At 40.6% G+C, this 72089-nt stretch overlaps 1 protein-coding gene across 1 annotated transcript; it reads left to right on the plus strand.

The window, feature by feature from the left end:
• Positions 1–36853: 36853 nt before the first annotated feature.
• LOC142488865 (uncharacterized) lies at positions 36854–60354 on the plus strand. The gene is made up of 6 exons (XM_075589215.1): positions 36854–37040; positions 42960–43013; positions 53703–53753; positions 59098–59175; positions 59539–60300; positions 60347–60354. Exons 1-6 carry the CDS (start codon positions 36854–36856, stop codon positions 60352–60354), a joined length of 1140 nt encoding a protein of 379 aa, XP_075445330.1.
• The last annotated feature ends 11735 nt before the right edge of the window (positions 60355–72089 follow it).

Raw genomic sequence — 72089 nt, forward strand, 5'->3', positions numbered from 1 at the left:
GTGCGCTCGCGGTGCGCATGTGCAACAGCGGTTTGCAATTAATCATGCAATCATGGCGACGGTAGGGTTTAAAAATGCTCCCCTTTCCCCCTTTTAGCAAATTTTTCCCGATGAAGCTCCATAGCTGGAGGGAAGCGCGCGTTGGACGTGCAATGTTGTCAGTCTCCTACTTGGAGCTGTTTTAATGTAGTGTCAATAGTCTCCTGGTTCAGTGTATACAGATTATGACACCATTCTATTTAAGTCTAGTGTCGCTAGTCAGTGAGGTTTGATGCCATTTCTCCACCTAGCTATAGATGTGTTTTTACAGCTTCTGTGCTGTGAATTAACTTCACTGATTCTTAGCTGCTCCATGAGTGTCAGTTATTCAATCTACACTTATGGTGCCTGCACCTTCTAATCTGCACTTCACCAGATATATGACTGAGGTGCTTGAATAACACATTACTATACTAGGTGGACTGTGTATTTATCCAACTATAACAATCCTTTCCTCGCTGACATTCACATCCTTTATTACCTGGTCTGTTAGCTGACCCAGAGGGGGTTACACCCTGACTCATAGCATTCTATGCCCTTTATACCCCACCATCAATAGCTGGTTAACCGGGGTATTTCTATCACAATAATTTGATGACATAGATGCTAGGTACTGTTGATTTAATTTATTTTTAATCACGTTACACATTTCTTTGGTAATATATTTTGAAAGTTGTGAATAAAAAACACAAGTCTGAGGATATGTTTTGCAGAATGACAGATAAGGTTATTGCATTGTGCGGTGCACACGCAGAAGGAAGGTTCAAAGTAAACACTCCCCCAATGACATGGTGCCATACAGGCCTTATTTATACACAAAATATTAAGCCCACGCCCCCTATACGAGGTTGCGTGTGCGTCACTACGTAAGCATATAAGATAAACAAAATATGAACATGAACACATTGAGTTAACAGTATTATTATGGGATTAATATTAGAAATGAAATGACTCAGCAATAACACCTAATACAAGTCTTCGACCTTTTCTCTACATACGGAACTTCATGGGCACCTCCCTCGGAATGCGAGACAGTGCGTTATCTGTCTCTTATTTTCATAACATTGGCACTTTGCTCTTTTCTTCAAGGTTTTTTAAGTTAGCTGTGTAGTTTATTATCACTTTAAAATTGGAAGCAAAAAATCTCTTTCAAAAAGTCCATTCTCATACCCCTTTCATTCAGACAAAACCTAAAATGGATGCTGACTTAAAATGGTTGCTTAGATCCCAGTGCTGTTATGTCAGACCCCCCTTACGTCATATTCTCACTTTGTCACTCCCTCCTTTTTTTATTCTTAAAACATAGCTTTTGAGAATTAAGATTGAGATGTTAGTCCAGGGACGCATAGACAGACTCATATTGTATACTGGGGTGCTCCATCATCTGATAGTATTTGTATGTATACACTGGAGTGAAAGGGAGAGGGTGTTTCCCTCCTGCTGTCATAGTCTCATATGGCGCAGTGGCCAGTATGTCTTTTGGAGTTGAATAACTGTGATCGGCATCTTCTTTCTTCAAGGGACTGCTGTTTCTGGCATCTGTAAAAAGTGGCGTCAGATTGGGGGATGGGGTCGCACACTTGTGGATCGTACTTTTGCAACACGTGACACACACATATATGACAACAAGTAACACCCCCACACACACCAAAACATTCAAAAAAATTGCTCCAAGTGATCCAAGCCAAACACCTAACCCCAGAAGGTCCCATTCCATCCCATCTTCCTTTCTAAGCCTCTTTTGAATCTCTTCTATTTTATCTAGTTCATGCTGCACATTACCACTCTGATCTTGAATGAACACACAACATTGTACCTTGATCAAAGCACATATGCCTCCTTTTGAAGCTAAAACATAGTCTAAAGCAATTCTGTTTTGTAAGGCCATAAGCCTAATCTGAACCTGTTCTTGGTTTAATGTTGCTATGGCTGTAGTCGTGTGATTGAGGACATCATCTAACACATCTGCTAATGTATTGAGCCTGTCATATAGTAAATCAACCCCTACATTTGGGAACAAACTAGCCCACAATTGTTCTCTCCACAAACTAATTTTCAGCCCTGCGGTATTGGGTGTTTCTCTCTTGTTTCTGAAATGGCCTTTAGGTAATCTTTTTGTGATTGTGAAAGCAGGAACCACATTCCCTAAATAGTAAGATCCTGTCCATCCACATGGCAAGACTCGATATGCCCACCTTCCACAGAGCCAATAGACTCCGCGGGGTAAAGTAGAATCTTTGCAAGCATTGTTTACTATACCAATTAAGATTCTGAGATTAAGGCCACAACCTTCCTGTAAATTTTTTACTCCAGGCTGTAAATACATTTTGACACAAGTTTCATTAGTTGGTGGAGGAACCTGACCCATGACTTTATTGTTGTTCCCCGTGTAATTTATGTAAAATCCCCTTACTGGAATATCATTTACCAGAGGAGTTCGGTTCAACAGTTTAGAAAAATTCCCTGTAAACAAATTCAAATTGATGTTCTCTAAATTCAGCATCAGTGTAAGGTATTCCTACCCAAGGAGCTAGGTGTGTATGTGGTATGTATCCGCATACCCAGCAGGATTCATTTAACCCAGACTTGGTGTATATTGTTCTGCAAGTATCAACAAACGTGTTCTCTTTTTCCCAAGGGGTTAATGTAGGTCTCGCTTAGCTCGGAGTGTACCACTGATCTTTGTGATGTTTGTGGGTGAGGTGCTTAGTGTAGTGTTACCTTGACCCTGGTGATAGGTATCTGCGATGTATAAGGACCACAGGAAGATGAGTATTGCTGCCACTGCTCCGCCGAGCATTCCCACTACAATCTTGTCATCTCTCTGTGGGTTATACCTGCGCAAACCCAATGGTGCATACATCTTAAAATTCTAACTTAAACACACTATAAAGAATGAAAATACTGAGTCTCTGAAAAAATGAAATGTTCTGATAAAACCAGAATGAAATGTTCTGATAAAACCAGAATGAAATGTTCTGATAAAACCAAGTCTGGTATCTTATTTTTCTCGTTGGTTAATGGTTAGAGTTTTGACTCGGCAAGACGTTAACTTGATGCGGCTGTGCTTTAGATGACTTTGGTCTTTAGTGGAGCTGGAACATGTGGTGGAGCTGGAATGAGCTTTACGTGGGTTACGTGGATCCAGGAAGATACCTCTGCCACTTTAATTGCTGTATTGGTGGTGAGGAGTATTTGAAATGGCCCTTTCCATCTGGGATGAAGAGCGTGCTTGCGTAGGAAATGCTTGACCATTACCCAATCACCTTCCTGGAGATGATGCTGCTTTGTGTTTTCCTTGGTAGACTGTACTGCTTGGACCTGAGAGTGAAGAGACTTAAGAAATTTCATTAATCTTACACAATACACGCTGATTAAGTCATCAGTAAGAGCATGATCATGCATCATTAATTCTAATTATTTCATGAGGGGTTAATCTTGTGTTGGCCGGAGGAGTACTTCTGATTGCCATTAGTGCTAAATGGAGAGCGTTTGTCCATTGCAATTTCGTTCTGCACACATTTTACTCTTTAGGACCCCATTGGTCCTCTCAACTTTGCCAGCGCTCTGCGGATGATAGGGGCAGTGCAGATGATAGATAATACCTAGGACCTTTGCTAGATCCTGAACTATCGCAGCAGTGAAATGTGTACCTTGGTCTGAAAAAATATGCTGAGGAATTCCATATCAAGGAATGAACTCCTGCAGTAGCTTTTTAGCCACTGAGCGCGTGTCAGCATGTTGACATGGATATGCTTCTGTCCAGCCTGAGAACATGCAAACAACAACCAACACACAGTGATAGTGTAGACTACGTGGCATTTCAATGAAATCAATCTGTAAATTGCGAAATGGGCCCTGGGGGCACGTGATTTTTCCTGGACCAACAGAAACATATTTTCCAATGTTATGTAATTGGCAGATGTGGCATGCAGAGCAAAAATCTTTTATCGTGGGGCCGATGTGTGGTGCAAACCAGTCTTTTCTGATGGATAATAACATTCCATCCCCATGTATGTGCGATAAACCATGTGACATGCGAATTATGTACGGCTCTAAAGAGGCAAAACTGGTTTATCCTCAGGGCCTCCAAACCAGAACTCCCCTTTTTGTTGATAACCCTTGCGTGTCCAGTCTTGGGCAACCTCTGTGGTTAACAGTTTACAGAAGGAATATAAATCAAGTGGTATGGTAATGGGTGTCTCTGGATCAGTGGGTGTAGTAAGAGCATATTCCTGGACATATGGCCTTAGCGCTGCTTGCTTTGCAGTAGCATCAGCAAAAGCATTACCTTGGGATATCTCATCTTTCCTGTTTACGTGTGCTGCTACTTTAATAACTGCCAGTGATTTGGGTAGTAAGAGTGCTTTAAGCAAATTCCTGATGTGTTCAGCGTTATGAATAGGTGAACCTGTTGCTGTGATAAATCCCCAAAGGCCTCGGTCCCGCTGTGCTCGTTGGCGCGGGCGGCTATGTCGCGAGTTCCCCACCAGCAGGGGAATCCTCGCGAGCCGGTCCCGGTCCCCCCAGGCGGCACAGCTGACTACACGCTGTGGCGCGTCAGCCGCTAGGAGACACAAGAGAATGGTGTTTCCTAGCGTTGACGCGTCACGTGGTGTGGCTGTGAGCCAATGGGAAGGGGAGGATTCGGGAGGAGTAGATGCTTCGGGGAGCGGGGAGGAGTGTGGAGTGAAAGCAGGTGAGTGCCTGTGTGTGTGTGTGTATGTGTGTGCCTGAGTGCGTGAGTGCCTGCCTCTGTGTGTGTGTATGAGTGAGTGCATGCGTGCCTGTCTGTGTGTGTATGTGTGTGTGTATGAGTGCGTGAGTGCCTGCCTCTGTCTGTGTGTATGAGTGCGTGCATGCCTGTCTGTGTGTGTATGTGTGTATGTATGAGTGCCTGCGTGTGTGTGTGTTTAAACTTTACCTTCAGCAGCTCCAGCTGCAGCCCGAGTCCGTGGAGGGAGGGAGAGGGGGGGGGTGGGAGAGTAGCGGGTCCCTCCTGCAGTCCGTGGAGGGAGGGGGGGGAGAGTAGCGGGTCCCTCCTGCAGCCCGTGGAGGGGGGGGGAGAGTAGCGGGTCCTTCCGCTCAAGCCACGCCCCCCCTCCCTGTCAAACCTCCCACTCCCGCCCACCTCCCGCTCCAGCTCCCGCTCCCTACAGACCGCATATCGCGGTCTGTGTATCTCAGCGCACCGCCTGTCTGCAGTGCGGGTGCGCTGACTCTGGGAGCGGGGCCTTAGCCTAAGCCTCCAGAGAGCGCCAAAGTCATGTACTACACCAAAAGAATATCTTGAATCAGTATAAATGTTTACATTCTTCTGGTCTCCCATAATGCATGCTTCAGTAACAGCTTTTAACTCTGCTATCTGAGCAGAAAAATGCGGGGGGAGGGAATCACTCTGCAAAACCTCCTTGCTGCTAACTATGGCATAGCCTGAACATCTCTTCCCTGCAGCATTAAATTACGAAGACCCATCGACAAAGAGGTCTATGTCTGCGTTCTTAACAGGCATTTCAAATAGATTATCCCTAACAGAGGTGATTATGTCTATCTCAGCCATACAGTCATGTGGGGCCCCCTCCTATGGCAGAGGAAGAAGGGTCGCTGGGTTAAGTGTGATGCATCGGTGGACGGTTATATTTTCAGATCCCTGTAATATAACTTCATATCTGGTAAGTCTGCTGTTTGTTAACTGTGTGGATCTGCGTAAAAGTAGTGTAGAGACAGCATGGGGAACATACAACTCTAGGGTATGGCCCTGAATGATAGATTGTGCTGTGTCAATGAGACCTGCAGCAGCTGCTATGGCACGAAGGCAAGGGGGAAATGCTTGTGCAACCGCATCAAGCTTAGTGCTGTAGTAGGCCACGGGACGCTGTCGGCTGCCATGAGTTTGAGTTAAAACTCCTGAGGCATGTCCTTTGTTTTCGTGGCAATACAGTGCAAAGGGTAATGCATAATTAGGCACACCCAGTGATGGAGCTGACATTAAGCACTGTTTTAGTGTACAGAAAGCTAGTTCTGCTTCTTCAGTCCAAGGGACTTGTTCAGCAACCCCTTTGCGTATTAGTTGCTGTAAGGGCTCTGATATGTGTGAAAAATTAGGGATCCACTGTCTACAGTATCCTGCCATTCCCAGGAAACCCCTTACCTGTTTTTGTGTCTGTGGTCTGGTGTATTTTGAATAGGTGTGATTCTGTGAGGGTTAATGGACCTTTGGCCTGGTGATAAAATTTGGCCTAAATACAGTACTTTAGTTTGACATAATTGCAACTTTTGCCTATTAACTTTATGTCCTTTGGTAGCCAATACTCTTAGTAAAGCTACAGAGTCTGTTTTACATGCTTCTAGTGATTGGGAAGCTAACAAATCATCCACATACTGGATTAAGACTGAGTCCTCTGGCAGACAAATGTCCTGTAAATCCCGCTGCAAAATCTGTGAGAATAAGCTTGGCGATTCTGTATATCCCATTGGGATTCTTGACCATGTGAACTGCCTACCTCTGAAACTGAACGCAAACAAATACTGATTGTCTTGGTGTACTGGCACACTGAAGTAGGCCGAAGATAGGTCTATGGTGGTAAAATAACATGCAGTGGGAGGAATGGATGACAAAATGGTTGCCGGATTAGGAACCACTGGAAAAATTGGTTGTACTATTTTATTGATGGCTCTTAAATCTTGTACAAACCTGTATTTGGGAGGATTTGAGTGTGGCTTAATAACTGGCAAAATTGGGGTATTACACACACTGCTTGTGGGGACTATAACCCCTTCTTTTAGAAGTTCTGCTATGACAGGGGCTATCCCCTCTAATGCACTCCTGCTGAGAGGGTATTGACTGATACGTGGTAACACAGCATTGGGAGTTAATTTAATTTGTACTGGTTTTGCTGACTTAATCAAACCTGTAGTCTCACCTGGTGACGCCCACAAATTGGCATCTAATTGTTCTAATATGTGTTCATGATTTTCTGTGGTTAAGTTATACACACAGGCATCTTCCCCTAGAGAGCAGCATACCTCTAGATGCCAGCAAAGCATCATGATCGGTTCTATATGGCCGGGGATCTCCATAAATACCGAGCCATCATTTCTACAATCTAAACAGCCCTGCAGCTTACAGAGCAGATCTTTTCCTAACAAATTGACAGGACACGTAGGACTCATGAGAAATTCATGTGTTATTTTGGTATTCCCTACAGTAAGAGAAAGGGGGACGGATAACGGGTGTGTTATCACTTGGTTCCCCACTCCTGTTACCATGACGGTTTTTTTTGTGCTAATCTCAAAATGTTGCGAGGTTTCTCTAGATAGCGTGGAACGACTGGCTCCCGTGTCAAAGAGAAATTGCTCTTTTCTACCGTTCAAATATGCTGTAATGTTTGGTCCGTCACGGTCAACTGGTATGGATGGCAACTGTATTACTGTGTCCTCGTGCTCCGTCACCTTATGTCAATTTGGGTATGGTGGGTCACAAACCATGTGTTCCTGCTCATCAGGGTTGTGTACACTGTAAACTGCGTGTTCTTGGTCATGTGAAGTGTTTCGCTGACTTTGCCTGTAATCCCTGTTATTTCTCTGCTGCTGATTGGGTCTATTCTGGTAATCCCTTTTAGGTCCCCTGCAATTCCTTGCTATGTGTCCCATTTTACCACAATTGTAACATTCCACCTGCTTCCAATCTCTTCTCCCATCATCTCTGCCCTCATTTCTGCCTTGGTAACCTCTCCCATACCATCCTTTTTGATTCTCATTCTCCCCCCCTTGATAACCTCTTCTGTAACCTCCACCTTTATTACCCTCTTCCCTAGGTTCTGCTCCTTGGAAAAAAACGGTTTGCGCTTTCATTAACAATTTTTGTTCCTTAACCTTTGAGATCTCTTCCTTTTCTTTGCTGTCCATTTTATTTCTCTCAAAATGCATTGCAGCAGCAATGATTTCGCTAATGGGCTTGCTTTCCCATCCCAAAACCACTCTGGTAATTCCTTTTGCCACATCAGGATCTAACCCTTTAATGTATGCCTCCACAATTAAAGGTCCGGCATTCTGTTCTATATTAGTGATTCCGCCGTATGCTTTTACAGCAGAGATTACTCTGTCTGCGAACTCCTCTGCGGACTCCCCCTTCTTCTGTTTCATGGAGTTTATCTTTCCCCAATTAACTTGCGGTGAGAATGCCTTACACTGCTACAATGGCAGTGTTTAACTGTCCCCTTTGCTGCTCATCTCTTTGTATCCCCACTATATCAGACCAATCAGGGCTTCCTGCAATCTTATCTTCATTGTAAGCTTTTACAAATTTCCCTCTTTCTGTCCTGGTCATGATTACTGTCAGTAAATGTTTTATGTCACCACAAGTGGGGTCATATGCAGTCATGACACTTTGCATTTGGTCCCAAAACCCCCTATGTCATCCTCTGGGCGTGGAAATTGTTTTTTTAAAGTCATGATTTCACTTGGTGTCCAGGGCTGGTGCACATATCTGAACTGGTCACCCACTCCTGCAAGCTCTCTCATTGGCATAACCTGAGTGTTTGTGGAAGAAGGTCATTGTCTGTGCACAGTGGGTAGCAATAATGCGCTTCTAAGGCGGCTGGCTATAGGGGTGTTAGGTCAAGGTAGTGCAGGAGAGTCTGGGGAATCTTGCACATGCTGTGGTGGGTGTGTATATGACCCTGTGGCTTCTGAGTAGGTAGGGATGGGTAGATCTAGATATTCTAATCTCTGTGGGTCTAACTGCTGTAGATCAAAATATACTCTATGGTCCCTCCTTATGGGTGTGTGTTGCATCAGATCAGATGGGTGTCCCTCTACTAGTGCTGGGACAGGTACAGGTACAGGTGCAAGTACAGGTGCAAGTGGTTAGACCATGCCTACAATAGGGGGTGCACGTGGTGTATTAGTAGAGACACATGTCATTGCGTGATCAAGGAGAAAATCAATTTCCTCCTCAACAGCAGGTTTGGGCCTTGTTTTGTTGTTCTCCATCCTTACAGGATAGGTCACAGATGGTGTATCATAAACAACTGTGTTAGTGTTATGTCTGATAGCAAATGCATGTTTCTCCCACAGGAGAAATGTACGCCACTCCTTTCTTGGCACATTTTTTTGTGAACCAATGAGTGTACAGTATTACGCAGACTGTTGACAATCTCAGAATTAAAGGAACCTTCCCTTGGCCAAATAAATGCATTATTTTTATCAGCTTCAGTTCTCTGTACCCATTTTTTTGTAAATTTCCCTACAGAAGATCCATAACTTGTGCACATAACCTGAATAGGTGACCCTTTCACCTCATGAGAAGTCTGGTTTCCCATATTCTCTTGCTACAAAGATCAAATTCAATTAACCCTGTACAATTCTCTGAGACAATAATCAAATTCAATTGACACTTTACAACTCTAATTTTGCGAGTAAGATTACGCAAGAATCACTTGGTACATTATTAATAAAACACAGTAAATATATAGTCAAGGACCCATCCTCCTCAGACAACAAATGATGTACCACAACCCAGGTACGGTCTGCAGACACTCCTTTAATCATACAATCACTTTTCTTCATCATTAAAACACAAGATAATATTTTGTAGGACTCTCACCTCAGTCCCAATAAAACTTAAAAACTATAACACTTTACAATGGATACAGTAACAGACAAATAAACTTATTTGTAACTGCAAGGTAACCCATCAACCCAGATTGAGACACCTTCCAAAACACACCTTTACATACCACTCAAACACGTTTAAACTAAAGCTTTCGATTAAACAGGTAGCCCTTACCTTGGTTCTTATGTGCGCAGGTTTGAGTAACAGAGGAGTGGCTTTTTCAGGTGCTCAGCTTCCGGTATAATTGTGTCCCTGTTCGGAGCGCCATCTGTGAAAGTTGTGAATAAAAAACACAAATCTGAAGATATGTTTTGCAGAATGACAGATAAGTTTATTGCATTGTGCGGTGCACACGCAGAAGTAAGGTTCAAAGTAAACACTCCCCCAACGACATGGTGGCATACAGGCCTTATTTATACACAAAATACTAAGCCCACGCCCCTTATACGAGGTTGCATGTGCGTCACTAGGTAAGCATATAAGATAAACAAAATATGAACATGAACACATTGAGTTAACAGTATTATTATGGGATTCATATTAGAAATGAAATGGCTCAGCAATAACACCTAATACAAGCCTTAGACCTTTTCTCTACATACGGGACTTCATGGGCACCTCCCTCGGAATGCGAGACAGTGCGTTATCTGTCTCTTATTTTCATAACATTGGCACTTTGCTCTTTTCTTCAAGTTTTTTTAAGTTAGCTGTGTAGTTTATTATCACTTTAAAATTGGAAGCAAAAAATCTCTTTCAAAAAGTCCATTCTCATACCCCTTTCATTCGGACAAAACCTAAAATGGATGCTGACTTAAAATGGTAGCTTAGATCCCAGTGCTGTTATGTCAGACCCCCCCCCCTTACGTCATATTCTCACTTTGTCAATATGGTTTAAGTAATCTATTAAAAGTTACATTTTATTCCAGTGGTGTGCAGTTTAGTGAATTCTTTCAGGGGCACAATCACTTTGTGTTCCCTTGTATTTTTCTGATTCACTTATCAGTTCACAGTTTGCACCCACTCAATGATTATCACAATATTTGTTCATTAACTCATCTCAATTAGTATGGTTTTGTGATCACTCCCTATCCCCTTCCTTTTGTGCCCTCCAACATGGCTATAAAAAGTCTGCTCATCACAGGTATTGTTGCCATTATAATTTTCTATATAAAAAATGCAAGCATCTCATGCATGCTTAGTACGCTTTAAAAAAATATTACATTTCTAATCATGTATTTATTATATTTAATATTTAAAAAAAATGTTTTAGGTGCCCTCCAACATAGCTACAAAAAAAGAACAAAGAAAAACAGAAGATGAACACCGTGAATTTCAAATGGAATGGACTGAGTCTTTCGCATTTATCTCGAACTTAGATGGCCTTCGACCTGTCTTATTTGCCAAGAAAAACTGGCGCATAACAAGAAGTAAAATTTGGAGAGACACTTCATGACAAAACACGACTCATTCGCGAGCACATATACTGTCGGTGACACGAGAAAGAAAGCAGTTGAAGAATTTCAGAAAAAAAATGAAAAATCAAGTTCTGTATTTAGTTCCTGGATGCAATTTTCCAATAATGTTAATCTTGCAAGCTTTATCGTGAGCCAGGAAATCTCTAGGAGAGGAAACCCATTCACAGATGGTGAGTACATAAAAAGTTGTTTTATAAATCTGAAGCACTTTTTCGGAATTTTAAAAACAAAGCAGAGATTCTAAAAAATATTAATACAGTAAAAGATAGAACTGTTAAAATGTCTTTATACTGTATGTTACTACCAACAAGTCGAAGACATAAAATTGGCTTCATATTTATCAATTGTGGTAGATGAGTCTTGCGACATAAAGCACACAGCCCAGGAATAATACAGCCCAGGAATTTAAAAATAGTTAAACGACCTTAGGTTTTGTTTTGTCCTCTCATTGCCAATGTCAATGAATTACATTTTTCTCCATTTGATATTGACACGGGCACTTTTGAAATGCAATTGGTGGACTTAACGAGCATAGAGTTATGGAGCTTCAAATTTGTACATCTTGATACTGAACTTGAAAATCTTGAGAAAGAAAAATGCAATCTACAGTAATTTCACAACACAAGTGGGCTGCTCTAAAAGATCTACAGAAGGCAGACACAATGATTTTTAATACTTGGAATAGCCTTCCGAACTTATATGATCAGTTGAAAAAAATTGCATTTGCTGTTCTTACTATCTTCGGCTCTACATATGTATCTGAGCAATCATTTTCAAGCATGAATCATATAAAGAGTATATTAAGAAGCTAAATAACCGATGAGAACTTGAAGTCATGCTTAAAATGAAAAACTACAAGTTACATACCAAACATACTGTACTCTACATAAACTTTCCAAGGAAATGCAAAGACATTGTTCGCATTAATTTTAAGGATTGCTTGTGCATTGTGTGTAATTTATTTTCTGAAAAATTATATACATTTACAATGTTAACAATGCCAAGAAATATATATTTTTGAATATTTACTTTAGTTGTATTCAGGAAACCTTCTCCACTTAATAAATAATAATTATAACATGTTATCAATTCACTGTCTTCTTAAATCAACCATATGGTTGTAAAAATATATTTATGGCTCTTTGAAAAATTCTAAATCTTTGTGCTACTCATATTTGGCTCTTTTGGACTAAGAGTTTGATGACGTCTGTGCTAGATCATATGATAAAACTGCACAAGACAAGTGGTTCCAACACCGCTGTAGTGAAGTAGTGTACACACCTACTATATATACATAACATACATACAGTACACTTAACACATACAGAGACTAACAAGTCTCAAACACCACCAAACTGGCAATAAAACACCCAAGTGAAGTGAAATGCCAATGCTGGGCGATAATACTGAACTGAGGGAGACAAATACTAACCCAGAGAAGCGCGAGAAGGGAGCCACTCGCTGGCGCTAATGTGTCCGAACTGCACCAGCCACAGAGATTGATACACCACCCAAGCTTCCTTGTTCTCTGCCTCAGCCAATCAGTGAGTGCGTTGAGTGGCCTCTCATGACCTCAGCGCGTTTTGCAACAGCATGCTTCATCAGGAGTAAATGTTAGAGGCCACTCACGTACATAAGAAAGATACAGCATCCAATCGGGTTGCAAACAACACCTTACCATCAGATTGACAGTTCACCAATAATAACAATATCGTTATCGGGCAAGACTTTGTGAGTCAGATATGCACATAAATGACAACAAGAAAAACTTTACAGTTATATTTAAGTAATAAGCACCAAGAACAGGCCATTACCGGCCAATAATGTTCTGGCTGGAAAAGTTGAATGCCCGAGGCGAAGCCGAGGGACTTTAACACAACCTGGGCATCATTAGCCAGAATTGCCCTGTTCTGAGGGGATTATTACTATTATAGGCTAAATGTAGACTTTTTCATAAATAATAGACACTTTTGTATAGTTATATATATTTTTTATTAAAATAAAATGGTAAATACATGAATCCCCCTCTATATACTCTTACACTGCAGCTATCTATATCCACACACTGCCGCCCCCTCTGTGTACACACACACACACACACACACAACACAGCACTCTACACACACACACACAGCAGCTCAACACACAACAAAGCAAATCTACACATACACAAACTGCTGCTACACACACAGCACACACAACACAGCAGCTTAACACCCACACACACACCACAGCAGTTCTACACACACACACACACACACACACACACACACACACACACACACACACACACACACACACACACACACACACACACACACACACACACACACACACACACACACACACACACACACACACTAACACACACAACACAGCAGCTCTACACACACAAACTCTGCTGCTACACACATGCTACACCCATAAACACTGCTGACACTGACACACACACACACACACTGGAGCTCTACACACACACACACACACCCCCCCCCACACACACACACACACACCCACACACCCACACCCACGCACACACGCACACACACACACACACACACACACACACAACACAGCAGCTCTACACACACAAACTCTGCTGCTACACACATGCTACACCTATAAACACTGCTGACACTGACACACACACACACACACTGGAGCTCTACACACACACACACACACACACACACACACACACACACACACACACACACACACACACACACACACACACACACACACACACACACACACACACACACACACACACACACACACACACACCACAGCAGCTCTACACACACACACACACACACACACACACACCCCACACACACACACACACACGCACACACACACACATACAACAGCACAACACACACACCCTACTGCTGCTATACCCATAAACACTGCTACTGACACACACATACACACACACACACTGGAGCCACAATAAAAAAACGCAGCCACTTACTAAACTTTGCAGACTCTCTCCCCCCCAATTCAACTGAATCTGCTCAGAAAATTTCAGTCAGCTCAGTAGGGGGAGGAGTCAACCTGTGGCTGATACTTCCTGACCAATCCCCTGCCCTTTCTCAGAGCTGTTACTTCAATTTTACCCATCCTCTGCCCTGTCTCAGCTGTTGTGAAAGCTGATTGGCTGGAAATAAACAGATTGAAAATTACACTTTGCAAGCTGCTAAAATTCCGGGCATTACTGATTGGATAATGCCCTGAATTTTACTGCTTTAGCCTATAATCACAGATAAAATATAAATAATTTAAAAAGTATATATTCTATAAACATAACACATGATGTTACCTTAAAAATGGTGTGAGCTCTATTAGCTCATTAAAGCCTTTTAGATATTTGGAATAAAATGTGTAAATCCAATACTTCTCCTTCTTTAATAGAAAGAGGTCTCTATTACCTTGTCTAGAATGTCGTGGAATACTTTCAATCCCCATAAACCTAATGGCAATAATGGACTGCTTTAAAATATTTTAATAGTGGAGTCAAACGTTGTCTTTTGGCCATTAGTTTGGGGATGTTTTTAACATTTCTTAAGTGCCCCATCATTCATTGTTTGAAGGCCCTTTTAGTTTTGGAAATGTATTGTAAATTACACTGGCATTGTAGCACGTACACTATAGTGGCGGCCGCCTTTATCCTAATGCGGCCGTATCGGCGCCACTCTGATTACCGCGGGCAGATGCAGTATTTTTTTTCTGAAATATGCTCCAGTATTGTAGCGCTCGTAATATTGAATGCATAAACGTGAATGCGGTATGAATGCGGCATGAACGCGGTGAAGTGCGTGGCATTCGGAAAATATCCCTGAAAAAAATCGGAGATGTTGGAGAATAAAAGGGGCCGCGACTGTACATGTGTAGTAAGGCAATTTATGAAATTCTTCACTTTATACTGTATGTTCTCTTTGTTACCGATGATGTTACCTGTTTATCTATTTTGACATGATACAGGCCTTACATTTCCCGGCAATCCTGCTTCATGTTGTAGGATGTGGCACATTTATAAGTGATTTAATATTTTATATACTGTATAAGTCAATATCTTTGATATTTTAGTGCTCCACTGTGGGTCTCTTGTTTGATCCTCTTCCCGTGTTGATCAAGTGTGGATATGCATAAAACAACACAAGGGCTAGGAAATTGGGAGAAGTGCAATTTAAACTAATAAACATTGACTACATTTCTCAATTGCAGAGAGTTCACATATCTAAAAAAGGTAGAAGGGTCTTTTGTAAAATGCGAACACTGTTTCTGGGAGTATAGCAAATTCTCTAAATTTTTTAATAAGCTGGTTTAGTTTTTAAATAATCCTCTCGAGTGTAGATTGGAAAAATCTAATTTTGTAGTATTATTTGGGAATTTTGTAAACCAAAAAGATAAAGTAAATAAGCAATCATTCCCAAAATTAGCTATAGTAATTGTGTCCTTGTAAAAAAAAAAAGCTTATCTTAGGGAATTGGTTAAAACAATATGCTCCTAATTAATGTAAATAATGATATACAGACGCAGCGGCCATTATTCGAACACTTCACGCATTGTATACCTCGGAATACCCATGTCATGGTGCGGGATTTCTTGCAACCGTAACTCCCCTTCCCGCCTTAAGACGCGAGTGCAGAAAATGGCATTTTAGTGTTAAAAACTGAAACTGACACCGTAGCACAGTAGCACTGTACTGTACACATTACAATTCATTCATTTCATTGCACACAAAGAAACAGAATGCATGAAATTCAAACAAAGCGACCGCGATAAACGTGTGTGCCACCAAAACGGCTCCGTGATTTATTCGAATAACGGCCGCTGCATCTGTATGATAGAAGAGATGCAATAAAATATCTAAGGAAAGGAGTCAAAAAGTTCTATAATAAATGGGAGAATTATTTGGAACTTTTTTCAACAACGCAAAAAGAACAGTTAATAAAGGTGTTTGAGGTTCCAAGGTGGTTTCTATTGAAACAGATGATAAAGTAGAAGGGGTATACAGTACAAGCAATATACATAAGGGGGCTCAGCCAGTCAGGAACGGGTTAAGAAAGGATTTTGTAGGAAAATTATTCGCAATATGTTATATAATGGATAGTGTGCTCTAAATCAAATATGTTAAACTACCACAGCCAGGTGCTCAAAGTGATAGGAAAATAAAAATATAAATATAAGTATGTAACTAGGACCATGAAAAATGCAGCAGGTATATAAAGATGGCTCAAAACATCCAATAGTGCAAATTTTAAGGAAAAGATACCAGCGCAAAAAACATGTTAAAAAATAGAAAAATATTTTATATAGAAATAAAACAAACACAAATGAGCGCTATGAAAAAGCACTAGATTAGTTAAGCAAACATCAAATTGAAACAATACAAAGTTACCAGAGACTCCTTGTGCGTTGTGAATGCAGCTGTTAGCAAAGGCAACAAAAGTAGCAGTCCTGTGGTTAAGGCAATGCTGATAGGGGAAACACCCACTCTCAGCTCTTCAGTGCAGGCAGTAAAGTTACCAGAAGCTCTGTGTGCATTATAAATGTAGCTGTTAGCAAGGGCAACAAAAAGTAGCAGTATTGTGGTTCAAGTAATGCTGATAGGGAAAGCACCCGCTCTCAGCTCATCAGTGCAGGCAGTTCACGTCTCAGTAGTTTGGAGTGTAGATCAGCAGATCCACTTCATGTCTAGCTCCACTCACCACTGGATAGGGAATGCACCCACACCCGGGTAACTTCCCTCAGCTTGTACCGGTCAGGGAAGGCACCCACTCCCAGGATGATGTTTTCAGTGGTCCCGTGATTTCACAATGAAAGATTCACAAACTCACAATAAAGCTGCAGACATAGAACACTGCACTGCTCCGCCCAATCTTTGAATGAATAAGTGCAAAAAAGCACCAAAAAGGGAATTAATTATAAAAAATACTAAATAGCAAGATATATTTAAAGAGTAAAAATGAAATAAAAAGCACACAATTTATTTCCTATCCAACGCATTTCGTATCATAAAAGACACTTCATCAGGGTTAATATGAAGCGAAATACTGTAGCTACATGCTAAAATAAACACAATTGACGAGGATGAATAAAATCTTCTAGGTCAAATGAGACACTTTTGGGACAGTGTCTCGCTTCAAAAATATTTGGACAACAAATTAATACCAAGAGGGTTAAGAATAAAAAAATAAATAATAAAAAAAACACCTTTCCTATTATTTTCATAGGAATGGAACAATGTGTTGTCGAATTGTTCGAACAGTCTTATGTAACGCTTGATTTCATATAGAGTTCAAGAACAAGGAAAACTCTTGATTTCATATAGAGTTCAAGAACAAGGAGAATTGAACAACGAAAATTGAAACAGCAATTGAAAGTATACAAGTTGCTTTAATTGAATTTAAGGACCTTGAAGGTTTTACTATATTATTTGAAGATATTAATCTCAAAGTAGTTCAATTTGAGAACGATTTGGTCAGCAGAAAAGACAACAAATTGGAGAGATAGGGAGGATTATGCCTTGAATAGGGTTCATTCATGGCATGGTCACCTTAATCATCCTCCTAGAACACCTTTTAATTATTTTAACAAATCACGTGCTTTTGGGCAAAAATGCAAAAAAACTGAGACACAGTCTAAACAGAATTTGACATTGAGAGATAACACTGAGATTCCTATTACTGATAATAGATTTGCTTGTCTTGATATTGATAGGGCAAGCACTTCTACGGATAAATCGGTAGGACTTGCCTATACTGAATCAGTCAAATCAGATGGGTGTATCACGAAGTCAAAAAATGTTCCTAAGAATACTTCTAAGTTTACAGGACATTTTTTAGGGGTAGGTACACAGAACCAGCCAGGGAACATCCGCCAGCACCTCTAAGGGAGGAGTCATAATCGAGGAAGTCAAGCTGGATAAAGGGTGTGACTGTGTATCCTCCCTTAGCCTAAGGGGATTTTCAATCTTTTTTCCCATGTACTGACAGTGGCACAGATCAAACTTCTCATCAAGGGTCTTTCATTTTGCCCTAGTGCTACATCTGATCCTTTTGAGGTCTTTGTAGACCTCAATAGATTTATCCGCAAACTCACATTAAAAATACATTTTCTTTTGAAAAATAAAAATAGCATTCAATTACCTATATATCAAACGGGTGCAAGTGAGTTGTCGGATACTTTTATATTTTTATGGTCTGAATCAGATGTAGATCAGTATTCTCTACAATACATGAGACTTCATCTATTGGTTCTCAATTAACACCTGGTAACTTAAATGTTGAATCTAGTTCCATCATTAAGACGCCAATTAAACCTCAGTCCTGTTTTTTCTCCTACGAGTCCAAAGGTAGCTTCATTGATACTTTCTACTCTTTAGTTCACAGAGACCTAAAAATATTGTGTTCAGAATCTAAATACAGATGCAGTGGCCGTTATTCAAACATATCAAGCGTTGTACGTATACCTCAGAATACCCAAGTCATGGCACGTCATTACCGTGTGTTGACTCGTTTTCATTGAGTGCTGAAAATGGCATTTTAGTGTTCTGGTTTTTAAAAACCTGAAAATTGACACAGTACTGTACACATTACAATTCATTTATTTCTGCCACGGAAACGCAAAGAATTGCACCCAAAGAAATCGGGATCCATGAAATTCAAACAAATCAATCACGAGACTGGCCACGTGGAGTACAGCAACGCACACAAACGGCTCTGTAATATGTTTAAATAACGGCCACTGCATCTATATAAGAAAAAGTTATCTCGGGGTGAGTTTGGATCCCTTCAGGAACTAAAAAAAGAGTAGTAATTTGATCATAAGACAAGCTGATAAAGGTTGAGGCATTGTCCTGCAGGATAGGAATATTTACCTCATGGAGGCTGATCTTCTATTATCTGACCTAGTATCTTATAAAACACTCCCACAGGATCAGACCAAGGATTACAATGCCAACCTACATCTTCTCTTCAGTAATGCACTATATAGACACTTATTTAATGAGGTATAGTTTACATTTTTGTTTATCACTCACCCTACGATTCCCATTTTTTATCACTTACCGAAAGTGAACAAGAATTTGGCGAATCCCCCTGGTAGGCCCATAGTCTCTGGGATGGAGTCAATGATGTCCAATCTGTCCCAGTAGTTTGATTTTTTTCTTGCAGACCTATGTTTCCAATCTTAGGTCACATATTCGGGACACCTTACACATCATCGATTCTGTCTCAATTATTGTTTGTCAACAATCTTATGTTTGGGCTATATGTGATGTCCAGTCACTATACCTGCATTGCACATGACATGGGCCTGTCAGCGGTTCAACATTCTTTTGATAGTGACATTAATATGGCTGACACTGAAGGTGCATTTATTTTATACATTATCAACTTTATTCTCACCAAAAATTATTTTTTGTTCCAGTCACAGTATTATTTACAAATCTGTGGAATGGCCATGGGTACCAGGTTCACCCCCAGTTATGCTAACTTATTCATGTTTTTTTGGGAGGAAAGCTGTGTCTTGACCAACAAACCACAGGGGTCATTTGGAAAGGGGGGTGGAGGGAGCTTAAAACCTGGGGAGGAGGGGGCGATAACCTCCAAAACAGCTGAGAACAGTTGGACAAAGTTAATAAACATACAGATACCCAGTAAGCTCGTATAAACCCCCAAAATGACATATATATATATATATATATATATATATATATATATATATATATATATATCACAACAAAACAAAAATTAAGGAGCGCCTATTATTACAACCTGCCTAACTGTGAGCAAGTTAGCTACTGTGTTGAGACAACCTATGGGGTGGCCAGAGGGGGTATTAATTATAAAATGGATCCTATGTTATAGGGGTAACACATGTTAGGTAAAATTAACTTTAATAAAAACTACTATAAAAAATGTAAAAAAAAAAAATATAAAATATATATTAAAAAATACATAAAAATTATTGAAAAAACACCAAAACCTTAAAAAACATAGAGTCCAGTTCCAATAAAGTGCATCCAGGTAATGGCAGCCCGTTTAAAAGGGATCACAACTCCCTTGTAGATACCTATGAAAGAAAAAGAGAAAAAAACAGGCGCACACCTAGTGCATTAAAGTAAAACAAACAATTTATGGAACATTAAAAAAGACAAATGCCCACTCACAAGTCAAACGGTAAAATAAAGCAGTTATGAGATTGGCTCTCATATGCCAGCAGTAGCGTCCGGATCAGCAATGGAGACCTGTCCTACACGTGTGGCTCAGTCTCCTTCACCGGAAGTGACGTCCTCCCGGTCGTGTGCCCCGCAATAGGAAATCCCTACGGGAACCACAGGAACCACAGCCTGTGCCCTAGCTTGCTTGCGTCTGGCTGCTGCACTACCAGGAGTGGTAAGGATGTGTCCGCTTTTCTTGTCTGGCTCGCCGCTCTCACACTGCAATCCAAGTAGTCCGCGATAGCTGCATTCAGTGGGAAAGTGCCTCCTCCGTCTTAGCCACGCCCAACGCGTTTCGTCATCAAAGATGACTTCTTCAGGGGATGCCCATTGGCTGTGACCCCACAGTACTTATAGCAAGGTCAATTTGCATACATAATTAGGAAAACAATTAAATCGTTAGTTACATGATTTGATTCACTCCATAGGTCTAAAGTTACCTTATTGCCTTAATTCTTATGGAATGATTATAAAGACACCACTACTTTTGCTAAAGATGAAACATAGCTCATTTGTATATGTATATAATTTACTTAAATGGTTTATCACAAACTAAGGAATGAATTTAGGATAGAATTAGGATAGAATTCAAATTGATAGTTGTAATAGGACTTAGATAACAATTGTGATGGCTAGATAGAATGTTTAGACATATAGTTTGTAACTTAAATGAATTAATTGATGATAAATTACCACACAATTTGATTTAACTATTTATTTCTAAATTTAAATCTAGTTACTCAAATTCTCAAGAGTTGGAAAAGGATAGTGACAGTGAGTATTAAAATACCTAGTTTTCCCAACATATCATTTAACATGGCAAACAATAATTATTCCATTGCAGGGTAAATCCAACCTCAGTGAAAATCACATCCATACCTGTAATTGAATTATCAATGCAAAAATAGATAACTATTTGAATCAGAGGTACAGCAATAGTTGTTACTTACCAAGGACAGAAGAAATATCAAAACGATATGTAGAATTTTGGGTGTATAATTATATGTATTGTAACTAATATGTTACCTTATGTAAGTGTAAATGTATAATAACTATAATAATAATAGTGTATAATAAGTATAAATGTGAAATAACCGTGTTGAATATGCGGAAGTGAAATATATGTATGTGAATGTGACTATTAAAAAAGTGTATGAATAATATCTATGAATTCTTGTTATTTGTGTATGTATGTAAATTAAATATTGTTTATGTGTGTGAACTAGTAAAATAATAAAGTGAAACAGCAAGATCAGTTCCTGGACCTGAATAGACACATCAAAAATGTGATGCAATATAATATACAGTGAACAAAAATAATTTTATTGGACAATACATATAAAGATCTGACATGTCACTGTAGTTCAGAGGGAGTGCTATCAGAGCACTCAAACCAGACCTCCGAAGGATTACCCACTTTGAGTGATCACACTATAGTGCTAATATCAATGTGATCATTATGTCCCTTTGGATGCAATGTATCCAAAATATACATCCAGTAAGTCTCCCTCATACACAGTCTTTTGAAACGATCCCCACCCATATAGGTGGGAGGGATAAATTCAATGCCCATAACTCGTAGGGACCTAGGATTTTTTGAGTGTTCATTACAATAATGGCGGGAGAGGTTGTGTGTTTGGCACCCATTTATTATGTTTCTTCGATGTTCTAAGAACCTCGTGCTTAAAGCTCTTGATGTGCGGCCTACATATTGTAGACCACACTCACATGATATCAAGTAGATGACGTATTCACTGAGACAATTAATGTACTCTGCTATATCATGTGAGGTGCCATTAGAGTAGGATTTAAATTTATTTGTTTTAATCAAATGTTTGCACGTTAGGCATCTGCTTCTCCCGCATCCAAAGTTCCCCTTAACCCTAATAGGGACAGAACCATCCATTTTCAAATTATTGACTACCTTAGATGTTTTTAATTTGCTAGGAGCAATTATGGTTTTGATACTCCTCGCTTTCCTAAAGATAACAGGAGCATGTTTAGGCAAAAGATGACCAATTTCTGGATCGCTGACCAGAATATTCCAATGGTCATTCATTATTTTTTTAATCTGTATGGCAGACTGGTTAAATTGTGTAATAAATTTAGGCCCTGATCCATGGGATTTAACCTCATTTTTATTTTTTGTTTTTCTTTTTGATTTTTCCAGCAAAGTTGCACGATCCAGTAAGCTGGCATCTAAAAAAGATTTATTAACAATTGCCATATCGTAGCCTTTCTCCTGAAACTTAGATGAAAGATCTGTGCCCTGGACATAGAAATCTTTGTCCAAAGAACAGTTGCGTCTTAATCTGTGGAACTGACTCTTTGGAACATTATCTAACCATTTTTTGTAATGATTGCTACCATACTGTAGGTAGCTGTTTGCAGCCACAGTTTTAAAATGCGTTTTGGTCTGAATAACATTCTGAGGACCCACAAATAACTCTAGATCTAGAAATATTATGGTATCTGGGTGAATATTGTATGTGAATTTCAACCCCATTTGGTTATCATTGAAGGATTCCAAAATCCCCTCCAAGGTGCCCCTCTCACCATCCCAAATAATAAGGATATCATCTATGAAGCGGCCATAGAAAACCAAACCCGCCCCAAGCACAGCATCCCCCCACACATGGGTATCCCCCCAGTATCCCCCCACACACTCCCACAGTCCCATATAGAGGTTAGCATAGCTGGGAGCAAATTTGGCCCCCATGGCCGTTCCACAGATTTGCAGATAATATGTATTTCCAAAAAGAAAATAGTTATGATTCAACATAAATTGGATACATGTTAAAAGGAAAGACCGTTGTGAAGGGTGCAAACTAGGATCTAATTGTAAAAAGTGACTAATTGCCTGGATACCCTTTAAGTGTTCAATACAGGTGTAGAGTGAAGATACATCACAAGTGACCCAGTGATAGGTATCCTTCCACTTAATGTCAGAGATGGAGTCAATGACATGCAACGTGTCCCGTATGTACGAGCGCAATTTGATGACATAAGGCTGTAGATAGTAATCCACATACTGGGACACGTTGGACGTCATCGAGCCAATCCCTGACACAATAGGCCTCCCTGGTGGTTTAACTATATCTTTGTGCAATTTAGGAATGTGATAGAAAATAGGGGTTCTAGGGTGTTTAATATATAAAAACCTGTGCTCTAATTTCGAAATAATTCCCTCAGAGAATGCACATTGGAGGAGACCCCGGAACTCCAACTGATAACCTTCAGATGGATCCTCAGTAAGAATTTTATATGATGTGGTGTCAAGGAGGAGGCGATGGGCCTCACAGAGATAATCCGCCCGATCCTGCAGGACAATCGCCCCCCCCTTGTCTGCTTGCCGAACAATTAAATCATTGTTGTTTTTTATATTCATTAGAGCTTGATTTTCTTCTTTAGTGAGATTGTTAAATTTCAGTTCCACATTGTTAAGACACAACTGTTCTAGGTCTCTCAAGACCACTGTATAAAAAGTTTCAATAAAGTTACCCTTAGATTGATAAGGGAAATATGTCAATTTTGGGACAAATGGTGATGGTTTACAACTCAATAGAATGCCCTGATCTGCTTCAATTGGGCTTGAATTGGAATCTAGTAGTGGATTAAAAACATCCTCATGTAATCCACTTTTTAATCCACTACTAGATTCCAATTCAAGCCCAATTATTTTTGTTCACTGTATATTATATTGCATCACATTTTTGATGTGTCTATTCAGGTCCAGGAACTGATCTTGCTGTTTCACTTTATTATTTTACTAGTTCACACACATAAACAATATTTAATTTACATACATACACAAATAACAAGAATTCATAGATATTATTCATACACTTTTTTAATAGTCACATTCACATACATATATTTCACTTCCGCATATTCAACACGGTTATTTCACATTTATACTTATTATACACTATTATTATTATAGTTATTATACATTTACACTTACATAAGGTAACATATTAGTTACAATACATATAATTATACACCCAAAATTCTACATATCGTTTTGATATTTCTTCTGTCCTTGGTAAGTAACAACTATTGCTGTACCTCTGATTCAAATAGTTATCTATTTTTGCATTGATAATTCAATTACAGGTATGGATGTGATTTTCACTGAGGTTGGATTTACCCTGCAATGGAATAATTATTGTTTGCCATGTTAAATGATATGTTGGGAAAACTAGGTATTTTAATACTCACTGTCACTATCCTTTTCCAACTCTTGAGAATTTGAGTAACTAGATTTAAATTTAGAAATAAATAGTTAAATCAAATTGTGTGGTAATTTATCATCAATTAATTCATTTAAGTTACAAACTATATGTCTAAACATTCTATCTAGCCATCACAATTGTTATCTAAGTCCTATTACAACTATCAATTTGAATTCTATCCTAATTCTATCCTAAATTCATTCCTTAGTTTGTGATAAACCATTTAAGTAAATTATATACATATACAAATGAGCTATGTTTCATCTTTTGCAAAAGTAGTGGTGTCTTTATAATCATTCCATAAGAATTAAGGCAATAAGGTAACTTTAGACCTATGGAGTGAATCAAATCATGTAACTAACGATTTAATTGTTTTCCTAATTATGTATGCAAATTGACCTTGCTATAAGTACTGTGGGGTCACAGCCAATGGGCATCCCCTGAAGAAGTCATCTTTGATGACGAAACGCGTTGGGCGTGGCTAAGACGGAGGAGGCACTTTCCCACTGAATGCAGCTATCGCGGACTACTTGGATTGCAGTGTGAGAGCGGCGAGCCAGACAAGAAAAGCGGACACATCCTTACCACTCCTGGTAGTGCAGCAGCCAGACGCAAGCAAGCTAGGGCACAGGCTGTGGTTCCTGTGGTTCCCGGAGGGATTTCCTATTGCGGGGCACACGACCGGAAGGACGTCACTTCCGGTGAAGGAGACTGAGCCACACGTGTAGGACAGGTCTCCATTGCTGATCCGGACGCTACTGCTGGCATATGAGAGCCAATCTCATAACTGCTTTATTTTACCGTTTGACTTGTGAGTGGGCATTTGTCTTTTTTAATGTTCCATAAATTGTTTGTTTTACTTTAATGCACTAGGTGTGCGCCTGTTTTTTTCTCTTTTTCTTTCATATATATATATATATATATATATATATATATATATATATATATATATATATATTGTGGCAGGACGGCCTCGCGGCGGGGTCAGTAAGACACTAGACACGATGGGAAACGTTAAACTATAGTGGTTTATTAGCCACAACCAAAATAATGTACGGGTGCACTGTCCCTTTAAGAAACTACTTTCTAGAAATTAAAGCCTAGTCCCGTTAGGGAAACTAACTCACTTCTTGAGCCCTTACTAACAGGGCAGCCAGTTAACCTGGTTATGCCCAAAACATATGCTACACAAAGGATAATAAATAAGTATAATAATAAAGTCTTATCTGTGTTGCAGCTCCAACAGCAAACAGGAACAAGGTTCCGGGGAGCAGGCTGTGTCCAGCTCGCAGCAATCTTTATCTTTATCTTTATCCTGGGTTTGGGTCCCAGCTGGTCCCAGCAGCAAAGCTCCTCACAGGACTGGGGGACCAGAGCAACAGCTATGGCTACGGCTTCCTAGCCGGGAGAATTCTCTCCACCCTCATGTGGAAAAACAAGCTCACCTTGTGTGAGCAACTTCCTGCTTTTTAAAGCAATTGTTTCACTGATGAGTTCAGCCCCTGTTTAATCAGTCTTCAGCTGTGCTTTCTCTGTCTGAGGAGATTAACGCTCTGTGTACTGGCTGCAGCATTTCTCCATTCACTGTTCCAGCCTACTGAGTCAGTGAATCTGTCACATATCCCTCTCCCCAGCGAAACATTGTCCTGTGGAGCGGCCCGTGCACCATTCCCGTGCACCAGCATCTTTGTCGAAAATGTCTGACGTCGGCCCTTCCCTCCCCCTTTTTTTTTCTTGCCTTCCAATTTAGGCATTTTCTTTTTGGGGTAATTACCAGGCCATTTGGGCCTGAGGACTGGTACCTCACTATCTCCTTGTGTTGTTCCAGTTTAAGGTTGATGCTTTGCTTTTGTTGTGTCTCTTCTTGCAAAGGTTCCTGAGCATCCTGCTTCTATTAGCTCTCTCTGCCAGGACTCTGCGCCACGTTATGACCTTGATCTGCAAATCGTGAAGATGCATCGTTCTCTTGTGCTCAGAGTCTCCTTTACCCTGTAAAAGAGCCTTGACCTCCGTCAGCTCATTGCACACACTCGCCAGTGACTGTTTGGCCTTCTCTTGTGAGGGTAGCAACTCTGTTTTAGCGGTGTTGGCTTTTGGACCTTTCTCCATCAGCGTACCTTCAGTGTTGGGTTCCACAATATTTATCTTTAGTACTTCAACTTGGTCAGGATTCTTATTAACCCGAAGTGCACCCCATGGCACCTCTCTTTTACCATCACCAGACTCATAGGCTTGGGCCTTTCTGTCTTGACTCTTTAACTTACTCTGTTGAGAGAGTCACTGGACAATCTGTGCGGTCTTTTGCCTCTTATGATCACGGGCACACTTCCATCTCATTCGCGACTGTCTCTTCACAGTGGCTACCCTAATGGCAAGGTATCCACTTTGGGTCCCCTGGGCACTGTAGTATTATTGGATTCTTACCGTTCTTCTGCATCGCCACTTGGCCTTCGCTTCCCGTGCCTTGTGGAAAGTAGACTGTAGTACTGCAACGGTATCACGGTCATGCTTCCTGGTGCGTCTTTTTTGCTTTATTTCTATCGCCACCTTTTCCTTGGACTGCTTCAGTGACCCAAACGTCTGTCTTGGGGTTGTAAGCTTTTCCTCCAGCTTCATCTGAGAAACCTCCTGCTGGGCAGCAGTAGAGTCCAACGTAGCGTCCCGCTCAGTCTTCAGAGACTCAAGCTCCTTGACTAGGTCACACTTTTGTTTCTCTGCCATCTTGTGGCCAGTACACTCAGACTCCAGGTCCTTCCTCAGGTCTTGAAGCTGTCCTTCTGCCTTTCTTCTTTCACTCAGTGCGGCTGCTAGTTCATCTTCATTAGAATTGAGTCGCGATTCTATATCCCCTAGTTTTAACAATTGAATGAGAGTGTGACAAAATCACAAAATCATCCACAGAAAGTACATTTATGGTGCACACCACAATAATAATTATATTAATATTTTATTTAGTGATGATATAATGTGAGAAAACCATAAGTGATAAAAGTGACAAAAATAAAATGTAATTAAAAAATCCCACGTAGTGCTTGCTGATTAGTCACAGTATTCAATAATCAATAAACTACAAAACTGTAGACAATACAATTATCTAATGCTTCGTGAAATCTAACCAGAAGATCTAATAAATCTGAAACGCTGAAACCAGTATAAAGATCAAGTTGCACAATACATCCGACAGCCAATCTAGTAGCAATGTGTGTCTTAATCTCAGAAGGCAATCAACAGACCGCAGCATGCTAACAAATACAAAGGAGTGAATACATGGGAAATCCCTGTTGCTAACCTAACATATGAACGCCGTTACAAGCAACAGCCCAGCTCTAACATAGCTGGCAAATTGTACTTGGGAAAACCTACTTCTAGTGACATAATTGACACATGTAGTGCATATAGCACTCAAGTTGCAACACATTCACTCAAAAATGTAGCCATACGATATTAAGCTACAGTGCTGTCAGTCTCAGCCCTCCATAAACAACACCACGGCTTCACGAGTCTCAGCAGTGACTGAATCAGGCGCACCACGTGACGTGACATCACCGCGTCACCGTGCCCACGCCCTATGCGTTTTTCTCCAGGCGGAGCTTAGTCAGGGGCAAGTGGATAATGGATCAACCCCCAAGCTGCGTTATATACCTTCAAAGGTGAACAATTACTTAAACACAGCTGGCAGAGAGGATTCAAACACTGAAAATGATTGCGCAATGATGTATAAGGCGCTGATGAGGACTGAGTCAATCCCTACAATCATGTTGGCAAACTCTGTCGGTTGGTCACATTAGAGTTGACCCTCAAAATAAAATCACTAAAAACAAATTTATTAAAGTATTTATTAAATGGAAGCTTATTTATATTTAATGAAATATATAAATATGTACATATATACATTGCTCTGCACATTTTGCAGTCAAATACTGATACTGAGTCAATCTTGACCAAAATGTGGCCGACTGTAATGGAAAGAAAAGGCAAACAGAGCCATATCTCCGAATATCAATGTAAAACAGATGATTCTCAAACTATATGACAGGATCAGTCCTCATATTACATAAGGGAGGGGGCAATTGGTAGGGAGAGATGTTATATTGTTAGCATAGGGAAAGATATTCTCATCATTGCTGGCAAACTGGCACAGTTGCTGAATTACAGAAATGGGTAAAGGGATTCAAATGAAGGAAGTTAAAGTAAAACCCTCATTTAAACCCTGTGGGTACAGGGTTTTTAAGCGATATATCCATTCTGCTTCTCGTCGTAGAAGTTTGAGATCTATATCGCCACCACGTATGTTGTTCTTAACCAAATCAATCCCCATAAATTGCAAATAAGTAGGATTACCATTATGTATCGAATTAACATGGCGTGCTACCGGTGTGTCTACTTTATTAATAACAGAGTTAACATGTTCTAATACGCCTCTACGTAGTTCACGTATTGTTTTGCCAACGTATCTTAGACCACACATACAGTTGATAAGATATACTACATTAAAGCTTTTGCCATTAAATTTTTTTTTTATCTCAAATTGCTTTGATTGATTGTGATTTTCAAACATTTTTGTGGTCTGCATATTTTGACATGCCTTGCAACTGCCACAGGCAAAACAGCCCTTTGGTGGATTTGGTAACCATGTTGTTGGTGTCTTTTTATGGTGGTGACTATGTACAAGATCATCTTTGAGAATTTTTGATCTCCTACTAGTGATACTGGGAGTCTCATTCAGTACTAGTGCCAAGTCGCTATCTGATCGCAAAATATGCCAATGTTGTGAAAATATTTTTTTGCTATCTGCCCATCTATTACTATAAGTACGAATACATCTGATTTGAGTGTCTTGCACTTTTGTGTTTGGAATAAGTAGAGAGTCCCTATCACACATCAACACCCTGTTGTATGCCTTTTTTAAATTATTTAAGGAATATCCTCTCTCAAGAAATCTATTTTTTAGATCCTTGGATTGTATTTTGAAGTCTTTCAGAGTTGAGCAATTTCTCCTAAGGCGCAAATATTGGCCTGTCGGTATCCCACGTATCAAGGAGTCTGGATGTTGGCTACTTGCTAATAACAAATTGTTAGTAGAGGTAGGCTTTCTAAACACTGTAGTTTGAATCAAATTAGTTGAATCTTTTGTGATATTGAGATCCAAGAATGTAACCTTGGATTGACTGTGTTCAGAGGTCAAACGTAAATTGAGAACATTGATATTTAATTTGTTAATAAATTCAAGCAACAGATTCAATGGGCCACTCCATATCAAGAGAATATCATCAATATCATCAATAAATCAGATCAATATATTCAGTATTCATGATATTGCATATTGATATTGCTCAACTCTGAAAGACTTCAAAATACAATCCAAGGATCTAAAAAATAGATTTCTTGAGAGAGGATATTCCTTAAATAATTTAAAAAAGGCATACAACAGGGCGTTGATGTGTGATAGGGACTCTCTACTTATTCCAAACACTAAAGTGCAAGACACTCAAATCAGATGTATTGGTACTTATAGTAATAGATGGGCAGATATCAAAAAAATATTTTCACAACATTGGCATATTTTGCGATCAGATAGTGACTTGGCACTAGTACTGAATGAGACTCCCAGTATCACTAGTAGGAGATCAAAAAATCTCAAAGATGATCTTGTACATAGTCACCACCATAAAAAGACACCAACAACATGGTTACCAAATCCACCAAAGGGCTGTTTTGCCTGTGGCAGTTGCAAGGCATGTCAATATATCAGACCACAAAAATGTTTGAAAATCACGATCAATCAAAGCAATTTGAGATAAAACATTTTGTTAATTGCAAAAGCTTTAATGTAGTATATCTTATCAACTGTATGTGTGGTCTAAGATACGTTGGCAAAACAATACGTGAACTACGTAGACGCGTATTAGAACATGTTAAATCCGTTATTAATAAAGCAGACACACCTGTAGCACGCCATGTTAATTCGATACATAATGGTAATCCTAGTTGTTTGCAATTTATGGGGATTGATTTGGTTAAGAACAACATACGTGGTGGCGATATAGATCTCAAACTTCTACGACGAGAAGCAGAATGGATATATCGCTTAAAAACCCTGTACCCACAGGGTTTAAATGAGGGTTTTACTTTTACTTCCTTCATTTGAATCCCTTTATCAATTTCTGTAATTCAGCAACTGTGCCAGTTTGCCAGCAATGATGAGAATATCTTTCCCTATGCTAACAATATAACATCTCTCCCTACCAATTGCCCCCTCCCTTATGTAATATGAGGACTGATCCTGTCATATAGTTTGAGAATCATCTGTTTTACATTGATATTCGGAGATATGGCTCTGTTTGCCTTTTCTTTCCATTACAGTCGGCCACATTCTGGTCAGGATTGACTCAGTATCAGTATTTGACTGCAAAATGTGCAGAGCAATGCATATATGTACATATTTATATATTTCATTAAATATAAATAAGCTTCCATTTAATAAATACTTTAATAAATTTGTTTTTAGTGATTTTATTTTGAGGGTCAACTCTAATGTGACCAACCGACAGAGTGATTTTCAACATGATTGTAGGGATTGACTCAGTCCTCATCAGCGCCTTATACATCATTGCGCAATCATTTCCAGTGTTTGAATCCTCTCTGCCAGCTGTGTTTAAGTAATTGTTCACCTTTGAAGGTATATAACGCAGCTTGGGGGTTGATCCATTATCCACTTGCCCCTGACGAAGCTCCGCCTGGAGAGATACGCGTAGGGCGTGGGCACAGTGACGCGGTGACGTCACGTCACGTGGTGCGCCTGATTCAGTCACTGCTACGACTCGTGTAGTCGTGGTGTTGTACATGGAGGGCTGAGACTGACAGCACTGTAGCTAAGTATCGTATGGCTAAATTTTTGAGTGAATGTGTTGCAACTCGAGTGCTATATGCACTACATGTGTCAATAGTGTCACTAGAAGTAGGTTTTCCCGAGTACAATTTGCCAGCGATGTTAGAGCTGGGCTGTTGCTTGTAACGGCGTTCATATGTTAGGTTAGCAACAGGGATTTCCCATGTATTCACTCCTTTGTATTTGTTAGCATGCTGCAGTCTGTTGATTGCCTTCTGAGATTAAGACACACATTGCTACTAGATTGGCTGTCGGATGTATTGTGCAACTTGATCTTTATACTGGTTTCAGCGTTTCAAATTTATTAGATCTTCTGGTTAGATTTCATGAATCATTAGATAATTGTATTGTCTAAAGTTTTGTAGTTTATTGATTATTGAATACTGTGACTAATCAGCAAGCACCACGTGGGATTTTTTACTTACATTTTATTTTATTTTTGTCACTTTTATCACTTATGGTTTACTCACATTATATCATCACTAAATAAAATATAAATATAATTATTATTGTGGTGTGCACCATAAATGTACTTTCTGTGGATGATTTTGTGACTTTGTCACACTCTCATTCAATTGTTAATACTATTAACTTCTAGTACATAGGCAGCACCCATTTGTGTCCAAACTATATGACACATGTGAATTATACAAAATTGTGATCATTAACTAAGTGAGCGATGTGTTTCCTCTCCTGCGTTATGTTGTTTACATCTTCTAGTAGACTCAAAGCAAGGCTTAAATCTGTCTCTCTTTCTTAATTCTGGACCTGCAGCTGCTGGTGTTCCTCACGGACCTTGTCCAGCTCCAGTTGTAGCCGGGGCCCCTCATTGGTTGTGTAGTCCAGCCGCCTGTGGATATCAGCCATCTCGGTTTCATGGTGCAATGACAGGCAGGCCACCTGACGGACAGACACCTCCTCCCTCTTGGCACGCTGCATCTCGCGCTCAGCCATATGCATCTGCAACTCTTCAATCTGATGCTGGCAGTCCCCTCTCAGGGCCTTCACCTCTTCCCGGTGCTTACTCTGGGTTTGCATCAGCGCCTCCTTCATCTTTTGGAGCTCTGCAGTTCTTGTCGCTAGGATCGCTGCTACTTCTGTTTTCCAGGCCTCTTTCTCCTTGGTATACTGACTCATTGGGATGGCGCTGCCTTTCTGCTTCTCCGGCTCTTGCCTCAGTCTTTGGACCTTCTCATGTTCCCTCTCACACAGAGTCACCTTGCTTCTAAGCTCCGCCTCCAGCGATGCTCTTGTGGCGCTCATCGTGACCTTCAGCTGCTCCAGGGCGAGGCATTTTTTTCCAGCATTTTCTCTGCATTCTGCAGTGCAGCCTTTACTTCTAATTTTTCTTGTGCCAATTGCGTCTTCACTTTCTGTGCTTGGTGAACCTTCTCAGTCCCATCACTGACCTGACCAGTCAGGTATAAAACCTCTTCCTTCAGGTGTATATTCTCCATTTTCACAGTCTCTATATCCCTTAGGACCGTCTCATTGGCTTTCTTCAAAGTACCCAGCTCTGTAGTTAGACAGTGGCCCTCCTGGCGTGAGAGCTTCAGCTCTGTTTTGAGCGCGCATGCCTCTTGGTGAGAAACTTCTAAGTCTTTGATGAAGTTTTGCACATCTCTCTGTGACATCTTATAGCATAGTTTCCAATCAGGACTTGTTCTCTCTGATTCCATGGTAGCAATTGCGGTGTTGGCCTTATCCAAACTTGTCGTCAGCTCCTCTAACTCACTCCATAAGAGACGCTCTGTTTTCTTTAAAGCCGCATACTCTTGTATAGCTGGGAGAATACACCTCTGTACCTCGGTGTTCGTTTCTCGCTCCCTATTCAATTGCTCCTGCTAGACATCATAATCACGGTGGGCAGTTTTGAGTGCAGAAATTAAGGCCTCCTTTTCCTGGATCAAGGATTCAGCTTCCCTTTGCTCCTCCTTTTCCTTTGCCACCATTCCTGTGACAATTCTGCCCATCACTCCGGTCTGCAGCACATCTTGGTGCCTTGCTGATGCCTGTTGTCCTGGTTCATGACAGGACCAGCATACTGAATCCTTTAGAAAGTCACCTGGTTTCCTTCTAGCCGGCACAGCTCCGAACTCCTGGTCACTGACTCCAAGATTATGGGGTCCTGCGCTCTGGACACTGGTCACTTTTGCAGCTTTCATCTGCGGGTACGTCTCTCTTCTCAGGGCCACATATGCGTCGTCATCATAATCATCATATGGCCTGAAGGGACACTGTTTTGTATGGTTATGTACATTGCAAAACTGACACTTGACGGCGACCATTTGAAAACCCTGGGGTTTTTTTTGTTTTTTTTTTCCACACCCGACGAGGCAGACTTTGCACAACACACGTAAGTTGTACGTGCTTTACAACCTTTGAACCTTCTGGGTTCTTCTTAGGGCAACATCTTTGCCAAAATCCATTTTCATTTTCTTTTAAACCAGACAGGGCAAATTTTACACACAGCACTTGCTAGCTGCAAATTCACTCGCTTCAGCAAAGGCATTAGCTTTACACAGCAATCCTTTCATACCGACGGGGCAAACTTTACATTCAGCACTTTTTTTTCCCCGCTTGAGTTCAGTGTCTCAACACATCTTCATCTACTGACCCCAGAGGCGTAGCAACCCACTTCTGACACCACCTGTGGCATGATGGCCTCGCGGCGTGGTCAGTAAGACGCTAGGCATGATGGGAAACGTTAAACTATAGTGGTTTATTAGCCACAACCAAAATAAAGTACGGGTGCACTGTCCCTTTAAGAAACTACTTTCTAGAAATTAAAGCCTAGTCCCGTTAGGGAAACTAACTCACTTCTTGAGCCCTTACTAACAGGGCAGCCAGCTTACTTGGTTATGCCCAAAACATATGCTACACAAAGGATAACCAATAAGTATGATAATAAAGTCTTATCTGTGTTGCAGCTCCAACAGCAAACAGGAACACGGTTCCGGGGAGCAGGCTGTGTCCAGCTCGCAGCAATCTTTATCTTTATCCTGGGTTGGGGTCCCAGCTGGTCCCAGCAGCAAAGCTCCTCGCAGGACTGGGGGACCAGAGCAACAGCTACGGCTACGGCTTCCTAGCCGGGAGAATTCTCTCCACCCTCACGTGGAAAAACAAGCTCACCTTGTGTGAGCAACTTCCTGCTTTTTAAAAAACTTGTTTCACTGACGAGTTCAGAACCTGTTTAATCAGTCTTCAGCTGTGCTTTCTCTGTCTGAGGAGATTAACGCTCTGTGTACTGGCTGCAGCATCTCTTCATTCACTGTTCCAGCCTACTGAGTCAGTGACTCTGTCACAATATATATATATACAGAATGTATATATATATACACAGATCAACCCCGTTATAGCGCAATCCGCTATAACAAGGTTTGAGCGTGGACCCCGAATTTTTTTTGCACACACATTGCACACACTCACTGCACACTGCATACATTCACAGCACACTGCATACACTCACAGCACACTGCACACACTCACATGACACTGCATACATTCACAGCATACTGCATACACTCACAGCACACTGCATACACTCACAGCACACTGCACACACTCGCAGCACACCGCACACACTCACAGCACACTGCACACACACACAGCACACTGCACACACACACAGCACACTCACAACACACCACACACACACACACACACACACACACACACACACACACACACACACACACACACACACACAAACAGTCAAATATACACACACACACAGAGACACACTGTCTCTTTAAGGGAGCTTGCTCTCGCAAGACGGAAGCAGAAGCAGGAAGCAGAGACAGGGAGAAGAGCTGCCAGATGCCGGCTACGTACTGCGTGCTGTTGCCGCTGCCCCACCGGGTCTGGGAATGCTGGGAGAGTTCTCAGCTTTCCCCCTACGGCGGACGCGGTACAACCACAAAAAAAAAAAATATATATATATAAGGCACAAAAGCAGCAACACTCAGATAAGCAAAAAGACATGTATTAGCAGTGACAAAACAGCACACTATAAACCCATAATAATATTAAACACACAAAAGACTAATTCAATCCACGAAAACAGCACTCTAAATATACCACAGAATAACTAATCAAATATAGCAAAAAGACTTGGAAACAAAGTCAAAGTTGAAAATGAATAGATTTAATAGCGAGCAATAAGAAACACTAACATTAAAAACATAAACACACTAAAGGCAGCAAAAATACATAAGAGCTGTGACTAGCTAAAAATATACAAAAATAAATAATGCTGAAAAATGAACCAATAACCAAAATGTGTCTAAATAATGAGCCTAATAACTATATAAAGTGACACAAAAAAAGCTAAATGGTACAAGAAAACCCCCTAAAAAAACCCTAGCTACAAAGCATATAGCTGAACTAAAGGCACAAGGAAAAGTATGACATAAATAAACCTATATACGCAATAGTGTACATAAGAAAAATAATTACTTAAACCAAGGGGGAGGCACAGGGGAGAGATAAAAAAATACTCAAACCCTGAACAGCAAAAACCAAAAATAATATAATTAGATCAATAAACTTTTCTTGGAGTTGAGGAGGAGCGCAGGGAAAAATCGTGATATGTAAAAGATAAAAATATATATATAGTTCAGATGGTAAGTCACTGCTAAAATGACAGTCAACAATAGGAATCGAACTCACAAAAGTCGTAGTAAATTACTGCATGTCAGAGATCCATCTCTCTCTGACTGGAGCCCTTTAGATATCAGGAATCAGGATATCCCTCGGTGGATAGATATGATATGTAAGTGAAAGAAAACCACAATAGTGCATACTATTTGAACTATAAATAGTGTATTCGTCACAAATGGTAAAGGAAACTCACATTTTCCATATATAAGACGGATGGTGGAGAGAACCGCCGATAGAAGGGTGGTAGAGTGTGGAGCTGCTACCCTCATAAATGGAGTAAACATGAGGTTGGGTTCCTAGATCTAGTCATTTTTATAGAAAATAGGGAGTTGAAAAAAAAGACCTTTTTCAATATTAGATAATAAAATATATATCTTAATTTTATCATAATTATAAAAGGACCTTAATATAGAAAAGACACCAAGAAAAGAAAATTCCACATCCTGGGACTTGGAACTGTCCCATCAGAGGAAGTTGAGCTGCTCTTTTACCCTATATATTTTTAATTCACTCTTTGGTGTAAGGTTTATTTGTGTATCAACCGGTGTGTCACTTATTACACCAATTTATTATTACTTGGGAAGCGCCCAGTCCACCCACTCTCCCCACTCCCCTACCTTTTGTCAGATCAATAAACTATCTGACTGACCAGGAGTGAAGAATTTAACCTTTCAAGAATGGCTTGCCGTTAAGGAACTTGGCAAAATGACAACAGTCGACTTCAAGCCAGCGGACAATGGAGGCAACGTTGTGGTATGGCTTAAATTACAGTATGAGCGTGAGGCCTTCAAACAATTAAAAGACCGAACATGCTATATGGAATTGGCCGCTGACCCCACTGACAAGTTTAAAATTGAACTTGATACCATTCTCAGTGAAGCATGTGCTTTGGGTACAATAACAACTTAAAATAGAGACAGTCTGATTACGAAACATCCGACGACTGCTACATTCTATCTACTACCAAAGATACATAAAAGCTTAACCAATCCACCAGGAAGGCCGATTGTGGCCGGTATCGGTAACTTATGTGAGCCCATTAGCAAATTCCTGGATCCCTTCTTACGCTCAGCGATTGAAGCATTACCATCATATCTCCGTGACACCATGGATTTCCTTTCCAGACTCTATGGTGTCACGGTTGATGCAAATACAATCATTGCTACATGTGACGTGGAGGCTCTGTACACGTCTATAAGCCACCAAGACGGTCTATTTGCTACAGGGTTTTTCCTCAAAATGTCACAGCTTAGTTCCAATCTTATTGATTTACTTTAACAACTTCTGTCCTTTATTTTACATCATAACTTTTTTGTTTTCAAGAACAGATTTTATCTACAGAAAAGAGGGACAGCGATGGGGGCCACTTGTGCCCCCTCGTATGCAAATTTATTTTTGGGCTGGTGGGAGAGGGAAGTAGTGTTTTGGAGGACAATGTTCATCTGACCTCGCATGTTCTGTTGTGGTCGAGATATACTGTATCGACTATATTCTTATCCTCTGGCAGGGCTCTGCCGTTGAGTTTAGGAGTTTCGTCGATGTACTCAAGCACAACGAACACAATATTCGACTTACCTGCAAATTTAGTCCCACATCGATTGATTTTTTAGATCTTAAAATCTTCATTGATGTCAGTGGAAATGTGGGGACTGATATTTTTTAGGAATTCTACTTCTACCAACTCTATTTTACACGCTTCCAGCTTCCACCAGCAGCATCAGATTCAGGGCATTCCTCGTAGCGAATTTATTAGGTTAAAACGCAATTGTTCTACAGAGGAATGTTTTGAACGTAGGGCAGCAGAGATGAAAGAGAGATTTATATCTAGAGGATATAGCAGAAAAAATATCCATCAGGGGTACCAACACAGTGTAATGAATGAACGTACAACATTGTTACATCCAAAAAAGAAAACCATAGATTCCAAAATTCGCTTTATTGGAACTTACAATGATAGATGGGGAGAACTTAAATCTATTCTCCAGAAACATTGGCCCGTTTTGTGCATCGGTGGGGAACTTAGGAACACATTGGGTGACAGGGTTAATTTAACAAGCAGACGTTCACCTAAGTTACAAGATCGTCTGGTACACAGTCATTACACCCCCCAGACCAGTGAGACATTTTTACTATTAGAAAAAAAGGTTTTTCCAAATGCAGTAATTGCTTGGCCTGTAAATTTATGACACAGACTGACAATTTTCCCAACAGTGACCATACTAAAATCTACAATATTGGCTATACTTTAAACTGTAAATCCAAAGGAGTCATTTATTGTCTAACCTGTCCTGGTAAATTAAAATATATAGGCATGACGACCCGCGAACTTCGGTTCAGAATTTTAGAGCATTCAAGGAATATTAGATCAGCTCAGCGGGATTTGGATGCTTTTAAAAAAATTAATTCAGTAGCAAGGCATTTTTTACAGTGTCATGCTGCTGACAGCACATACATTTCAGCATTTGCCTTTGATAAAGTGTCCCTGTGTATTAGAGGAGGGGACTTGGAAAAAGCCCTTCTCAAAAAAGAATGTCGATGGGTTGTTCTTCTAAATACTATGCAACCCAAGGGAATGAATGATTCCTTTGGTTTTGCCATGTTTTTATAGCTTCACTTTGTCCCTTTTTTCTATTCATGTTATTCATTTTTGATTATATTGCTCAGTGAAACTATTGGACTTAGTAACCTCTACTCTCTATACTATTATAAGTATATTTTATGCTATTCTCTCTGCTCCCTGTATCTATACTTCATTCTCCCTCCTCTGTTTTACTATTTCTTTTTTTAACTATTAGTTATTTTTTGAATGCTCATTACGATATATTGTTTGCATCTGCTTTCTACTAATTTTTGCCTTTTACATTATTAGGCATAACACTCTATTCATGTCTAACATTTGTGTGCTTTTATCTTTGAATTCTACTATGCAGATAAGAACTCAATGAATGCTGTCTCTGTCTGTTTACAATGTTCTGATGACGTCATCAAGACTCTCGCACTAAGACGCTACAGTCTGTGGTGTATGAGCATGCGCCCCAGAGTAACTATGTTACCAGCTGGGACTCCTGTTCCCAGGGATGCATCGGCATTGATTGTCTCACCTCGGGCACTTGTGTAGATGACGCCGCCCTCCAGTAATGTCTCCGCTATTGGTTGCGGACATGAGAAGGCGATGCCGACACTAATTGGATACGGTATAAAGCCTAGCACACCTCCACTATTCTTTTACCACTCCGGGATGAAGCCCCCCACGGGCGAAATGCGTAGTGTTCACCATTGGCAGCTACTTATGCTTTTGCTGGCATGACTCCAACTTCATGGTGCTTTTCCTGTGGACTGCATGATTTATTCCTACAAATCTTGGAGTAATACTCCTCGGGACTGACTCCACCACAATTCATTGTCAGCTGAGTATCATTTTCTCTGCTGCTTTGAGTCATTATCTCCTATGGGACTCATATTCAAGTTTGTCTGATTTGTCAAACGGCACTGGCTTTTCCTGGTATTTCATAGCCATGTGTCCTGTTTGTTTCTGTGCAGTTACCTCATGCATTTTTTTGCATCCATGTTTATTGATCTAATTATATATTTTTTTGGTTTTTGCTGTTCAGGGTTTGAGTATTTTTTATCTTTCTCTCCCCTGTGCCTCCCCCTTGGTTTAAGTAATTATTTTTCTTATGTACACTATTGTGTATATAGGTTTATTTATGTCATACTTTTCCTTATGCCCTTAGTTCAGCTTTATGCTTTGTAGCTAGGTTTTTTTTAGAGGGATTTCTTGTACCATTTAGCTTTTTTTGTGTCGCTTTACATAGTTATTAGGCTCATTATTTAGACACATTTTGGTTATTGGTTCATTTTTCAGCATTATTTATTTTTGTATATTTTTAGCTAGTCACAGCTCTTATGTATTTTTGCTGCCTTTAGTGTGTTTATGTTTTTAATGTTAGTGTTTCTTATTGCTCGCTATTAAATCTATTCATTTTCTACTTTGACTTTGTTTCCAAGTCTTTTTGCTATATTTGATTAGTTATTCTGTGGTATATTTAGAGTGCTGTTTTCGAGGATTGTCTTAGTCTTTTGTGTGTTTTATACTATCTTTATCCCCTAGCACCAGCAGTTTCCCATTATTATTTTACTTTGGACTCGCTTGGTTTTTTTCTATACCAAGACAGTCAGTATTATTTTTGGGTCTGGTTTTTCCACATATATATGGTGTGAGCAATATTCTTTTTGTGTGTTTGCCATAATAATATTAGTTATTAATTATTAATTTAATTAATTAGTATATTCTAATATACTTGTTCCAAGTATCTACAAGTTTTGCTATGGCTACAAATCAAGAAGTTAGTGTTATTTTGTTTGTGGCTATTTATCATTTAGTATCTGATGCTTGTTTGACATTTCTCCACGGTGTATACCTATGTCCTTATGTTTAGAGGTACTGGTCTATGTATTACTTTATATATGCACATTATGTCTTTGTTCCTCTCTCCTTCCGGGCGTGCCACTTCTCCTCCATGTTTTTATTTTCACCGAGGGTTTGTGTCCTAGGGGATTTTTTTTGCCTGGACACAAGTTGGAGGTGCACCTGGAGGGGCAGTGCTATAAAGAGTTTGATTTAGACCATTGAAACTACTCTTTGATAAAGCGCCCCTGGCGAGAAACGCGTTAGAGGTTTCTCTTTTTAATTAGGTTATGTTTCAATATAGTTTTTTGTTATTTTTTCATTGGCCTCCAGTTCCCCGTTTTTTTGCTGTGCTCTCAGTTTTTTTCTTCCATCCTGCTTGCTTACCTGTGGATGCACGCTGCTGTATACCGGCTGTCTTCAACTCACCTAAGAATGAATTTGTGAGTATCCCATTCATTGAACTGTTTGCTGCTACATTGTTCATCACTAGGGGATTTGTCCGGAATTTAAGGGGTCTGCTGGTTCCCGTCGGGGGACCTCATGATCGCCGTGGTAAGCTTATCCCTGTTCTATGTGATTGCCTTTGGGGCACTACTCATTACAGCAACAGCTTGCATGGTGTTTAAAGTCCTTGCCTCCGGTATGGATAGGGTTAATATTGTTGTCTCTGCGTGATGCACGCATGTCTATTAGGCTAGTAGCGCCGAACATTGAGGTTCATTCCTATTTCTGCTACATCCCAAACTGCAATACACATATCTGTATAAAATGTACAAGATGCATACCTGTATGAAAGATGCTAAACGTTACATACATAAACATGGTGTACAGAGTATATATAAATAAATAATACAGCTAAATCACTAATGGATAAAAAATGATAAATGTATGATTGCCAATGCATGGCAACAAAAAAAAAACCACATATGGGCCTATTCACTAAACAGTTTAGTGTACTTAACAGGTTTATAGTACTATAAATGCCTTATAGCACAATATTGCCTGTTTTACTATTCACTCAACAGTGATAACAGGGCAGTATTGCACTGTAATGGCTTTTTAATGAGCTTTAACACTGACAAAAAAAGTCATATAAGAAGACAAAAACAGGCCAAACTCAATTTTTTTTTGCCAGAAACTGCTATTCACTATGCAGTGATAAGCTTATCGTACTTTTAAATCTTGCAATATTTTGGGGCCAGCTAAAGGCAATTGCTAAAGATATTGCAAGTTGCATAAAAGCATTTTATTTTATTGTTACTTAACAGGATTGATAACAGAGGCCAGCAGGGACCCCCCGGAGACCCATGGGGACTCCCCAAAATCCCCCTTGGACCGCCCGGGCCTGCCAGAGATTAACCATAAAGCCAAAGCATAAAAATGAATAAAAAACAAGCATTTGCCAAAAATGCATATTGTTGTGTCTTTTTGTTGATGCTTGTTTTTATTTGTTATATATTTCTGGTGCATGTTTTTTCTTATTGTTGTGTCTTTTTGTTGATTTTTTTTTAATGCATTTGTATTTTTGTGTTTGTTTTTGTTTTCTTGTGTATTTTTTTTTTTCTTGTATATTTTTGGTGGTTTTGTTTTTTGTTTGTTTGGTATTTTCGGATTGGAGGGTCATCCTATTGGTTCTAGTAAACCATGTACTGCCAATGGCTGACATTACATGGTTTACTAGAACCAATAGGATGACCCCCCAGTCATCACATGGTTATTCCAGCCAATCAAGGGCGTGGGAACCATTCCCTCTCAAAGGTGACATCATAGGCCTATAAAAGCCTGTGTTGTCTCATTTGACGCCACAGAGCTGATAAAGCAACACCTCCCTATTAGATTAACAGAAGAAGAACAGATGAAGATGAAGCCGAAGAGGAAGATAAAGAAGAAAAACGAGTAGATTACAAGTACGGATGAAGATAAAGAAGACCGCATAATGGATTACAAAATAAAGACGAAGAAAAGAAAAGAAAGAAAAGACTTAAAGATTGTTTTATCTTTTGACCGTGGCTGTTGAGGATCATTGCGTTGTGGACCTGGGGTTGCTGCTGCTGTTGGAGTCGGATTCGGTGGGTGAAGACATCAAAAATAAGAAAAATATAGATTTTGTGTTTTTAATGTTGTATTTTTTTTTTAGTTTCCCCATTGCATGGCATAGTGGCATCTCATGCCCACAGGGATTCAATTGGTGTTTTGGCCTTTAATTTTCTGTAATTGCAACGTGGTTTCTATTTTATGCATGTTTTTATTTTTTTTTAGGTTGCCCGTTGCATGGCTTAGTGGCATCTCATGCCCGCAGGGCATGGGTGTGCGAACTTGTCATTCAATTGGTGTTTTGGCCTTTAATTTTCTGTAATTGCAATGTAGTTTTTATTTTATGCATATGTTTATTTTTTGCAGGTTCCCAATTGCATGGCATAGTGGCATCTCATGGTGGCATGGGTGTGCCACCATGTACGTCACATTTTTTGGTGGCAATTTTAAGATTACAATTAAATGTGCTTTTTTATTAGTGGCTTGTTTTGAAGATTGACAGGATGCATGTTGCCTAGCATAGTGGCAGCTCATGCCCAGTGGGCATGGGAGTGCCACAATGCCAGTCAATTTGTTTTTGTGGCATTTTAAGATTAAAATTGAATGTGTTTTTTATTAGTGGCTTGTTTTCAAGATTGGCAGGATACATGTTGCCTGGCATGTTGGCAGCTCATGTTTACTGGGCATGGGAGTGCCACCATTCAAGTCCAATTTTTTTTTTGTGCTGTTGATGCCAATGGAGGACAAGTACGGTCATGAGGATTAGGACAGTCTTCATCCTGGCAGGGGTAAATGCCAGTTTAAATTACTTTGTGCTGCTGATTTATGTTTTATTTTAAATTGGCATATCAGGATAATAGTAATTTTGCCCATTACTGTACTGTTTGTGTTAGAGGGGTTGTAGGGGCTAAAGGTGTGGGTTGTGTATTGGTACAGTAGGTGGTAGTTATTTTAATGTTTATTGTGGGTAGAGGGATGGAGTGAAGGGGTAGTTGCCACAAGGTGGGTGGTCAGGTCTCAGAGTGTAGTGGGAGGGGTTAACACTTTCATTACCATAGCGGTTAATACAGTCCCCGTTATGGGGTCTCCTGCAGCATTTAAATCCCCCAGTCAAATGATGCAGAGGTTTTTAAAATGGCAGGGATACCAGCACCCCATACCGGGACCTTTATCTAAGAAAGTATGGTTCCCATAGGCTGAAATCAAACCGGTTCATCTCAGGAGACCCCATGCTCCACACACTAGTATTAAAATGAAAATGTTAACTGCACAATTGCCTGTAAAATGCAGTGTCTCCATGCAGTTCTTCTAGGCTGCACTTGCAACAATCAGTTGCCGATCGATAGGACTTATAGCACGATAACACTTAGAAAAAAATAGTCGTTCGATCTTGCATTTTTTTTAACGAACTTTAAAAAAAATTGTTTTTCTTAGTGAATACCTTTTTGACACACATGTTTATAGTGCGATTAAACAATGCAAAGTCGATCGTCAGCACAGTGATTTAATCACTGTTTAGTGAATAGTCCCCATAGTGTGTATAAACATATACATATACTGCACTTGTATTAAAAGTGGTTCTAAATATCTAATGTTATAGACCATATATTATGTATATATATGTGTGTGTGTGTTTTATAATTTTTGTGATTATGTATAATTGATATTACAGTACATACTGTACCAACATCCAATTTCCCTGACTTTGAGGGGACTCAATTGAAGTTTAATATGTGCTATTCATTGAGCGTGTACAGTACAGCAGACCATCATCTTGTTTTTTGGCACTTTGTACTTTAAAAAAGATCATTTATCTCCTGTGCATATATGTCATGAAGAGCCCCAGCACAAACTTATCATGCCAGTGCACCACTTCAGACAGCAAGATATATTTCCTGAAAGCAATTCAGCCTCTTCTTTTGACTTTATTAATAATAGCATAGTCAAGAGTCCTAGACTGAAGCTCCTATACACTGGCGACACACTTTATTCGAGCTTGGCTAGTCCCACGAATTCGGGTATACCCGGGTGTATTGAGGTTTGTGACTGTTTTCTGCCCGAGTGCATTGAGTTATTTTCCAAGCAGGGATTGAAGCATTTTATTCCCGCTGGCTGCAATACTGCACAGTATATATATATAAACTGCATTACAATTCATGAATTTATGCCATCTGGTAGACACGCGAAGCATTGCAGCCTATTAAATCCTAATCATTATCATTTAACAGATCAGCCGCCCATCAGCCAGGCATGAACCCAGGCTGGGAAGGCAAATGCAACGGGGCTTGTCAGAGGTTAGGAGCGGCACATTCCAGGTATCTGCCAGGTACATACCGGGTATTTGCTCGAATAAAGTGTGTCGGTGCAGTAAAAATATGACATAAAACACATTTTAAAGCTAGAATACTTCAATTGTATTTTTATTGTATACAAACTGGATCTTAAAGCTTAGTGTAAGTAATTTTCATTGAAAATGAATACTATTATTATTAGTTTCTTGTAATCATTTTATTTTAAATTAAAACAATTTTACAGTAAAAACGTTAGACTATACTTCTGTGAAAAGATTGTGAGCACTTGTTAAAAATGACCAATATAAAATTGTGTGTATATATATATATATATATATATATATATATATATATATATATATATATATATATATATACTGCTGCGACAAGCTTTATTCTTACAAATGCCCGTTGTTACACCTGGCTTTTTCCGGCTGGTGCCGAACTTGGCCGTACGCCAGCCGCATCTTCCCCGCATCTTCCCCGCATCTTCCCCTCCCCCTTCCCCTCGCGACCCCCTGGCACAACGACGATCTCCCGATGCTCTCCTGATGCTTAACCCCCTTCCCGATGCTCTCCTGATGCGTACCCCCCTTACCTCATCCAAAGGGCGGGGATGCCGGCGGAACCCTGGCACGCAGCACGCATGACCGCGTGACCGGTGCCCCAGTGTCTGCCCGGCGTCTGCCCGCACATTGCGGTGGCGGCCGCAGGAGAATAAAGGCGCCCGCCACTGTATAGTGACAGAGTCATAGACTCTGTATATGTTAGTAGGAGGTTGCATTATGTCTGCATTATGTCTGCTTTCCAGTATGTGATGAGTTAACTCCGCTTGGGGAAAAGGAAATGCCTCTGGGGCAGCAGTCTCTCTCAGACACTGAGAGAGGACAGAGGAGAGCTGACAGACAGACCCAGGCTGCTCAGACATACTGTCACGAATGGAATAAAGCTCCCAGGTAAGGAGTCAAGTGGTATTACCAAATAGTGTTGGTCTGGTCTAGCTTAGCTAACCTGCCGGGTAGATAGGTGTAACCTAGTTAAGTTTGCTTCCATAACGGGGATAGGCTTTTGTTTGTTTTGTTTTACTTAAAGGGACAGAGCACCTATTTATTTTTAATTTTTATGGACCAATAAAACCACCAGCATATTATTTCACTAGAAGAACTGTGTTGCCTCCTCACTAACCACGGCCATCCTACCACAAGTGGTGGTTGAAGTGGGATGTCCAACACCCTGTTAATGGGACGGAGCTGCACATTGCGACTGGTGTATCCTGTGCGGACTGTTACTGTCAGTATGGAGGACGTTGTGAAGGCCCTACTACACAGCACCGCTGTTCAGCAGGAACACACTGTGGCACAACATGAGACAAACCAAATACTTGCAGCCCATCTAGATGTTATCGCAGAATCACAGAGGGGGTTGTTTCAACGCCTGTCCCAAATTTCAATGGACTCGACCACTGCAGCCAAGGTGCGGCCCATCCAGGCGAACCTATACCTGCAGAAATTGACACACAATATGACGTAGAGTGTTACCTCCAGTCCTTTGATCGAATCACTTCCCGGGAAAGTTGTGACCTCGACGATAAAGCCACAGCAGATTATGCCCGTCTAAAAATCGAAATCCTTGCAAGGAGTGGAGTGACTCCCGCAATCTGTGCGCAAATGTTCCATACATGGAAATACCAGGAACAGAAGTCATCCAGAACCCAGTTATGATTTGATCCATCTGGTGACCAAGTGGCTATAACAGAAGCTTATAGCCCAACCTGGATCCTTGAGATGGTGGTGTTGGACTGCTTCATTCAAGCATTACACCAGGACCTCCAACATTGGGTGGGACAATGATATCCCCTCAATTATTGTCACGGGAGACCAGAACTTTTAACACCCAAATTACCTGGATCCTTTGAATGAGCAAAGCAAGAGATAAAATATATTGTTGTTTATTTACACAATGAACATACACAACTTGATTTACAAAATATTAAGAAAATACACTTAACATGATAGGGTAAAATGAAATTCTCTACTTCCAGAACGAAATCTTTAGAAATAAAGTCTCTGAGCACAATCTCCCAGGAGCGTGGGATTGTGCATACGCAAAGCCACAAAAACAGTCTTTGCTTAGAAGCGCCGCTCGCAACCCCTTTTTTCCGGCCGAGACTGCTCGCTTTGTTCTACCCTTGTAGAATTGGTTTGTAAGTCCTTAGTTCTTACGAACTCTTGTAGCTGGATACAAATCTTGGTTACGATATTACAATTTTATACCACACACTGGGGGCTATGCACTAAGCAGTGATAAGTCGTTTTAAGTTCGCAAAGTGCTCCTAGAACGTGAAGTTCCGCCGAGCGCTATTCACTAAGCCACGCAAACAGGCACTTTGCGCTCTAAAACTGACTTTTTCCAAGACATTTTTCAAAGTCCAACTTTCTCGTACGATCAGCTGTATGCGCTGAATCCTGCCCTTCTACAGGATTCACTAAGCAACGCAAACTTATCTACGTGAAAGTTGCGCTGAATAAAGCTCACCAGCTAAAGGCAGGTGATAAAAAATGCAGGACTTTGAAAAATGTCTTTGTTTACATTTTTGCAGGCGCAACACCCATACATCAGGCCAGTGGGTGTCCCCGGCTGACCCCACAGGCATCCCTGAGGGAGGCCAGGGGTCCCATGGGTGTCCCCGGCTGACCCCGCAGGGGTCCCGTGGGTGTCCCTGGCTGACCAAGTGGGGGTCCCTGCGGCCGTCCCAGGGTCCCCATGGCCGCCCAGGGGTCCCCGCGGATATCTGCGGGAGTCCCCACGGGGTCCCGGGGTCCCCGCGGGCCTGCGGTACCAATGTTGTGCCTCCAAAAGAATAAACATTGCCAGATGGACTAAGATAAGCAAGACCCTTTCAATTTTTACAAAGACTGTGCTGTTACTGTATTGCTAATGCGAGGGCATGTTTTGTGCTGATAACCAGCTTAGCTGGTGGCCCTGGTAGTAAGGGCCTGTGAAGTCAGTTAGTTCCCTGAAAAGGGATAGGATTTTATTTGGTTTTCTTAAAGGGACGATGGGCCCATTCATATTATTTATCCCTGTAAATAAACCCCAAGTATAAAGAAATACAGCGTTTCCTGCCTCATTTGGGATAAAAGAGACTGCAATGTGGTGTCGGCATCACAATATATATATATATATATATATATATATATATATCACAACTTAATTATCGCAGTCAAACTCCGTTGGAATAACAGTGTATAAAGTCAGATAATCCCTACAGATTAAAACCAGGACTGGCGGTGCTAAAGGGGGAAAAAAACAACAAGAACAAAAAAGTCCCCAAAGGAAGCACTCAGACATATCTCATAAATAATGCAACAAAAGATATAGTTAAAGAAACAAACAAATCATTTTAATCAAACACATCTAACAATAAAACTAAAATAACACACACATGGAAACGGACTAGAAAATCTCCTAAGTAACTAAATGCAAAAAGAGGACAACATTTTTTTTTATGATTCTAGGACTACACACAGAAAAATGCAAATGAAAATGGAAAAGGTATAAACAGACTACACTGGGAACAAAGTGCCCAGGGTAATCACGACCGACCGGTCATCTACAAAAATACTAAAAAAGTACCCTGTAAGAGGACATGTACAGAGGTACGCAATGGAGACTGTTTTAAGTTGAAATTAAATAAGGCTTTTATTGCGCCTGCTTCTTTAACACTAGAAAATCATCAACGTATGCAAATAAGGGGTCAAACAAAGCTTCTGTTCCACTTGGGAGTATTTCTAGTTAAACATATGCAGTCCACAACTCCCTTTAGATTAGCATGTTTCCCAGCCCCAAACATATATTTTGATATGTGCAGATATGCAACAGTCTTAGAAAGTAAAGTCTTATCTGTCTCTCTGGTAGCTGTAGGGGGGAATCCTTTTCTGCTCTTCTGGTGTAGCCTTTTTGTCCTAAGGCACATTCAGCTTTCAGGTTTTAGAAGTGTTCTCCCCCTTGTTGTCTTGTTGTCTGGCTGTCAGTATACAGCTGCTCAAGACCTCTCTGTCCCTTCCTGTTTCAGCCCACGTGTGAGCTCAGGAGTCTCTCCTTCCTGTCTCAGGAGGAGCCTTTTCTCTAACAAACCTCCAATAAGCCAGGTGCTGGTCAATAAACCAGCACACTGCTGGATTAGAGGCAAGTTTTCTGAACAGGGATAAGTCCCCTGTTACATACCTCCCCTGTTTGTGGGAAGCCGGGCTTGCCATGGCCGAAGCCCATCCTTCCACTCTCATTCGAGATCTTTCTGTGCCTTAAATGAGAGTAGATGGAGGAAGAGAACCCTCAGTCCCGCTGGGATTGGAGCCCTTTCTCCAGTTTAGTAGTGACTCCTCCAGATGGTGCTTGATATCAGCAGTCCTCAGTCGCTCAAGCAGAACTTTTTCCAAGTCCAGTCTTTCTACTGACCACGTGACCATGAGCTTACCCCTGTGTCGGGCGCTCCTCTTTTTGTAGGCAGATTGTATGGCGACAGTCGTAGAGCGTTTATGCAAATCGCTTTCTCTCGCCATCTTTCCCATGTACTCCACTTTAGCACCAAATGTCCATTTCATGGTATCACAAGAGCGCCCAAGAATAGCCATCTGAGCCCTCAATTTTGAAGCTGTCTTCCTGCACTTTTCCCATTCAATGTAGTCGCCAGTTCAGCTTGTTTGGGATTAAGTTGCGATTCCAGCTCCATTTCCAGAGAATGTCCTTTCTTTTCAGTTTCCTCAGCTAAGTATTCTTCTGGCTTTGATTCTGCACTCCTACCTCTGTTTGTTGCTTGTTGGGCGATTGCAGGTTTGTCTAGTTCTTTCTTAGGTGGCTCAAACTTCGTAATCTTGTTTTGAAGGTGAGTGGTGTCCCCCAGCTCTCACTGTACCCTTGTCCTCACGGGCATTAGTTACTGTGGGATACTGATGCTTGGGCAGAGCCAGTACCTTTTCCCGTATTGGAGGCATCTGTAAGTTACTGGTCTGCAGAGTCTCGCTCTGTTTCTTGTGTTTCCTGCCATTCTCCTTTAAGGGTCTTTATTTCTTCCCTGTGCTTTCTCTGAGCTTGCTTCCACATATCATTCATTATTTTGTGAAGCACTGTGAACATATTCGCTTGGGCCGCAGATACTAGTCTCAGTTTCTGGACCTTTTTGCGCTCCTCTTGTACCGAGTCACCTGGTCTCTAAGCTTAGCCTCTAGCGATGCTTTGGTGATGGTCAGGGACGCCTTCAATTTATCATGCTGTTTTGCGAGGACACACTGGGTAATCAGACGTTCCTGCAGCACTTGTATTTCCTTAGTAGCCTGCAGGTTTTCTTCCTGCAGAGTTCACTGCTTCTCCTTGGCATTCTGGAGGTGTGTATGCAGACCTTACAGTTGGTTCTGCAGTCGGTGCTCTGCTTCAACCTTTTCATCCTCCAAAAGTTTCTTTTTTTTTGAAGCTCGTGCAGCTTTTCATTCTTTTCATTGACGTGGTCTGTCAAATCAGAATGTTCTTCTTTTAGTCTTAAATTGTCTCTTTTTGCAGTCTCTGTAATATTCAGGGCCTCCTTGTAGTCCCTCTTCCATTAACGCACTTTGGCTTTGAGAGTCCTGGTCTCCTGGCGTGAGACTTCCATCTCTAGGTTGAGGGTCTGAAGCTCCTTCTGAGAGACTTTAAGATCCATATTAAAACTAAGGATAGTTTTTTGAGAGATGTCCAGTTCCTTAGTGAGACTGTGAAGTTCCTTTTTAGAGACTTCCAGTTCTGTGCGTCAACTGCTGATCTCTTGGTGTGAGGCATCCAGTGCTGTGCGGAGAGTGTGAACCTCCTTCTGGGATATGTCCACCTCAGTCTGGACACACTGTTGACCTCCTGGTGTTTGGCATTCAGTTCTATGCGTAGAGTGTGAACCTCATTTTGAGAGACTTCCACCTCTTTATGGCACTTGCGAACCTCCTGCTGAAAGACTGCAATCTCCTTCTGTGCCCCCTCATACTTCTGCTTCAGATTAGCAATCATTCTATTGGATTGACTCTGCTTTTCCACCATAGTGGCATTAGTAGTGTTTGCAGTGGCTAGCTCAGTCTTGGCCGACAAGTAAATTGCGAGCACCATCTTCTGTAGCTCAGCATTATTTTCTCTCTCTATTTTCAATTTTTCACGGAACAGATCACAGTTATGCCTGGCATTTTTCAGGGCATCTTCAGGGCTGGTCAAGGGATCATCACTCACTGGTTCCGGCTCCGCTTCCCTGGGATGGTTGGTTAAGGGTTCCTCACTGTTGGCACCGGACAGACACTTCTTTGGGTTACACGACTTCTGCCTTGGGCACTCTGTTATTCTGTCATCCGCATGACGAATCCTCCATTTTCTCTAGGCTGCAGGGCATCTCGGTCCCCCTTTTTCTCCGCGAGATCTGCGGATGTGTCTGTTCCTTCCACGGTAAGTGAAAAACCGTTTTTCTTTTTCCGCCTTTTTGTTTTGGATGACTCCGTCCCATCAGGGATACTGGGGTCTCCGTCTTTATTTAAAACTTCAGCAGCTTCACTGTATCCGCCATGTTTTCCTTGCAGTTGCGTTAGGTGGCGTAAATATTCAGCGATCTGCTGTTCCCGCTCTTCCTCCTGCCGATCACATTCGTCATCATGAGAACAGTCTTTTCAGTTCATACTGAGTTCAGGCACCACCACCATTCTTGTGGTGTTTTGTGGGTGTGATTCGGTTCGGGTTCTCCGTAAGAGATGTCTTCCTCCTTATCAGACTGGAAGGGCCACTCTTCCGTGAGGTAGGGTTCATTACAGGAATGCCACATCTTGTCCTCCATTTTGGGGCTATCAGGTGTATTTCTCTTCCCGACCTCAGGAGGCGCAATTACAATGGTTATCACTATATTTGCTAAAACCCCAAATTGTGGTAGTCCTACAGGTGGGCATATTTTGCTTGTAGAGGTCGTAGCTCTCACAGGCATCTCTGTAGACTTTTTCTTTCCTTTGGTAAGTTTTAAAACATCAGCATGCATTGTGCACTGTGTATGCATTCACTCTCATCGTCTGAATAAGGCCTGAAGGGACACTGCTCCATGTGGTGGGGTTCTTTACACCAGGAACACACTTTCTTCCCCATGTTTGCAGAGTCTGTATTTGACTTCAGCTGGGTGGCCATTTTAAATTCCCAGAATCAGTACCTTGCGTCGGTCACTGTCTGTAAAAGTTTCCCTGCTTCAGCACAGTCTTGCTTCAATTTTCCCACTTTTCTGCATATACTCCATTCACTGCTGGTAGTCCTATGCGGTGGCAGTCTTTACTTCCAGAATCAGTACCGCTCGTGGGTCACCGTCTGTATTCACTGCTTCAGCGCAATTTTTTTTTTAAAGAAAACAATAAACAAACCCTAGCTCCTCTGGAGTGCTAACTCACTTCTTGAACCCTGACTACGGCTGGAAGGCAAAGCCCCTTTATCATCAACCATATTACACATCATTGTGATATGCAAGTAAGGTTTACCTGTTTCAGCACAGTCTCTCTCTCTCCTCTTGGGATCAGGAAAAAGAGTCCATCTGTGGTTTTGTGGCTTTGTTCAGTGCTGCGTAGATTTCCTGCCTGGATGTGTATCATTTAATTCTGGTCTCTGCTTTAGCTGAATCTTTGTTTTTGTTGCTCAGGCTGTTTGTAAAACTGCATGCAGGCAAAAAGCAAAAAAAATTCACAGGCAATCTCCGGGGCCCCTTTTAACTTCAAGGGCCACCTCTCATCCCAACTTCTGACACCATATGTAAGAGGACATGTGCAGAGGTACGCAATGGAGACTGTTTTAAGGTGAAATAAAATAAGGCTTTTATTGGGCCTGCTTCTTTAACACAAAAAAATCATCAACGTATGCAAATAAGGTGTCAAACAAAGCTTCTGTTCCACTTGGGAGTATTTCTAGTTAAACATATTCAGTCCACAACTCTCTTTAGATTAGCATGTTTCCCTGCCCCAAACATATATTTTGATATGTGCAGATATTCAACAATCTTGGAAAGTAAAGTCTTATCTGTCTCTCTGGTAGCTGTAGGGGGGAATCCTTTTCTGCTCTCCTGGTGTAGCCTTTTTGTCCTAAGGCACATTCAGCTGTCAGGTTTTAGAAGTTTTCTCCCCCTTGTTGTCTTGTTGTCTGGCTGTCAGTATACAGCTGCTCAAGACCTCTCTGTGCCTTCCTGTTTCAGCCTACGTGTGAGCTCAGGAGTCTCTCCTTCCTGTCTCAGGAGGAGCCTTTTCTCTAACAAACCTCCAATAAGCCAGGTGCTGGTCAATTAACCAGCACACTGCTGGATTAGAGGCAAGTTTTCTGAACAGGGATATGTCCCCTGTTACATACCCATATACATCAAAAACAATGTAGAACTGCTCATGGTGGACCTGATAACATCCCTAGACACTAGGGAAAAAGGTGGTGCTCACTGGGGAAGGTGAAGTATGAAAGAGTGAGACGGGAAAGTATCCCCTGGAGTAGTGGCACAATTAACACCTTGAAATTAAAACTCGGTTTTATTAACGTGATTAAAATAGAGTGTAAGGGATTATGGACAAACAAAACAAACACGTGAACATATAATAATAAAAAACGGAGTGTAATTAAACAAGGGTCACTAGTGATTAACAAAAACACTTGGAGGGTGTATGAATAAACTCTCCCCACAAGAAAGTTCGTTGTGTGTGTTATTTGGATCACAGTTGTCCTACTGAGGGAACAATAGATGGATTCCCTGAATTCCTAGAGACCCTAATAATAATGGGTTCTCATGAAAATTGCATTTCTCCCATAGTTAACACACCTGATTGCCAGAATGTGGCTGAATGTGAACTAAATCTGCAAGGTATTTAGGTAAGTAACCAACTGTCTAGGTTGAAGAAATCCATGTATCACAACCTAAACTTTAAGTGGGTGGGTATAGTCACCCCTCCACCACTAGGCATTGGTTGATTCAATGCCCAGTTAGGTAGTACTGGGTGCACACCAGAAGATAGTAACCTCTGTGGTGCTTTAACCAGTATTCAGCTACATGAAGCTGATAGCAGAGTGCAGAAAATGTCTGTCTAGGGGTGCAATTAGAAAGAGTCTGAGCGTTCTTGCTGTCCACGGCTACAGTCTCCAAAAATGCTCAGACTAGTAGGACTCCCTTGCCATTCCGAATCAGCCGACATCGCTGACTTGCTGACGTCACACGTACCCGACGTACATTTCACCAATAGGCAATCAGGTGTGTTAACTATAGGAGAAATGCAATTTTCATGAGAACCCATTATTATTAGGGTCTCTAGGAATACAGGGAATCCATCTATTGTTCCCTCAGTAGGACAACTGTGATCCAAATAACACACACAACGAACTTTCTTGTGTGGAGAGTTTATTCATACACGATCCAAGTGTTTTTGTTAATCACTAGTTACCCTTGTTTAATTACACTCCGTTTTTTATTATTATATGTTCACGTGTTTGTTTTGTTTGTCCATAATCCCTTACACTCTATTTTAATCACATTAATAAAACCGTGTTTTAATTTCGAGGTGTTAATTGTGCCACTACTCCAGGGTATACTTTCCCGTCTCACTCTTTCATAATAGAATGACTGTTGAGTAACTAAATGCAGGAATCCCTAAATGCTGAATCCCTGTATGGGGAACAGCAGGCTATAATGTCCAGTATATGGTATCGGAACCAAGCCTATGTGACCATATAAATGCAAATATACTCAGCCAGATGATGCAAGAAATATCCCTGGTATAGATTAAATTGCTTCTGAGAGAAGTAACAGGAATCAGGTGCAGCATATCAAGGAGTCCATTAAAGATAAAAAATGTCTATAATTTGAAAACAGGAGGTGTCAGTCTGTACCACTAACGTGTTTCACCCTACTGGGCTTCTTTCCAGAGTGGTAGGGTCCCATTAAACAAACAAAGTATTTGAAAATAGTCAGAATGATGATGTCACTTTCGTGCCAGACGTTTCAGGGAGCAGAGAGAGATTTCACGTGCATATAACGGAGCAAACACATATGATTTTTACACTCCGAACAGCTAAATCAGATCGGAGAGGAATCCTGCAGTACTCCTGTCATAATCCAACGCTTATTATGTCGACATGCGCAGTCCCATGCCATTCGCCAAACACTGCAAGAACCATATATTGAAACCGAAGGAGAACAGCAGCCAATCAGGAACCAGACATTTCTTTGCCTCAAGATTGACATAGGCAGCGTCAGGCACCCTCCTCATAGATAACTTCATATACTCTGAATCCCAATCAAATGTTTGATTGTCAATGTATGTACTGTAATGAGTAGAATGCATATCTGGAGTAGTGACCAAACACAAGAATAAGAAAAGACATTTTAAAAAGTGTATATACAGTAGAAATATACAACGAGGGGAAAGAAAAACGGCAGTATAACTAGATGGTTGACAATAAATATATATACAAAAATAAAAATCAACTATGTGATGGTGAAGGGCTACCCAGGCTCACTAATAAAGTTCAGCCCACTTGGGTACCCCTGAGCCATGTGTTGAGGTCCTAGAGTGTAAGCTCTTGGGCCCAGATGTCAGAAATGCATTACTGTGACGGTGTGCAAATTTTGCGATATTAACGATTTTTCCATGTTTTGACTTTCTTGGGGTGCTGGAACCAGGAGATTTCTAGGCTGTACGTTTCAGAGTGGGTTTGCCGAAGAAAGTGTTCACAGAATGTGTCTATGTACTGTAGCAGGGTTCCGGAGTTATAGGATACCCGAAAAGTTGGATCTGGGAATCGAGTGAGATTCTCAGATACAGCCAAGCACATTGCTCCGGGCAAACTCTGACCCTGAAAACGTTCTCTTATATCCAGAGATACACAATCAATAGCAAATGCAGAAAGTGTTGTTTTATCAGCATTATATTTCTTTAAAAAGTATTTTGCTACCGGAGAGCGCAAATTAGATTTTTTCCATGTCAGATGTAGGTCACATACAAGCATCACAGACTATGGGCCTCATGCAGTAAGCGACGATTATGTGAAATCGGCAAGCTTATCGATTAGTCATGTTATTGGCGTTTTTCCCTCTCCGTATGCAGTAAGTGCCGAATACATTCAAAATCAACCAGAAAACAAATCCGCCCACTCTCACGATGATGAGCCGATCACACACAGGTGTATCGGCGTGCGTGGCGGGGTGCTGTTAGGTTGCACAATCACAAATCTTGCTGAATCAGGCGAAACAAGCATGTTTTTGATTGCGCGCCATATTTAAAGGCAACGTGTACTGCTAATCATTCTCTGTGTTGTTGGGAGTGAGAGAGAGAGAGAGACGCACAGAGCTGGACGATTGAAGATTTGCATATTGACTGAGAGACTTGTTGTGTATTGGGTGAGCTTTGTCCTTTGTTGTTTTGTTTACATCTTTGTCTTGTTTTATATGTGGAAGTGGGTCGTGTGATTGCCTGTACATTTCTTGTCTGTTTTTTGTGAGTGCTGGAAGTATGCCCGCAAAGCGTGGGAAGAGTGATGCTGGTGGGAGTGGGAGTGCTACTCGTGCGAGTACGCGTCGGAGTGAACGTTCTGTTCAGGGGAGTGATGTTGCTGGTGCACCGAGTGGTGTTGCTGGGAGTGGGAGTGCTGTTGTTGGGAGTGGGAGTGCTGGTGCTGCGAGTGGTGTTGCTGGGAGTGGGAGTGCTGTTGTTGGGAGTGGGAGTGCTGTTGTTGGGAGTGGGAGTGCTGTTGCTGTGAGTGGGAGTGCTGGTGCTGGGAGTGGGAGTGCTGTTGCTGTGAGTGGGAGTGCTGGTGCTGGGAGTGCTGGTGCTAGGAGTGTGAGTGCTGGTGCTAGGAGTGTGAGTGCTGGTGCTAGGAGTGGGAGTGCTGGTGCTAGGAGTGGGAGTGCTGGTGCTGGGAGTGCTGCTGGTGGCGCAGTTGCTGATGGGGTGTCTGGTGGTGGCGTGCTTGCTGGTGGCCAGCTTTTGGAGGCTCTTCCATTGGAAGAAGGAGAGTCCAGTCAGCACCAGCCAAGCTCTGACCCTAAACCTGCTCGGAAAAAACGTGTGGAGAAGCCACGTAATCCTCGCTTCAATGACCAGGAAAATAGGGCTCTTGTCACTGGCATTCTGGAGCACTATGACAGTCTCTATGGACATTTAGTAGGTAAGTGTAACTTTACATTTATTATTCAAATACATGTGATCCTAGGTCATCTGAGTTTTGTTCATATGCAAATATGGGTACACAATATCTTTCTATGTTCATTAGTGTGGAAACACAGCTTTTTATCATGCCTTACAAGGACAAATAAACACAGGCGGTCAATTTGCCAGAACTGCATACAATATGAATGCAACCTTGCTTACATGTATAGGTTTAGTAGTGAATGCTCATGTGCTGCACATATTACACATAAAACAGCATGTTTGCTATCTCTTGGAACAGCTAGCAGTGTAGGAAACTGGTGCTTATATTATTATTAATTTACCTCATATCTTTTATATGTTTTTCAAGGGCGGACAAGTGCAGCAAGCAAAAAAGAAATGTGGGACACAATAGTCATTGGTGTCAATGCCTGTGGGAATAGTGTCAGGGACAAGTATCATTGTCGGAAAAGATTTGATGATATTAGGTCCAAATTGAAAAAGAAAATACAAGACCAACGCGTGCATGCTACTGGCACTGGAGGTGGGCCCACACCACAACGTCTCATATTGACTCCATTGGAGGAGCTGCTTCGGCCAAAATTACTTACCGTCGTCGTGGAAGGCTTGGCTGGTGACCGTGACATTGGAATTTATCCGTCACAATTTCCAGCAGGTGATAAATATTACTGTACTAGGCGTGTCGTTGCTTACAGTTATTTTGCATATTTACACTGCTTTTTATACTGTCTTCACAATATAAGCATACCTGCATCTATATATGTATATGTCTGATTCTGTATATATATATCTCAAAATAGACATATATGTAGTAGTCCTACTAAAAGCAGTAACTAATATAGCACGTGCCATTGCGTGCTCATTTACATGTGAATTCCCAAAATGCATAGCTGCCGTGGAAGCAATTGATGGTGGGCGAAGATGGGGAACAACAGGGTAGTACACATGTGTAACACATGTTAATCAGAAATTATTAGTAGCTACAGGTACAGAACAGAAATATGTATCATATTATTGTGTATTTTATTGATTTTACTCCGACAAACATGACATTACTGCCTATTTTAAGCATGCATCAAAGAAATTGCATGTAACGGCCTACAAACATCACTGGCACTAACACATCTATAGTTGCTTATGAAAAGGTCCATTTTTGCTTTATGTCATATACAGACAGCATAATGAGGCACACGTAGCATATGTTATGTCATTGTTTTCATAACTTAAACACTGCAGATGACTACTTAGCTCATCTACCATTGTGTTAAAGCAGCTGCAATTAATATCTCATCACAGCATACACTTCAACAGAGGGGGTGGGGTTCAGCACACACACTAATTACAGCCTCATTTCACGGTCAACTTAGTTCACACCATTTGCACCTGTTTCAAGTCATTGAAAGGTGTGGCTGATTAGGCTTTTTGGGGAAGGGAATACCTTTCTTACAACCTGAATAGCACAACTGAAGTTAATCACACTCATTTGAAAGCTTAACTCTAGCTACTAAATGCCCCAACAACTCATTACTTATCAAAGCGTACGTCACACATTAGTTCACTCATATCTATAGTTGAACTACTATGAAAGACACATTATCACACACTGCATGTGTTGTCTTGTTGAGTCACAGCCACATTCAGGTGTGCCACATCTTCGATTAATGTACCACACATATCCTCTACCAAAAACAACACTTTTTGCAATATGACCACCTTCATGATAACCATTGTGAATGGTCATCTCATGATAGTTATGTACATTATGATACTGATATCACTACACAACATATGATTTTTATGTACTCATTTAATCTATTTAGCCTCACGCATTACTGCAGAAACATAGTATGTTGTATGTTAGGGAACTCAAAAATTCTAAGTACACAGGCATGTACAGTGTTATTACAACTATTTATGTTCACTTTCACACACATTTTCGGTTAAGGAACTGATGTTGTTAGTTAATCATAAATACAGAACATACAATAAGTGTTTGTTCAATATTTACACATGTAAATGTAAAACTTATGTTATTGTTATATATAGTTGCCCCTGGAGGACATGTGTCACCTGAGATGGAACAAGTGTCTTCACCTGGGTCAGCCAGCTCAACACTACTAGAAGGTGAGTGTATCATTTGCTGGCCATATAATATGTGCTCTTCTATATGTTATGTTGTCATGTGCATTATTTGTTTTGCACATCTTCTTTAAATAGGATTACTTAGTGTCAGTGAAAATTAAGTGTAAGGCAACATGTATTGTGTTAGTGATGTTAATTATCATGTAGGACTTCTGAGTTTAGAGCAACTTTTCATTCATTCATATTTCATACTGAGTCCAAACATTATTCGTAAGTCAAGGTAGTTTTTAATGAGGTTATAAAACGTATGCTAACATGTTAGGTGTTACTTAGGACACAGTACAATTACATAGTAACACAGCATACATTAACATGCCATTTAATAATGTGTACATTTCTTTTTAGAACATCATGGTGATGAGGATGATGAGTATGATGAGGATGACGCCACAGAAGAGACTGAAATACAATCATGTGACCATGAAGAGGTGCCAATAGAAACTGTTGTACCGCCAAATCGTCCATCAACTTCCACATACGATGCAATTGTAGCTTCAGAGGGAAAAATAGTGGACGCAGAAAATCGTCGCCATTCAGACATGATGACAGTGCTGGAAAGGATGATTGGACTGCAGGAAGAAACAGTATCACAATTGGCACATCTCCACAGAGTCTTCATTGAAGTGCCTAAACAGTTGCAAAAAATCAACACCTCATTCGAAGCATTAGTTGTTCAGCAAACACAAGCTAATTACTGGAGAATGACTAATGTTCCACAATTCAACACCTCCCAGCCAGGATCTGTTCATGCAGGTCAGTTTTCACCACATTCATCTGATATTCATTCACCAGGCCCAAATGTTACCGGTCAAGTAGCAGACATTGCTGTGCAGGTTCCTGATGACATCCTACCGCTGCCATCTGTACAAATTCAGCAGCAGACACCTACAAAGGAGGAGACAAAAACAAAACAAGACACACATGAAACAGACCAACCATCACTTGTGCAGTGTCTACCAACTTGCTCACATGTGTCACTGGGCACAAGCCCTGTCCGTGAACAGTCACTACCCAAAAGCCCTGTAGGTGAGTCGCTGCCCAAAAGCCCTGTAGGTGAATCGCTGCCCAAAAGCCCTGTAGGTGAATCACTGCCCACAAGCCCTGTAGGTGAGTCACTGGCCACAAGCCCTGTAGGTGAGTCACTGGCCACAAGCCCCGTAGGTGAGTCACTGGCCACAAGCCCCGTAGGTGAACAGTCACTGGCCACAAGCCCTGCCCGTGAAGTGCCAGAGGCCACTCAAAGTGGCTCTGTTGTGCCTAAAGTTGGTGGCAAAAGAAAAAGGAAAATTCAAGAGACAACAAGCAGGCCTGTTACTCGCTCGCAAAAGGAACAAAAAAAATAAATGTTATAATTCAGAAAATATGTCTTTGGCCTTGTTTTGTTGACTTCAGATTATCTAATTACTATTGTATGTATGCTGAAGACTGTGTTGTTTCCAAACTTTCAACTATGTTCTTGTACACGTGAAGTTTTGGAAATGTTAACACTCATAATTAATTGTGTTATAAATATTTATGTTGTAATCGTCTGTTCAGTAATGGTCCACCAGGAGCCAGTTGCTAAGTTTAGAGAAGCTGCCATTGACTTTGCAGCAAAACATTGCATTTGGGTGTGTTAATTGATGTAAGAATTGCATATGCATATTAGTCACATGCAATTATTAAAACACCTAAGTAACTGCAAACATCTTTCTTGTACGTGTACAGCAGGATTATGTGTAAATTATTACTTACCTTTGCCTTGCTTGGCCATTGTAATTTTGTCCTTTAATCAGTTGTGTGTTCGTTTCTATAACATCTCAGAATGTATAATAATATATATACACACACACACACACACACACACACTGAGTGAGTGTGAGTGTGAGTGTGTGAGTGTGTATATATATATATATGTATATATGTGTATATATATATGTATATATGTGTATATATATATATATATATATATATATATGTATATATGTGTGTATATATATGTATATATATATATATATATATATATATATATATATATATATATATATATATATATATATATATATATATATATATAGTACTATATAAACTGGTATACACAAACTAATACACTTCATGCTTCCTTGTGAAAGCACACTATTTTAATAATACAGGCCTAATGTTTGAGAAATATCCTAAGTATGAGACTCTAACAGTATTGTGCTTAAACAAATGTTTATTACTTCATTCAATCATGTTTCTCACCATTTAAATAGGTTTCATACAAGGTATACTTAATGCCATCAATGTTGTGTGTACTCCTGCAATATAAAAAAAAAAAATATATTATATATAAATATATATATATTTTTATAAGAGATATATTTATATATATATATATATATATATATATATATATATATATATATATACACACGTATTTAAACTCATGCAGACAGGGAGTTAACCAGACTTTCACATACACACAGAAATGTAAGCGGGGAAAAAACATTTCTTTTTGCAGGTGTGTTTTTACTGATATGCCTGGCTAAGAAATATTTTCACACACTGGTCTTTGTTAGTTTTCAAAAAAACACTATGTGAACGCATTCACAGTCTAGGGATGTTTTTCACAAACGAGATAAAAGAAGGAGAAATGTTTCTCCCACAGTCCCATATCACGAACCACAACTGTTAACCCAATTAGACAAACAAATCCAATTGGCGTTTGAAATAAGGAGTCAAAGTAGTTACTTTTGTTGACCTTGACAAGGAAAAACAGGAGTTTGTTAGCCATTCAGCACATTCATTTTGATGAGCAAATAACACAGACCTGCACACAGCTTTTGTGCTACTCAGACATGGCTGATGAATTCGTTAACAATATTAATCCCCTTTTAGGGTATAAGTACATGATCTGTGAAGCCATCTTGAACAGTCGCGGACAGAAAGCAAGCACACGCCAAATCGATGATTTCATTCGTGCAAAATATCCTTATTACCAAGACCGTAAGCATGCACGGAATTTTAATTCCTCAATAAGATTCACTTTATCAAGTAATGACTTTTTTGAACGTGACCAGGATAAGCTACAACACACCTATGGTTTCTGGAAGATTGCCCCGGAAAAACAATTTATCCTGAAAGACGGCACTTATATTGTCGTGAAAGGCATATTTATTCCTAATGGCAATAGCAATGTATCCGCTACTACTGATCCGTTTGAATCGATACGTGCTGCAATATCTGCAGCCTCCATTCCTGAAACCCACATTGTACAAGAACAAAAGTACTATGATTATGTACCAAGCCTTTCAGCTGAAATTGCATTGGAATGGGAACCGGAAGAAATGAACCTACCTCCCGACCAATTATTTGAAGAAAGCAGTGGCGATTCCTATGAGCGCATCCTGGAGGAGATATGTGCCATACTGGATTCAGCGGTTGGGTTAAGCGTGGATGAAAATGGCTTGCATTTCTGGAGCGACCAGTTGCAGCCAGGCGAAGAGTTAATTCTAGAAGAATGGTAAATATAACAATCGTTATGCGTTGACTCTGCGTTTAAATTTTTTTTTTTTTTGTAACCACCATTTTCACTTTCAATGCGTGGATACAGCGTAACATTGCAGACTGCATAACATGTAGCGATCACAAACAAATTGTTTCCTAATACAATATAGTAGGACCTGAAAGAGTAGTACACATTGCTGACGGAATAAATATACGTACTTTCCTATCCCTTTAAACATATTAGCAACATTTTACCATTACTCTAACACATACCTGTTTTGTTATCATGCAACATCTACAACATTGAAAACCGGGTCCACCACGTATGACGTGGGACCCTTGTCATGGGCCAAGGCGTCCTTAAAAAGGATTAGTGATGTAAGTCCCGCCCCCAAGCGACGTGCGCGCCTCAAAGCCTATTGGCTGTCATGTTTTGTTATAGTAACGGTAACTGCAGTGTGTGATGCGTGCGGCTCAGTGTTTGTAGGCGTACCCTGGGCGTTAGCCGAATGTTAATTGAGTGGGAGGAGTGTTAGCGTGCGTTTCACGCTGGCTTAACATGACGTCACACGTATTGCATTTGCGCATTGTGTTATCGGCCGTGCTTTCTGTTCAAACACGTCTGTTTAAAAAGAATACAGATGTACTCGTTTAGAACGAATGTAGTTTCGTCTTCATTGTATTTGAAATAAAGATGTTATGTTTACTGGTATTTTCAACATGTATTGAACGCACAACGTACGCTTTGTTTTGCGCATGCGCTAACAGTTAGTGGAGCCAAGCGTGAAGTGCGTGCGCACACAAAGATGTGCGCGCACATCTTTCAGTATACAGGCAACGTTCACTTCTTATACATAGTTATGCCTGCTACAAATTTAAAGAAACATTACATACTGATGAACAGTTTTACTTCTAACATATAAGTGACTGACGTGTGTATCTACACAATCATATAGAGCTGCGTAACGCGTTGTCACGGATGCATATCTAGTAAGGTGCCATCTTTGACCATCATGTGTTTGCTGTATTTCAGAGATGTCGGGGAAGATACAATCGGATCAATGTATGATTTCAGAAGAGTCTACCTTTATATGAGATGATTGTGAGGAGGAGCCACCGACTACTATACTACATATGGAACTAATTTTATATTGCTTGCAGCGCTTATTAACAAACAATTAAAAATGTGATACCCTTATGCCTATATTGCATAAGCACTTAATTAACATAATGATGTTGCAAAAGAGTGCCTCATGAATTTTTATTGAGTGTTCTTTAATGACTACTAACATTTTATGACATGGTGTGTTTTATATATAACAACCATTCCCACTCTGCTAACACATTTGTGTATTCTAATATGTAATGGAACGTATGACTGTCGAAACTATGTAACAATAATAATAATAATATGAGCATGTTCATGTATAGGGCTGCTAGTTGTACGCAGCGATTTACAGACACATGTTTCAGCCTGAGGTCCCTGGCCCGTGGAACGTACAAATGTTTTTTTGCCGCATGAGGCACAGGGAGATAAAGTGACTTGGCCAAGGTCACAAGGAGCCCACACCGGGAATTGAACCAGACTCCCCTGCTTCAAACTATCAGTGCCAGTGTGTGTCTTTACTCAGTGAGCCACTCCTTCTCCCAATGTAAAGGACACTTACAACCAAGTAGCCATTTATTTTTAAAATCTCTTGTTACATGGGTATGTAGATAAAATGGTTTGGGACTGTAGCAAATAATGTTAGTGGCCAGATGTTATGGTCCCCTCCAATGCATGATGTTCTGAATATGACATCACCATCATGTTATGAAGTACGTTTCTGTGTATATTTCATTAACCTAACTAACTATAGTTTACTGTGTTTATTAATCGTTTAGAAATACATAGTATAGTCAATATGATGATATAAGCTACCATAATAAAGCTGGTGTTATCATTTGTCGGTGTTATACATGGATCCTACACCAATTGATAGAGACACAAACAGTTGTCTTAAAAAGTGTGTCTATGCTAGTGATGAATGTGCTCCCGTAAGTAAACAAATAAGTACAGTTATCCCCTTTTCTCCAAACACCTCTATATTACATTAATGGAAATTATAAGGAAACATACATAAAATGTGATGAAATGTGAGTAATCATTTTGTAATACAATGCACATGAAAGCTCAAGAGTAGCTAAATGCATATACATGATACAGAAAGTACATATATGTAACATTTGTGTTTAAACCAATATGTTGGGTTTTTAGTTCCAATAATTATAGGAAGATTGAGGTAGCCACATCTTATGAGAGATGTCAGCAAATATACATACCATGATCAGTCATACTGGAGATATACCTATAATGCAAAGGAACAATATATAAATTGCAAACATTGACATGCCATCTTCAGTACCGTAAACAACACAGCAAAGTGTGTATTTGGTGTTAAATGTACAACACCATGTATATTTCATGACATTCAAAATGTAAATCAGCCTGGTGTACACATCATATGGATGTACATGTTACACTGCACCAATAACATTGTATGTAAGCATACTAGAAGCATGAATGATTATGGGCATAATATGTGTTTTGTCTTAGCATAAGGAATAACACAATGCTAAAATATTATTGCTTTGTTACCCAAGTTGTATTCACATACACACAACTAAAGTACAATTGAAGAGGGATTATATAACCTGTGCAACAATAACATACCGGTGCCACATCCCTTTGTGCACACAGCAGAGAAAAGAAAGGTGTGCAACCCATATTCATCTGTGTCCTAACAGAAGGTTATATAAAGAAACATTATTGTTAATATAACATAATTAAACTATAAAAGTAGTACTAGGAACATATGAGTTTGTACTTACAAGAAAAAAATGAATTGATGAGATTCTGTCGTGTCTGGCCACCACTGGCTGTTTGTTCATTTTCAGCAGCTACATGGGTGGGATGCTCGTCTACCAAAGCCTCAGCTAGGTCTGACTGTACATTGTGCCTGAGTGCAACATTGTGCAAAATGCAACAGGCAAGGATAATATCAGACACTTTTTGAGGCTTGTATAGAAGAGCCCCACCAGTTCTGTCCAGACACCTAAACCTGGTCTTGAGTAGGCCAAATGTCCTCTCTATAACAGATCTTGTAGATATATGGGCTGCATTGTACCTGTCCTCTGCTTCAGTTTGAGGGTTTAGCACCGGAGTCAAGAGCCACGGCCTAATTCCGTATCCTGAGTCACCTATAATGAATGGAGCACACATAAGCTGACATTAGTGATCAAATTGTACAATGCCAACATTCCTAAATCAACATGTGTTTTGTGTTAGAACATGTAAATATGTACTCACCCAGCAGCCAACCAGGTTCAAAATGTCCCTCTTCGAACGCATGGAAGACTGAAGAGTTCCTCAGGATAGAGGAATCGTGACTGGAACCAGGGAACTTGGGTACCACATGCATTATCCTCATCGTGGCATCACATACCACCTGTACATTGAGTGAATGGTAGTGCTTCCGATTGCGGTACACATGCTCACTCTGACTAGGTGCAATCAAAGCAACATGTGTGCAATCGATTGCACCCAGCACACATGGTATCCCTGCTATATTATAAAAGCCAGTCCTGACTTCCAGCCACTCTGTCGCCTCTGTAGGAAAATGAATATAATTCCTAGCGCGTCTATTGAGTGCATAGAGAAACTGGGTCAAGGCCCGCGAGAATGTAGATTGCGAGACCCCGCCCACTATGCCCACAGTTGTCTGGTATGACGCGGAAGCAAGATAATGTAATGAGCACAGCATTTTAACAAGCCCAGGGACTGCACGACCTCTGGCTGTGAAAAAATCTAAATCCCCCCTTATCTCCTCATAAAGAGCTAAGATTGCTGCTGAACTCAAACGATAGCGACTTACAATCTCCTCCTCACTCATCCCATCTAACAGGGTTCTCTCCCTGTACAGACGCGGACGAGGCACAAGTTGTCTCCTCTGTCTTCTCCTCTGATCTCCTGTCCCTCTACCTGTCCCTCGGCCTGTCCCTCTCCCTGTCCCTGTCGTATCCGCGTCACTGTCACTGTCCCTCGGTGTGTCCCTCCCTTGCCCTATATGATTGTCTTCATCATCAAGCATGTCATAGAAAAGAATGTTCCTCCGTCTCCTAAACATTCGCAACATTTTGAAATGAGTAGCTGTGAATGAGCAGGTAATGTGCGTCCTTTAAATAGGTATGTGATGATGTCAGGTGACATAGTAAAATGCAAGGTGTTACATTAACATAATAAAGTACTTCTGTGGCAAGCTGTGTGCACTTGTTGTTCTAAGTATTTGTTGTGTGTATTCTGCAGGGAATGATGATATTTGGCAATGATGTGACGTGAAGCTTTGTACAAAGATTGCTTGCAAATAAATAGTTGCATGTGCAATGCATGTAACACTTGTGAACGCAAGAGTCAGTCATGTAATGAGACAAAAAGGCTGAGATTGACGTGGGAAAAGTTTTGTGTAACATGTGTAATTATCCATGTTATTGTGACATGTTGGCAACAATGAATAGTCGTGTGCATATGCATGCATTTGTGTAAGGAGGATAGTTGGTATAGAATGAGTTTACAAGGTGTCCCAATGATGAATTACTGTACATGTGTGTATAAGTTAGGTTGAAGTGCTTGTAATGCAACGGTTACAATGTAAACATGCAATGTGATTGAGCGTCCAATAAGTGACGTCATGAAAATAGGGAGGACCCAAAAGTATATGTAAACATGAGAAGACAGATGTACATGAACGTTTAAAGATGCGTGTCACATTACAAGCATTGTGTAATGTAAAGGAAGATGAATATACTGTGTATGAGTGACATGTGTGACATGTGTGACATCATGTAAATAATTGTCGCTGAGTTGAGTAAAATGTGTGATATGATGTGAGGTTCTCCTTTAAGAGTGTAGTATAGTATTTTCCCTTGCCACATCATCACATGATGAGTAATGTGACCCGCAAATGCTGCAAACATGTAAAAGTCGAATGTTATGCAAATAAGACACATCAGCTGTGACACAATGCAGGGAATGCCCCCACACTGTAATGCAAATCCCCCTTGTATTGTGAGCAATGAAACGTAAACAGTACTATACTGTTATACGTCCCCGCTCCATTGACTTCCATTGATGTACAGAAGATTTTTTTTTTCTAAGTGCCGTTCCGGCAGCCTTAGCGATCGTTCTCCCGTCCAAAATGCCAACTTTAGTTGGCGGGAGAAATCGGCCATAACATCTCAATTTCGTAGTGCCGATCAGCCCCGATAAGCTGTTTTTTTTTGTTGAATCCAGCCGATTTAAAAAAGTGGCGATCAGTGTCGAAAACAGGCTTATCGGCAGGCGACTGGCCATAACCAAATTATCGGCTCCGAAACCTGGCGATATGAAGCACTTATCGGCGCTTACTGAATCTCAAACCCAATTTTGGCTATAACATGGCCATATTTCCCTTATCAACGCTTACTGCATGAGGCCCTATATCCACTATAGGAAAGGATAATGGGCCTCATGCAGTAAGCGTTGATAAGGGAAATATGGCCATGTTATAGCCAAAATTGGGTTTGAGATTCAGTAAGCGCCGATAAGTGCTTCATATCGCCAGGTTTCGGAGCCGATAATTTGGTTATGGCCAGTCGCCTGCCGATAAGCCTGTTTTCGACACTGATCGCCACTTTTTTAAATCGGCTGGATTCAACAAAAAAAAACAGCTTATCGGGGCTGATCGGCACTACGAAATTGAGATGTTATGGCCGATTTCTCCCGCCAACTAAAGTTGGCATTTTGGACGGGAGAACGATCGCTAAGGCTGCCGGAACGGCACTTAGAAAAAAAAAATCTTCTGTACATCAATGGAAGTCAATGGAGCGGGGACGTATAACAGTATAGTACTGTTTACGTTTCATTGCTCACAATACAAGGGGGATTTGCATTACAGTGTGGGGGCATTCCCTGCATTGTGTCACAGCTGACGTGTCTTATTTGCATAACATTCGACTTTTACATGTTTTCAGCATTTGCGGGTCACATTACTCATCATGTGATGATGTGGCAAGGGAAAATACTATACTACACTCTTAAAGGAGAACCTCACATCATATCACACATTTTACTCAACTCAGCGACAATTATTTACATGATGTCACACATGTCACACATGTCACACATACACAGTATATTCATCTTCCTTTACATTACACAATGCTTGTAATGTGACACGCATCTTTAAACGTTCATGTACATCTGTATTCTCATGTTTACATATACTTTTGGGTCCTCCCTATTTTCATGACGTCACTTATTGGACGCTCAATCACATTGCATGTTTACATTGTAACCGTTGCATTACAAGCACTTCAACCTAACTTATACACACATGTACAGTAATTCATCATTGGGACACCTTGTAAACTCATTCTATACCAACTATCCTCCTTACACAAATGCATGCATATGCACACGACTATTCATTGTTGCCAACATGTCACAATAACATGGATAATTACACATGTTACACAAAACTTTTCCCACGTCAATCTCAGCCTTTTTGTCTCATTACATGACTGACTCTTGCGTTCACAAGTGTTACATGCATTGCACATGCAACTATTTATTTGCAAGCAATCTTTGTACAAAGCTTCACGTCACATCATTGCCAAATATCATCATTCCCTGCAGAATACACACAACAAATACTTAGAACAACAAGTGCACACAGCTTGCCACAGAAGTACTTTATTATGTTAATGTAACACCTTGCATTTTACTATGTCACCTGACATCATCACATACCTATTTAAAGGACGCACATTACCTGCTCATTCACAGCTACTCATTTCAAAATGTTGCGAATGTTTAGGAGACGCAGGAACATTCTTTTCTATGACATGCTTGATGATCAAGAGAATCATATAGGGCAAGGTAGGGACACACCGAGGGACAGTGACAGTGACGCGGATACGACAGGGACAGGGAGAGGGACAGGCCGAGGGACAGGTAGAGGGACAGGAGATCAGAGGAGAAGACAGAGGAGACAACTTGTGCCTCGTCCGCGTCTGTACAGGGAGAGAACCCTGTTAGATGGGATGAGTGAGGAGGAGATTGTAAGTCGCTATCGTTTGAGTTCAGCAGCAATCTTAGCTCTTTATGAGGAGATAAGGGGGGATTTAGATTTTTTCACAGCCAGAGGTCGTGCAGTCCCTGGGCTTGTTAAAATGCTGTGCTCATTACATTATCTTGCTTCCGCGTCATACCAGACAACTGTGGGCATAGTGGGCGGGGTCTCGCAATCTACATTCTCGCGGGCCTTGACCCAGTTTCTCTATGCACTCAATAGACGCGCTAGGAATTATATTCATTTTCCTACAGAGGCGACAGAGTGGCTGGAAGTCAGGACTGGCTTTTATAATATAGCAGGGATACCATCTGTGCTGGGTGCAATCGATTGCACACATGTTGCTTTGATTGCACCTAGTCAGAGTGAGCATGTGTACCGCAATCGGAAGCACTACCATTCACTCAATGTACAGGTGGTATGTGATGCGACGATGAGGATAATGCATGTGGTACCCAAGTTCCCTGGTTCCAGTCACGATTCCTCTATCCTGAGGAACTCTTCAGTCTTCCATGCGTTCGAAGAGGGACATTTTGAACCTGGTTGGCTGCTGGGTGAGTACATATTTACATGTTCTAACACAAAACACATGTTGATTTAGGAATGTTGGCATTGTACAATTTGATCACTAATGTCAGCTTATGTGTGCTCCATTCATTATAGGTGACTCAGGATACGGAATTAGGCCGTGGCTCTTGACTCCGGTGCTAAACCCTCAAACTGAAGCAGAGGACAGGTACAATGCAGCCCATATATCTACAAGATCTGTTATAGAGAGGACATTTGGCCTACTCAAGACCAGGTTTAGGTGTCTGGACAGAACTGGTGGGGCTCTTCTATACAAGCCTCAAAAAGTGTCTGATATTATCCTTGCCTGTTGCATTTTGCACAATGTTGCACTCAGGCACAATGTACAGTCAGACCTAGCTGAGGCTTTGGTAGACGAGCATCCCACCCATGTAGCTGCTGAAAATGAACAAACAGCCAGTGGTGGCCAGACACGACAGAATCTCATCAATTCATTTTTTTCTTGTAAGTACAAACTCATATGTTCCTAGTACTACTTTTATAGTTTAATTATGTTATATTAACAATAATGTTTCTTTATATAACCTTCTGTTAGGACACAGATGAATATGGGTTGCACACCTTTCTTTTCTCTGCTGTGTGCACAAAGGGATGTGGCACCGGTATGTTATTGTTGCACAGGTTATATAATCCCTCTTCAATTGTACTTTAGTTGTGTGTATGTGAATACAACTTGGGTAACAAAGCAATAATATTGTAGCATTGTGTTATTCCTTATGCTAAGACAAAACACATATTATGCCCATAATCATTCATGCTTCTAGTATGCTTACATACAATGTTATTGGTGCAGTGTAACATGTACATCCATATGATGTGTACACCAGGCTGATTTACATTTTGAATGTCATGAAATATACATGGTGTTGTACATTTAACACCAAATACACACTTTGCTGTGTTGTTTACGGTACTGAAGATGGCATGTCAATGTTTGCAATTTATATATTGTTCCTTTGCATTATAGGTATATCTCCAGTATGACTGATCATGGTATGTATATTTGCTGACATCTCTCATAAGATGTGGCTACCTCAATCTTCCTATAATTATTGGAACTAAAAACCCAACATATTGGTTTAAACACAAATGTTACATATATGTACTTTCTGTATCATGTATATGCATTTAGCTACTCTTGAGCTTTCATGTGCATTGTATTACAAAATGATTACTCACATTTCATCACATTTTATGTATGTTTCCTTATAATTTCCATTAATGTAATATAGAGGTGGTTGGAGAAAAGGGGATAACTGTACTTATTTGTTTACTTACGGGAGCACATTCATCACTAGCATAGACACACTTTTTAAGACAACTGTTTGTGTCTCTATCAATTGGTGTAGGATCCATGTATAACACCGACAAATGATAACACCAGCTTTATTATGGTAGCTTATATCATCATATTGACTATACTATGTATTTCTAAACGATTAATAAACACAGTAAACTATAGTTAGTTAGGTTAATGAAATATACACAGAAACGTACTTCATAACATGATGGTGATGTCATATTCAGAACATCATGCATTGGAGGGGACCATAACATCTGGCCAGTAACATTATTTGCTACAGTCCCAAACCATTTTATCTACATACCCATGTAACAAGAGATTTTAAAAATAAATGGCTACTTGGTTGTAAGTGTCCTTTACATTGGGAGAAGGAGTGGCTCACTGAGTAA

Source organism: Ascaphus truei, chromosome 1, assembly GCF_040206685.1.
Source record: "Ascaphus truei isolate aAscTru1 chromosome 1, aAscTru1.hap1, whole genome shotgun sequence".
NCBI classification, from domain to species: Eukaryota; Metazoa; Chordata; class Amphibia; order Anura; family Ascaphidae; genus Ascaphus; species Ascaphus truei.

What these genes read in the sequence shown, in the direction of transcription:
- LOC142488865 (XM_075589215.1), top strand. Translation starts at nt 36,854, where the DNA reads ATGACAACAGTCGACTTCAAGCCAGCGGACAATGGAGGCAACGTTGTG. An exon ending in CAGTGAAGCATGTGCTTTGG is followed by an intron (nt 37,041 to 42,959) that starts GTACAATAACAA and finishes TATTTTTTGCAG; the next exon opens with GTTCCCAATTGCATGGCATA. An exon ending in ATGTGAACTAAATCTGCAAG is followed by an intron (nt 53,754 to 59,097) that starts GTATTTAGGTAA and finishes TGTTATATATAG; the next exon opens with TTGCCCCTGGAGGACATGTG.